Source organism: Nicotiana tabacum, chromosome 16 (genome assembly GCF_000715075.1).
Source record: "Nicotiana tabacum cultivar K326 chromosome 16, ASM71507v2, whole genome shotgun sequence".
In the NCBI taxonomy this organism is placed as follows: domain Eukaryota; kingdom Viridiplantae; phylum Streptophyta; class Magnoliopsida; order Solanales; family Solanaceae; genus Nicotiana; species Nicotiana tabacum.
In genome coordinates, this window is record NC_134095.1 from 114,781,938 (window position 1) to 114,854,026 (window position 72,089).

The 72,089-nt window shown below is 40.7% G+C and overlaps 1 protein-coding gene and 1 long non-coding RNA gene across 2 annotated transcripts; one reads left to right on the forward strand and one right to left on the reverse strand.

Moving 5' to 3' along the window:
* Positions 1 to 17,110: 17,110 nt before the first annotated feature.
* On the forward strand, positions 17,111 to 19,730 carry LOC107822808 (uncharacterized). The gene is made up of 2 exons (XR_012700231.1): positions 17,111 to 18,008; positions 18,616 to 19,730. It is a non-coding gene; the product is annotated as an uncharacterized LOC107822808 (long non-coding RNA).
* Positions 19,731 to 20,333: 603 nt separating this feature from the next.
* On the reverse strand, positions 20,334 to 23,748 carry LOC107822807 (pentatricopeptide repeat-containing protein At2g03380, mitochondrial-like). The gene is given in 2 exon segments (XM_075233225.1): positions 20,334 to 21,614; positions 21,617 to 23,748. Coding segments are annotated over 2 exon segments (2,106 nt in total). The 5' UTR covers positions 23,646 to 23,748; the 3' UTR covers positions 20,334 to 21,537.
* Between the last annotated feature and the right edge of the window lie 48,341 nt (positions 23,749 to 72,089).

Here is a 72,089-nt window from a genome sequence, read left to right on the forward strand (position 1 = left end):
TAATGTAAATAACACTTCAAGTAACTGATTCTACAATTAAATTCGAAGCTAATACGCGAAATTATGTAAAATGACCAAAACGCCCCTCAGGCCCATGTCTCGGAATCGGGTAAAATTTATATTTTCGGAAATATCGTAATCTCACGAGTCCAACCATACCAAAATTATCCAAATACGATGTCAAATACCCAATCTCTTGGTCTAAGAACTTTTCCCCCAATTTTCACCAAAAATTCAAAATTAAAGGATGGATTTAAGTGTAGATTCGTGGAAATTAGTCTAAATCGAGTAGGAATCACTTACCCAAATTGCCCAAGTGAAAATCTCTTCAAAAATCGCAATCTCCCGAGCTCCCAAGTCCAAAATATGAATTATGGTCTAAACCCTCGATTTTGGGTTTTAAATTCTGTCTAGATGTTTTGTTCATCGCTATTGCGAAAGGTGACCTGCGATCGCGAAGAGTAAAAATTGATGGCTCCTGAACTGGGCTACGCAAACGCGAGATGGGCCACGCGAACGCAAAGAAGGAAAAGGTAGGCTTACGCGTTCGCGGATAAAGCAATGCAAACGCGAAGAGGAAAAAAGCCACTGAACCATCGGCTCCTAGTTCTACTATGCGAATGCGAAGGCGGGAATGCGAACGCGAAGAAGGAAGGGACAGACTTCTGCGATCGTGAGCCAATTAATGCGATTGAGAAGAATAATTTAATCACCCCTCGGAATTACACTACGCGAACGCGGAGGAAAGGTCACGAATGCGATGAAGGAAACCAGATACCAGATTTTTCTGCAATTCTACGAGTTCCAAAATGACCCGTTGAGCATCTGATACACAACCGAGGCCCCCGAGACCTCAACCAAACCTTCCAACCAATCCTAAAATATCATTCAAACTTGTTCCAACCTTCAAAACGCTCAAAACAATATCAAAACACCTATTTTCCATCGGATTCAAGCTTAAGAATTCCAAAAGCTCTAAAATCACACTTTTGATCAAAAAGTCCATCAAACCTCGTCCAAATAACCTGAAATTTTGCACACACATCCCAAATGACACAACGGAACTACTGCAACTCTCGAAATTCCATTCTGACCGTCGGATCAAAATCTCACTATCGAACCGGAAACTTCAAAAATTTAACTTTCGGTATTTCAAGCCTAAATTAGCTACGGACCTCCAAAACACAATCCAAACACACTCCTAACCCCGAAATCACCTAAAGAAGATAACGGAACCATCGGATTTCTATTCCAAGGTCGTCTTCACACTGTTCTGACTAAGGTCAACTTTTCAACACTTAAGCTCTGATTTAGGGACTAAGTGTCCCAAAACTCTCCGAAACTCAAAACCGAACATCTCGGCAAATCAAAATAGCAGAAATAAACTCGGGGAAAGCAGTTAATAGGGGATCGGGGCATTAATTCTTAAGACGACCGGTCGGGTCGTCACACTTTCCGAATTCAAGGGTAATAAATAGGAAGAGTGCAACCACTCATCAAGCGTTGTTATAGGATTTGATACGCACGAGTGGAATATGATGTGGAGCATAATATATGCAACAATAAATAGAATGTAGTCAAGTATTTGCTCGTAGGGAAATATTAAATACAGTATTTAAATAATTGAAAGACAATAACGGAAAAGGAAAACAAAGAGACAAGTCAGTTTCAGGAATAAAAGAATCATAAATGCTTAAAAGAAAATAGAAAGTTAAATCCAAATAAGGGGAAAGGGTACGGGATGAGGCATGCTTGGACTAAAAGATAAGTTCATTATGGTAAGAGCCTAAGATATCCCCAGCAGAGTCGACATGCTGTCACACCTCGTTTTTTCCCTCTTTCGGGGGGGAGAGAGAGAGAGAGAAGTCCGGGTTTTGACATTCATGGGGGTAATAACTCATTTTCTTTTGGGATTTGGGTATTTTGAAGAGTCGCCACCTAACGGATTATGGTGCGTTAGGGCACCTGGAGTGATTAACTCTTAGACTAGTTTGCATTACCAGAGATTTTGGGTAAGGGCTCGAAATAACCTTGAGGGAAAGGTGTTAGACACCCCTCTTGGTCCACAACGGTGGGTCACAGCCGAACTTATACTTATGAATTAGTACTTTAATAAATAAATAGTTAAACACATACTTGCAAATAAGGGCATGTTTTGGACATTGTATGACTCAAAGAATTTGAACAAGTTGCATATAAAAGAGTAAGGTTTAAACATCAGGAATTGGGAAATAGGGGTCCTAGGTTGATTAGCCTATAGGATCACCCCACACAATGCCCGGTAAACACTCCTCAATGAGGGACTACACGTGACAGTAGCGCGTAGTCATCATATCCTTTCTACCTAAGTCCCTCCCCTTGGTCGTATCCTAAAACGTTCTAGCAACCTTAAAAATGTCCTATGCGTGCACTACCCGTCCCTTCCTTGTGACCCTGGAGGTATTTTAGGACCTTTAGTTTTGGACAGTTCTAGACCTTCCTAAGGTTTTAAAAGGACAAAAGTCTAGGCGTCAATCAAGATCAAATAGGACTGCATTTAAAGAGAACAAATTACAGACTCACAGTCGCCTCCACAGATATAACAAGTAAATGCACGTCTTCAAACAACAGTCAAATATTTAAGAGAGAGTCCTAGAACATGATATCTAGGTGAGCAGGGATTATACAGTATTGAATTAGGGCAAAATGTCAAAATCCTATTTAGCTTGCCTACTGATTTAGACCTATTAAATCTGAACAATTTTAAAATGACAAAGCACAGTTTCAGAGTTGCAGAATTTAAATCGCCATATAGGCTTGCCTAAATGCAAAACAGTGATGTCCTAAGAGCATGATATTTACATTGATGCAGTAAAACATTGAACAGTTTTTGACGAACACTTGAGATCCTATAGACATGTTTTCTAGCGGTAGTAAATAAAGGCAGTGTTTGAAAACTCATTTAAAGAAGCGGACAGTTGATTATACCAATTGAGAATGAACTAACATGAATTAAACTGATTTGTTTAACTAAACCGATTTTAAGTTCTATAGGCAGGATTTCTACTAGAACTGATTTTAATTCCTATATGCATGGTATCTAATTGTTAAGAGCTGATTTTGGAACTTATAGGCATGATTTCTAGTGAAACAAATGTAAATACATATTGTAACAGAAACTGAACTTAATCACTTTACACTCTATAGGCATGATATCTAATTATAAATCCATTTAGATCTTATAGGCATGATTTCTAATTATAAATCCATTTAGATCCTACAGACATGATTTCTAATATTGTGAAAGTAAATCAAACATAGCAAGTGCATTAACACAATCCTATAGGCATGGTATCTACCCGAGTTACCCAACAGATATGTAACTACCCACCCCTTTTCCACTAATCATCCCAATATACTTACAAATAATTATTACAGACTAGATGAATGAATTTCATAAATAAATAAAAAGAAGAAGCTAACTATAAGGAGCGTGAAGCAGGCCCAAATGACTTCCCAAGCCTCCAATAGCCTCAAATGCCAAAGTTTCATAGACAGTATCATGTCTAGGTGTGTCAAAGTTCCGTAAGGACCTCAAGGATCCTGGACAGTGCTTATACCTAGACCTTTTCTTAACAATAACTTATTTAAGTGCAGTGTGGAAGGGCCAGCTCTAACATGCCAGAGTTCAGAGAGATCTCAAGGATCATAAGGCAGTACACATACCAGAGGGGCAAAACTTAATATTTTAAGAGTAATATAAGAGTGCATAATGACTTTGAAAGAGTTTGGTAAACAAAGAAAGAAGGTCTTAGTAGTATAAAGAACTTTTATGAAAATCATAAAAGAGTTAGAGTAGGAATAGTTTAAGAAGACATGAAGAACATTTTAAAGCAGGTCAGAGGACATACAGTTTTAGAACAGACCTCACACAAGGGAAAGAGGTAGGGGAACACCTAGCATACACCTTAGTGGTGGCAATCAAATACACAGATGGTAGTTGCAAAGTTGAGAACACATAGGTTTAAGACACAAATAGATTTACATTAGTGAAATAGAACAAACTGGACTAGGCAAACATTTTATGGAGACATTCAAGATTTTAGAACAAGCAGGATTTGGTCATGCTGGGTGAGATCATAAGCACACAATGCAACTTGGGACATGCTAGTGAACCAATTATTTAAAGCAAGATTGGCATGCCAAACAGTATAAAGCTATAAGCTTAAACATTCTTTGTGATACAGTAATCTAGGCATGATGATCGCATACTAAATAGAATAGCTCATAGAACTGGAAATCAAAATTGATAAACTGCAGGAACAAAGTAAACACATAGTTTGGAATGTGAATTGAATCAGAACATACCAGTTAAGGAGAGTATACAGAATATAGAGTAGAGATAATGCCAGTAACCAGCCTTGGCTTACAGTCGGCTGAACTAATAAGAATTGCAAGGAACAGAAGAGAGTAGAGAGCTTTTGAGAGTATAATAGTGTAGATGAACTAGTGTTCGTTGTCCCCTGAACTTGAAGTAAGAGGGGGGTTTATATAGTAATCGGAAGCTTGACACATAAGGTAAGAGATCAATTAAGTAGCAAAATCAAGGAAGTCACATGTAAATCAGCAAGATCTTCCCTTAATCAAGGGACAATTAAATCAACGGTAAAATATGCTAAGTATTTAAGGAAAAGAATCAAGCAAAGTTTAGGTATAGAATAGGTAATTAGGGATAAATGAACAGCAGTTTAATTAAGGAAAAAAAACCAGTAATAATCACCGAAATACAAACAAGGTAGGAAAAACAATTAAGGCAAGCAAATTCAATCAAATTGAGTAAAGAGGTAAGAATCAAATGTTTAAAGGAAAGCGTTTGAATTAAACCAGGAAATAAGGAATTCAGAGTAATCAAGGGTTCAGAAAGTCATGAAAGAGTCAGCATATAAAATAAGGTAGAACATGGGTAGTCAGGATTTCACATAGCTTTAATAAAACACATAATTAAATGACATTGATTCAAGGAGAAATATACAAGTCTTAGCATGAATGGTCATAATGAAAACAAGCACATAAAATCAGTAAAAGATCGAACTAAGAAATTTAGTAGAAGCATATTAGGACAAGAAAATCACGGGAAATATGAAAAACCTAAAGCAAGAACATAATCAGATGTACTAATATTCAGAAACCAAACGAAGAACCCTAAAAATGAGGGCTTTTGGTACAAGCGAGATAGGGTTGTAACAGACTCATAGAAATTAGTCAAAATATATGAGAGGCAGAAGTTTAAACACAAAAAATTATCGAACAAATTTTAAAAGAAATTCTGAAAACCCTAGTTTTAGGAAAAGATGAAAATAGCTTGAAAATTACTCGATTCTAGTAAAGAATCTCAAGGCTGTTGTAAAATTCACATGAAACAACCCAAATCATCTTAGATCTGTAAAGATCTAAGAAGTTTAAAAAAGAAATTAGGGTTTCGAAGAGAACCATAGAAAGGTGAAGGAACATACTGAGAAACCTATAGATCGTAACTAATATAGGACAACCTTACTCGGAAGCACACCGAAATGGCCTGAAACATGAGAGGGATGAGCCATAGATGCAAGTCACTAACTCTGGTCCCCTTGAGGGCCCTGGAGATGGCAAGAATGATATGAGGGAGGCCATTGCAGGCCTGATATATGGTGAGAGGTCACCGAAGACAGTCATAGATGAGTGACGGCGTTTGGAGATTAGGGTAAGGTTGAAAGCATTTGAGAGCAGAGAGGATTTGAAGGTGGCGGGTGTATAGGAAATGATAGGGTTTGGGGGTCTTTTGGGTTTATTTTAGGAAGGGTTGATGGTGGTTGTTGATCTTTATGATTAACGACCGGGATTAAAGGGTGTGGGGGGCCTGATCGGGTATTTGGGGTGTGGGCCGGGTAATTTAATTGAGTATTGGGCTTTTAATTGGGTTAGGTTGGGGTTGGATTGGGGCTAAAATTGAAATAAAATTAGGTCATATTTTAAATAGACATTTTAATACTATATAATTTATAAGAAATAATAAATGATTTCTGAAAAATAATTTTGTGCACTAAAAATAGTTTAAAATAGTTATTTAACATTTTAAAAATATAAAAGATCATTTTGTGCATCAACAATGTGATTATGCATTAATAGGGCTAGTATTACAAATATATGCAAATTAACTTAAAAATATAAATGCAATTATAAAACAAAATGCACAAAAATATTTAAACAATATTTTGGCATAAATATAGAATGTAGATGACTAAATCACCACAAAAAATAATTTGAAGGATAATTATTGAAAATTTTATGAGTAAAAATGGAAGAAATAAATCAATTTGAAGTCTTTGAAATTATAGAAAAAATTATAAAAATGTTTATGCATGCTTATATATGTATATATGCTCTTTTGAAAGTGTATATATATTTATTAAAGAAATATACGGAAAAATTGGGTATCAACAGGGACTGATGACCCTGAAAACTCTAGATTGGAGGTGCACTGATAGGAGCTAGTGATGCACTGTAGGATTGCTGATCAGAATACTGCATATGAGAACCACGGCCACTTGGGGCACCGTGAGAAGCCTGTAGTGCTGAATGAAATGGCCTGGAAGGATGACCCCTACCAAAAAAATCCCTGCCTCTAGACGAGGCACCACTGAACCTACCAGAATGACGAGGCCTCTTGTCAGACCCCTGACCACCTCCCCGTGATAGAACCATCTCAACACTCCTGGCCACACTGCCCGCATCCTGAAAGGAAATCTCGCTCCCCGTCTCCTTAGCCATTTAAAGTCTAATAGGCTGAACGAGTCCCTCAATGAACCTCCTCACTCTCACTCTCTCTCTTAGTGGGAAGTATAAGAAGAGCATGACGGGACAAATCAATAAACCTGGTCTCGTACTGAGTAACAGTCATGGAACCCTGTTGGAGACGCTCAAACTACCTCTAGTAGATCTCCCTCTGAGTAATAGGAAGAAACTTCTCCGGAAATAGCTAAGAAAACTGATCCCAAGTCAAAGTTGGTGACCCAGCTGGTCTAGCCAAACAATAATCTCTCCACCAAGTTTTGGCGGATCCAGACAAACGAAAAGCAGCAAAGTCGACCCCATTGGTCTCCACTATCTCCATGTTCCTGAGAACCTCATGATAGTTGTCTAAATATTCCTAGGGATCCTCAGAAGATGCACCGCTGAAAGTGGTAGTGAAGAGCATGGTGAACCTGTCCAATCTCCACAAAGCATCAGCAGACATAGCTGGCCCCTCTCCGGTATGTGCCACAATACCAGGCTGAACTACCCCAATTGGATGAGCTGCTGGAGTCTAAAATTGGGGAGCCATCTGCTCCGGAGTGCGAGTAGTAGGATTATGGGCTCCTCCCCCAGCCTGAGAGATGGCTGGTGCCACAAGAAGCAAGCCTGCATGGGCGACACTCTCCATAAGGCCCACTAGATGAACCAGGTAATCCTGAAGTACCGGGGTGGCTATGAACCCCTCTAGGACCTGAGCTGGCCCCACTGGAACTGACTGGGCTGGAACCTCCTCGTCAAACTCAACCTGAGGCTCAGCCGCTAGTGCTGGTGCTTGAGCTATGGGCTGAGCTCTGCCTCTACCTTGAGCCCTAGCACGACCTCATCCTCTGCCCCTCACAGGAGCTGCTACTGGGGGCTCGGGCTACTGGTCAGCTGATAAAGCGGTATGTGTTCTCACCTTCTGCGAGAGAACAGAGTAGAAGTTCAATTAGCATTGAGAAATCAAATCGCATGACAGGAAAGAATAGATGTGAAGTTTTTCCTAACTCTGTAGCCTCTGGGGATAAATATAGACGTCTCAGTACCGATTCCTCAGACTCTACTAAGCTTGTCCATGAATTGTGAGACCAAAGTAACCTAGAGCTCTGATACCAACTTATCACGACTCGGATTTCCCACCCTCGAAAGTCATGATGGCACCTACTCGTGAAAGCTAGGCAAGCCGAGTATTGTAAATTCATACCCTTTTTATTAAGCCTTTTCAATAGTACAATATAATAAGTGATCAAATAGCGGAATAATTAAAATAACCAGAAATGCGGAAGATGAAATCTTAATAGCTTAACCAAACATTGCTGCATGAATCCGAAATACAATACTACCCAGAATTTGGTGTCACAAAATCACGGACCATCTAAGAATTCCAAAAGTGAAGTCAGAATAAAAATACATGAATCCGTCTCTGAATAAGTAAAAATAGAAGTAAATGATAGAAGGAGACGACAAGGCCTGCAGACGCCTACAGGACTACCTCGGGTCGCCTGTTGGACTGAAGGCAGCAACCACACTACGGTCCATCTATTGCAGCATCGGGATCTGCACACAGTACAGAGTGTAGTATCAGCATAACCGACCCTATGTGCTGGTAAGTGCCTAGCCTAACCTCGGCGAAGTAGTGATGAGGGTAGTACCAGACTACCAAATAAACCTGTGCAGTTAAATCATATACAGCAAAAACATAAAGTGGATAATTATAGTTAAAGATAGGAGGGGGAAAGCATGCTACGCGGAGTATTATATAACAACAAAACAAATACCAAGAGGAATATAAAGAAAACCCAAAATTTAATTGCCAACAAGAATAAAGAAAACAAATACAGTATTCACTTTCATTTCTTTCTTGTTTCAGGCGTGCAACCCGATCACATTTCATATATCTCGTTGCAGAGCTGCAACCCGCTCCCATTTCATATATCTTATTACAGGCGTGCAACCCGCTCTCATTTCATATAATATCATTGCAGGCGCGCAACCCGCTCCCATTTCATACAGTACCGTTCCAGGCGTGCAACCCGCTCCCATTTCATATAGTACCGTTGCAGGCGTGCAACCCGCTCCTATTTCATATAATACCGTTACAGACGTGCAACCTTCTCCCATTTCATATATCAACACCAATCATTGAAGAATCCCAACAGGGGAACAATAATATAACAATAACATCCCGACAAGGAAATAATAATATAACAACAACATCCGGCAAAGGAACAATAATATAACAACAACATCTCGGCAAGGGAACAATAATATATCAACAACATCCCGGCAAGGGTACAATAATATATCAACAACATCCCGGCAAGGGAACAATAATATATCAACAAAATTCCGGCAAGGGAACAATAATGATAATCATCATACTAAGCATGAATAAACCACAATGGAGTCACAACAACTATAATACAAGACTCATAGGCATGCTTGACACTGACGTATAGATACACGTCACCATGCCTATACGTCGTACTCCACAGTTGACACATAGCAAATAGACACAACTCTTAATCCTTCAAGCTAAGGTTAGACCAAACACTTACCTCGATGCCACGAACACAATTCAAGCCTCAACTACCGTTTTACCTCTTGATTCCACCACCAATTTGCTTGTATCTAGCCATAAGTTACTTAACTATGTCAATAAATGCTAAATGAATCAATTGTAATGCTTGAAAATAGATTTTCTAACGTTTTTCCCAAAAAGTCAAAAATTGACCTCGGGCCCACATAGTCAAAACCCGAGGTTCGAACCAAAACCCGATTACCCATTCACCCACGAACTCAAATATGTAATTTGTTTTGAAATTGTACCTCAAATCGAGGTCCAAATCCCCAAAATTTGAAATATCTAAGTTCTACCCAAAATACCCAATTTCCCCCATGAAAATCCTTGATTTTGAATTGAAATCATGTGAAAAGATGTTAAAGATTAATGAAAACGACTTAGAAATGATTTACAATCGATTTGGAAGAGTAGTTGTCTTTGAAAAATTGCCCAAAGGCGTTTAGATATTGAAAAGGTTTGAGAAATGCAGAAAAATGTGTCTATGTTATGATTTAGCAGTTGCAGATGTCGCAATTGCGAACCCTTAAGAAACCTACTGACTTCGCATTTGCGATCAGGTGTTCGCAATTGTGAACTCGCATTTGCGACAGCTGGGGATATCTGGGTTATTCGCATTTGCGAAGAATTACTCGCAATTGCGAGAAAGGCTGGACAGGCATACTTCGCAATTGCGAAGTGACCTCGCAATTCCCAAGCTTGATAGGCTCGCAATTGCGACACCTGACCTCACAATTGCGAGATCAGGGCCTGCAACACATACCAGCTGAAAACCTGCAACTTCCTAAGTTCAATTCCACTCCGTGGCTTATCCAAAACTCACCCGAGCCCTCGGGGCTCCAAACCAAACATGCACACCAAATCAAAAACATCATACGGACTGGTTCGTACAATCAAATCATCAAAATAACATCAAAAACTATGAATTGAACCCCAAATTCATGAAATCATCCAAGAATACCAAAATTCCAATTTCTCAACCTTAAGTCCGTTTTATACCAAACCAATTCCGATCTTTACCAAATTTTACATATTCAACCTAATTATTATTTCAAACTTGTACCGGGCTCCGGAACAAAAATACGGTCTGATACCATTAATTTCAAACATCTTTCATTTTCAAAAGCTCTTATATATTCCAAAAAATAATTTTCTTTAAAATTTCATTTCTCGGGATTGGAACCTCGGAATTCGATTCCGGGCATACGCTCAAGTCCCATATTCTCTTAGGGACCCTCGGGGACCGTCAAATCACGAGTCCGGGTCCAGGTCCGGTAACCTAAAATGTTGACCGAAGTCAACCTAAATTTATTTTAAAAGCAAAATTCATCATTTTTCACAGATTTTCACTTAAATGGCTTTCCGGATACATGCCCAGACTGCGCACGTAAATTGAGGTGAGACAAAATTCTAATACAAGTGATGACCTTTTGAGTCATCTCAATTTCCTTCTAATTTGCAAAAGAAAAGAAAAATTACAAAAATATATATTTTCCTTTAGTTTTAGTAATTTGGTGACATTTGTAATGTTACGCGGAGCCTTCCTGAGATTCCTTGGAAGGGCGACGTAAGGCTAAGCAACTGATGTCAGTGCAGTTGCTGTCCGCCAACTGAGGTCCCCTCCGTACGCTAGACTAGATTGTCAGTGTCGTACGGGAAAACCAATGTCAAGAGAAATTGAGAGAACAGGAATGAGAATTAAGAATGAAAGAAAGCTTGATTGCATTAATGAAAGCTATTACAGAAAGGCAACGCGGTGTCGAGGGGGAGAGACACCAGTACAGAGAATTGTTTGCTTGCTAGAAAGTTTGATTGTTTGGTCCCCCTTAATAATGCTTAAAAAAATAATCCAAAGCTACAAGACTAGACTTGATTAAGCTAGAGAAACATAATGGAAGTACATGGAATAAAACTACTCTATATTTACAATGAAAAGACTTAGTTTGCTATAAGGCAGAAAACAGGTCCGTTGTCGGCAACATAGTCTTTGGCATCAGGGTCTGCGCGCGCGGCGTTGTCTGCGTGCACGGCGCTGTTGGCATCTGCCTGCGGTTGGGCGCTGGCGAGGGATATCGGTGGGGAGACAGAGGCACATGCGCGCTTGTCACTTGGCGCGGCCAAGACCACGGGGCCGTCCGTGGCGCTAGGCATTGGAAGGCTTGCTAGGACGCCACGGGGCGCGCCCAAGGGGTCATGGGGAACGGCTGGAAAGCCGCCCATGACATTCTCCCTCACCTGAGTTGGCGACATCCTCGGCGCCTTACTTGCAAGATAATCTTCAATTAGGCTCTTGTAGGCTTTGAGGTTTGTTCCCCTCTCCCAAGTGTTCTCCTCTGCATCACAGCCCTGCCATTTCACCAAGAACTCTTGGTGATCTTTCCTTGAGGCATGAATCACTCTATCATCAAGGATAGCTTCAACACGCCTTTTCCCGGTTGAATTGGGCCCTCGAATACTGGGTATTGTGAGCTGGCTCCTTGAAGGATCCTCCGTATCTTCCCGAAAAGGTTTCAGGAGGCTGACATGGAAGACATGATGAATTTTCCACCAAGCTGGGGTATCCACCCGGTATGCAACTTTCCCAATACGCCTTTCAATGGACAAGGGTCCGATATATTTTTGCAATAAGCGAGGGTCATGGACCCCCGCAAATAAGTAACGCTTTGGAATTTTGACCATCACTTTGTCTCCTACTTGGTATTCAACAAAGCGACGATTCTGATCAGCATGCCTCTTCATCCGCTTTTGAGCCTTGACAAGATAGCTCCGCACTATCTCCAAATTTTGCTTCCACTCTTTAGAGAAGCTAGCAGCTCGAGGAGATTTAGACATATTTGGTGTGTTGACTGTGTGTGGGAGTAGCGGTTGCTATCCGATAACAATTTCAAAAGCGCTTTTGTTTGTACTAGAGCTCTTTTGTGAATTGAAACACAGTTGAGCAGCATCCAGAAGTTTCACCCAATTCTTCTGCGATCCGGTTACAAAATGACGGAGATATTCCTCCAACATACCATTGAACCGCTCCGTCTGGCCATCAGATTGCGGATGAAAACTTGAGCTGTGACTCAGCTTCGACCCAAGGCACTTAAAGAGTTGGGTCCAAAAGTTGCTAGTGAAGCGTGAGTCACGATCACTAACAATGTCTTTGGGTAGGCCCCAATATTTGACGACATAAGAGAAGAAGAGTCGAGCTGTATCTTCTGCTGATATATATTGTGGGGCAGCAATAAAGGTAGCATATTTGGAAAACCGATCTACCACAACCAAGATAGTTGTTAGATCTCCGACCTTGGGCAATCCGGTGATGAAATCCAGGGAAACACTTTCCCAAGGTCTCTTTGGGACAGCTAGTGGTTCCAAGAGTCCCGCCTGTGTTAAGCGGTCTGACTTGTCCTTCTGGCATACTAGACAAGTCTTCACATACTGAGCAACGTCATCGGCCATTTGAGGCCAATAATATGCACGGCGAAGTAACGCCATGGTGCGTTCTTCACCGGGATGGCCGGCCCACAGAGTATCATGACATTCCGCCAGAAGAGTCCTTCGTAGATCTCCTCCTTTAGGAACATAAAGTCGATTCCCTTTCACCTTCAGAAAACCATCTTCCATGTAGAACTGGCGAGTCTTGCCTTGTCCTACCAAATCAACCAAATACTGTGCAGCAGGGTCTTTGATGAGTAGATCTTGTATCTGGTCCTTGATGGAGGTGGCTACTTCGCTCCCCCTTAGGGTGGCGAGTAAGCACACCGATGCTAGATCAGCTCTCCGACTGAGCGCATCAGCAACATGATTGGTCTTCCCACTTCGGTACTCCAGGTTGAAGTGGAATTCAGCTAAAAGTTCCTGCCACCTGGCCTGTCGCCCATTCAACTTCGGCTGGGTCATGAAATGGCTAACAGCTGTGTTGTCTGTCTTGACTACGAACGGGGTTCCCAGCAGATAGTGCCTCCAGAGGCGCAAGCAGTGCACGACAGCCAATAATTCTTTCTCATGGGCGGCATAGCGCCGCTCTGCATCTTTTAGCTTCCGGCTCTCGTACGTTACAGGATGCCCTTCTTGTAGCAAGACGCCACCGAGGGCATAGTCAGATGCATCTGTTTGTACTTCGAATGGCTTGGCCAGATCAGGAAGGGCCAAGACGGGGCTACTAGACATAGCCGCTTTCAATGCGTTGAAGGCCTCCGCTCGCTTGGGTCCCCATTCCCAAGGCGTGACCTTCTTGAGGAGTTCTGTCAATGGTACTGCAATGAGGGAGTATTTTTTCACGAATCGCCGATAGAAATTGCATAGACCAAGGAATGCCCTCAAGGCGTGGATATCCTTAGGTGGCGGCCAATCTGTGATTGCCTGAATCTTCTGCTGGTCCATCTTGATTCGCCCTTCCTTGATGACATGTCCGAGAAAGTCAATTTGCTTTTGAGCAAAGGAGCACTTAGATAGCTTCGCATATAATTCATGCTCCCGCAATCGAGCTAGGACCTTCCGCAAGTGCATCAGGTGTTCCTCCAATGTTGGGCTATATACCACAATGTCATCCAAGTAGACCACCATGAATTCATCAATGTACTCTCGGAAGACTTGGTTCATCAAAGTGCAAAATGTAGCTGGGGCGTTAGTCAAGCCGAATGGCATAACCAGGAAATCGTACGACCCATATCTTGTCACACAGGTCGTCTTGTGCTCATCACCCTCTGCAATCCGAACTTGCCAATAACCTGTCTTTAGGTCTATTTTGGTGAACACCGTCGCACCACCCAGTCTATCGAACAAGTCTGCCATTAGCGGAATAGGGTACTTGTTCTTCACAGTAATTTTGTTTAGAGCCCGATAGTCCACACAGAGTCGTAGACTACCATCATGTTTCTTTTGGAATAGCACAGGGGACCCGTATGGGGATTTGGAGGGCACGATAATCCCTGTGTCTAGCATTTCCGTCAATTGTCTCCGAAGCTCGGTGAGTTCGGGTTGTGACATTCTGTAAGGCGCCCGGGCAGGTGGCTTCGCGCCCGGCACCAGCTCAATTTCATGGTCCACAGTGCGCCTAGGCGGTAGTCGCTTTGGCATGTCTTGTGGCATGACATCTTCAAACTCTAGTAGTAGCTCCTTCACGGGTTCAGGAATGGGACCCGAGGAGCATTCTACATCTTCGATGCAGAGGGTTGCCAGGAACGTGGGTTCATTTCTTTTGACCCCCTTCTTCAACTGCAAGGCCGAGATGTTTTCAATGGCCATCTTCATGGGCATGCACGGGATAATGCAGGGCTTGGTCCCGTTTGCTCCCATCATCAGTAACATGTCAGCATATGGTACAGGCATGGTGTTGGTTTGCCTTAGGAATTCCAATCCAACTATCAACTCGAAGTCATCTATGATCACCACGCGCAGGTTGAATTTTCCTTCGTAAGGGCCAAGCTTCATCGGTACTTCTTTGGCTATTCCACCCACTGGCTGGGGAGGTGAGTTGATAGCTTTGACACGGCCTCTACCTTTCCCTACAACTAGACCAAGGCGCTCCACCTGAGTCGAGGCTAAGTAGTTGTGGGTAGCACCCGTGTCTACCATTGCCCGAATGGGCTTGCCATTCACCTTCATCTCAACGAACATTAAGGTCCTCTCGTGCTTAAGAGGAGTCTCGTCATCCGCCTTCTTTTTCCCTTTCTTAGTGACTGGACATGGGTCCTTCTTTTTACGGATACCAGCACTAGTCTCTGCTAATGCCTCAGAAATTGAGCCAACAATTGCATTGAAAGCACCTACTGGTTCAGTCTGATCCGCATCGTCTGAATCGTCATCCGTCCTATCATCAAAAGTCTGATGGGCATTCATCTGTGCATGTGGGCACTCATTGTTCCAATGTGGTCCGCCGCAATGACGGCATCCTGAAGGAGGCTTCCTCCCCCGATCATTGTTGTTAGACGCAGCACTGTTGCTGCCTGTGAAGGGAGCCTTAGGTTTGGTTGAGCTCCGATCTCCCCCACTTCTGCTAGGGCCACCATTGCTAGACTGACCCCCTTTGAATCCCGCTCGGGCAGGCGGTTGAGGCCTATCCTTCCGAGCTTCCATTTGATAGTCCCCAAGGCATTCAGCTGCTTGGATCGCCTTGGGCAGGGTATCTACCCGTTGTCTTTGTAGCTCCATACGGGCATAAGGTTTTAGCCCTTCTAGGAAAGTGAAGAGCTTGTCTTTGTCCCCCATGTCGCGTATGCTTAGCATGAGCGCGGAGAATTCCCGCACGTAGTCCCGCACAGATTTGGTCTGGCGGAGCTCCCGTAGCTTTCTCCTTGAATTGTATTCAACATTTTCAGGGAAGAACTGTAGGCAGATGGCTGCCTTCAGTTCTGCCCATGTTTCGAGAGCATCTTCACCAGCCTTGATGGCTTCGTATTTCACCCGCCACCAAAGTTTAGCATCACCCTGAAGATACATGGCAGCAGTTGCTACCTTCTTAGCTTCTTCTAGGCCCCCAACAACATCGAAATATTGTTCGACATCAAAGATGAAGTTCTCCACTTCCTTGGCATTCCTGGCTCCACTGTATGGCTTTGGCTCAGGAATTTTCAGTTTTTGTGTCGCGGAAGTGGGGTTTGCAGCGCCCCCGATCTGGTTTCCACCGCCTCGCAGTAGGCCCTGTAAAGCAGCATTGACAACATTGAACTTGTCTGTCAAGTCGTCAATAGTTTGTTGCATGACAGTCACCCTGTCTGCCTCTTGTGCCCTGTAGCTAAATCCTCGGCACGCTCCTGTTGGAGTCCCTCGAATTTGCCAAAAATTTCGGCTGCCTCTGTGGCTGCCGTTTGCCGATCTCCCTCGGAGTCACGACTGATGTTTTCTATGTCAACTTCGGCCTGGAGCACCCTGCGGTCCAGGTCATCCAACCTTTGCCCTAGGCTGGTTCTTAGTTCAGGCACCGTATCCATGATGGGCAGTAATCCGTCAACCGTCTGTTCAAGGGCCGCAATGCGGTCCCCATGATTCACCATGGTCAGAAATGGTGGTAATGGCAATGCGTTCCCTCGTCCGATGTCGAGCCTAGGCTCTGATACCAACTGTTACGCGGCGCCTTCCTGAGATTCCTTGGAAGAGCGACGTAAGGCTAAGCAACTGATGTCAGTGCAGTTGCTGTCCGCCAACTGAGGTCCCCTCCGTACGCTAGACTAGATTGTCAGTGTCGTACGGGAAAACCAATGTCAAGAGAAATTGAGAGAACAGGAATGAGAATTAAGAATGAAAGAAAGCTTGATTGCATTAATGAAAGCTATTACAGAAAGGCAACGCGGTGTCGAGGGGGAGAGACACCAGTACAGAGAATTGTTTGCTTGCTAGAAAGTTTGATTGTTTGGTCCCCCTTAATAATGCTTAAAAAAATAATCCAAAGCTACAAGACTAGACTTGATTAAGCTAGAGAAACATAATGGAAGTACATGGAATAAAACTACTCTATATTTACAATGAAAAAGACTTAGTTTGCTATAAGGCAGAAAACAGGTCCGTTGTCGGCAGCATAGTCTTTGGCATCAGGGTCTGCGCGCGCGGCGTTGTCTGCGCCGTGCATCTGCCTGCGGTTGGGCGCTGGCGAGGGATATCGGTGGGGCGACAGAGGCACATGCGCGCTTGTCACTTGGCGTGGCCAAGACCACGGGGCCGTCCGTGGCGCTAGGCATTGGGAGGCAATGTTCCTTTAATAGTTTTATATTTTTTTACTAGACTAAACATAATTGATTAGAGTTTCAATACACAACTAGCACATAAGGTCACATTTCTTTTCCATTTTTAAAAAGGAATCACATTGTTCTTGTCTTGGAGAATGATTTCTTCATTTCACAAAGAAATTCACACGTCAGATGCATATCTCAAAAAGATCACACATCTCCCTTTTGGATTTTTCCACGGACTCAAAACAGTTTTTGGCAGAAAAAGATTCGTCCTTTTCCTTTATTCCCCAGGTCATGCGCACACACAACGGACACTCACCCGTCCCCTGCAAATGGAGTTTTGCTCCTCCTTGATCTCTATGATAAAAACACGCACCCGGGAACAAGAAGGCAGAGAAATACAGATCTAAAAAACCAGATCTGGGAAAAGGAGGGAGGAGCAGCCGCACAAACAAAAAGAACTTTTCTTCTCCTCCATTTTTTCTTTACTCTGTTGTGAGCTCACTATAGAAGCCATAAAAACTTCTGCACCAAACTCGTGAAAATGCAGCCATGAAAGGCCAATGTTCAGCTTCTTCCTTGTGCCTTATTCGCTACCAAAATAGCCACAAAACACCTCAAAAAAGCTTACAAACACCTAAAACAACCAGATCTTCATCATCAAGCATTTTCTCCATAAAAAGTGGTTCAGTTTTCTCCATTAAAACCAAGTAAACAGCCCCAAAAACCACCCTAAAACACCCGCAAAATAGCTCGAAAATAGCTGGAAACCAGTCATTAAAACCTGCAAAAACGTAGCAGCTCTGACCCTGTTGAGCTTCAAATTTTCCCGATAGGCTTCGAGGTCGCCGCCGTTGAGGATCGTTCGTGGTTCGGTTCGCGTTTCTGCCCAAAGTATGATCGTCGTGTCGAGTTCCGGTCGCAACTATCCCTTTGTTTCCGTCCGTGTGACTGCTGGAATTTTTATTAATTGAAAACAACTTCAGGTTCCATTCTTTCCTCTCTCATTCTATTATAATGTCGATTTTAATATGGTTTGATCCCAGACTATGGTTTTTGCTGGATTTGTGATGAGAAATTGGTTTGAATGAATTCTTATTTCTCTATTGTTTGTCAAGTTGACTTTTGCTAAGTTCCACTAGAAAAAAGTTGTTGTGTCAAGTCCAAAGCAAGCAGATTCAAAATGTTCAGTCTATCTTCTCATATATTGGTGCTTCTGTGAATACCTGAGACAAAACCAGTCTTTTATTAGTATTGCCAAAAGGATATGTATGGTAGAGTGTAGGCTTCCCATCTGCTATAAATGCAACATGATTAGTTATGAAAGACTAGAACCAACCTAATTAAATATGTTGAATATCATATATTTGAATGTATGCTCAAGATGATGTCCACGGTAACATAGGGGATAAGTGGTGTGCCATTATTTTTACTTACTTGAGCGGCTCAACTGCTCGAATTGGGTTGTGGGAACTGGGGAAAGGCCGAGCTCATTACTGATTAAATTTAGACCATCTGAAATTGATTCAATAAAGATCAGAAATCTAATTTTTCGATTACTGGTCCATTCCGGTTTTGATACTGTATCTCCAGATATATTACTCAAAAGAACGTAGCCGCATGACACGTCTGTCTCCATACCAGAGTGAATGAAAATTGAAGATGTAGATAGGGGAGACTCGAACTTTGTTGTAGTGTAGCTTTCTACTCAAACATCTGAAAATGTTACATTAAATACAACTGTACTGTGTCTGCTAACTGGTTGCTACCAGAGACGCACTAGTATTAGCAACTTTGTTCCAGAAAATTTGCTCAGTGTCAATGAATTTACTCCAATGAGCAATGTCTAAGTGAGGTAAAGAAATCTGCTACGTTAACATCATCCAAATCAAACATTCTTACAAGGGTACCATGATTGTTCTGTATCCCTCCTTTGTGTTATTCCACATGAGGGTTTGAGAAGCATCAACTACGAACAATTGCGTCTGGGGTATAATGTTGGTCACACAATGGAGATTGATGTACATTCGAATTGCCAGAAATTTCTGCCAAGCATAGTATTCAACACTTGTGTCCAAAATTTCGATAGCTAATTTCTCAATCAGCAAAATAGTGTAGAAGAATACACTGATAGCACCTTCAGGAGAGATTCATCCTCAAGTTTAAAGGCTTATAGGTTCACAAGCCAACTATTCTCAAACCGAATTCTGAAGGCCAACGTGCAATACTGGGATTATCTTCAGATTCATGTATATCCAATCTTCCCCAAAAATGTTCTCTCTCCACAAAGTCTTGAGAGCCAAAAGACCATCCTAAATTGCTCCTTAAGTTTCAAACTTGGTAACTTCAATACAATAAAAGCTACGCTTTGTGAGCACTTAATTTTTTTATCATATTTGGATTTTTCACCTCCTTTTGTTATTTAAATAGTTTTTAATTTTAATCTTGATATTTTAGCTTTTGTTTCACCTTTTATCGGTTTTATTTAAGAAAATTAAAAACCAACAAAAAGATTCACATTTTTAGAATATTAAATTTCCTTCTAATTTGTAAAAGAAAAGAAAAATCACAAAAAAAATATATTTTCCTTTAGTTTTAGTAATTTGGTGACTTTTGTAAATGTTCCTTTAATAGTTTTATATTTTTTTTTGCTAGACTAAAAATAGTTGATTAGAGTTTCAATACACAACTAGCACATAAGGTCCAAACCTATATACACCGACTCGTGCTGCATCAGGTACAGCTTCCATTACAAGTGATTCCAACGCAGGGACTTGCAAAGACCAGTACTTAGTTTCAGACCATTTGTTTGAAACTAAATAAAGTAAAGATTTCTAGACGTTTGTAATGATCTAAGAAAGAGACCGTCAAATTAGCAACAGCCTTATCTAGACGCTCATGAACCGTGTTAACTAGATCAGTGCATGAAGGACAGTGGACGGAAGATGTCTTCTTAACACCAGTTTTATGGCAGATACAGCACACTGTGTCTCATGGGTGCTAAACACATCCCAGCACTGAGCTAACCGGTTATGTAGAATGGGCATTGCAAGTTTCACCACCAATTGAACAGGATTGGCATCAGCGTCATCAAAGCTATTTGGATTTTCATCTGTAGGGAGTCCATACTTATGAAGCAAAGTATAGGTGGAATGACGCAAAATTATAGTTCAAAGTTAAATCTTAAAAGAGCATGTATATATGTATATTTTACATATTAGAATCTTTTTATAAGTCAAAAGTTCCTTACCAAGATGGTGTTAGAGATGTGAAAAATTTGTATAGATGTGAATATATGGCTCAACGACATCTTTTCGTATTTGAATATTTCATATATATCAATTATAATGCTACGAACTTCTAGGTCCCAAAAAGGAAGTCTCCCAGTCGGACAAGAAAAAGTTTCCTCTCACAACCCCTGAGTCTAGTATTTACAAAATTTGAGAGGAAATGCACTTACCATTTCATATTCATGAAATCTGCATTTTCATGTAGAGGATCCCACTTCAGAAGCTTCAGCCTCACATAGGGTGAGAAAATAGCAGGTATACAAACAGACATGTGCATCATGATAGCTTGAAGTATAATCTTTCTTCCATCTATAAAACTTTCTCACAACTACGGAAAATTTAGAGTATTCATGTTTATCACCAAAAATCTGTTTAGTAGAGTGAAGCAATTGATCACGCTGAGACCGATACGCATTGCTCTCGGTGTCACTTTCATCAATGTCTAATTCTCCTTCTATTGGCGGATAGGATCCTATAGCTGGCATTCTCATAACATCATTTCTTGCTCTCCTGTGTTCTCAGGCATTTGCCCTTTTACTCACATCCATCTGATTCTGCATATTCCCATCTTTACTGAATTCATCTAGCTCGACTGGAAAATTCCCTCGTTCCCTCACAACTGCTCTTAGAGCCAGAGCAGCAGCTGCCACAACTTTTATTCTTTCTGCATTACCACCTCCTCCTTTACTGAGAACTTGATTTGCAGTACTTATAGCAGCTACTAGTTCCTTCATGTCATCATCACTATCGGCATCTCTCCTTTCTAAGATGGTTGTTGCTCGTTATTTGTGAAGCTTCTGCATCTTATCCTCAAGTTCCTCAATGCAAGGAGCTTTATGCTGTAAGGAATAAAGTCACTGAACAATTAGCACATACAATCAAGGCATCTCGCTTTAGAAGATTTTGAATTGCAAATAATTTGGAAAACCCAAGAACAACAAGAAATTATGACATGCTTCATTCAAGGTTCAAATGAAACAGATTTAGTTGTTTATATATGTCCTTCATGTATATTTTTTGTTATCTACCTAAAGGAAAATATCCCCTGTCACTATGTTATTAGTTTCTTTCTTTTTAAACCAAGTAAAAGTCTTAACTATTTAATGAAGCCCAGCAATAAGAAAATGCTGGGTGGAGAGGCTACAACAAAAATACTGATTCATTACAAATTCTGAGGGTGGATAATCATTCCAGGTTGCTAATATCAAATGTTCCTCGGAAATAATTAAGCAATAGATGACACCCTCGGATCATTTTCGAAATCCATGTTCACCTGGCTACACCCAGGGGACTTGTTCAAACGTTGCTCTTCATCAACTCTCTCATGCGATAAGCTTGACTCCATCTCCCATCAGAGGCATATAAATTTGACATAAGCACATAGTAACAAGCATCATGAGGATGCAACTCCAGCATTTTCCTCACTGCTACCTCCCCCAGGTCAAATCTGGTGTGAATACCACATCCATGGAGAAAAGCAGCAAACACAGAAATATCAGGTTGAATTGGCATATTTTCAATGAAATCCAGGGCTTCCTTAAGCCGTCCAGCGCGAGCCAGTAAATCAACCATACATGTATAGTGCTTCATGGAAGGAACAAACCTATATTCCTCACACATTGTATAGAAAAATCTCCATCCCTCCTCTATCATCCCTCTATGGCTGCAAGCAGATAGTATAGAAGTGAAGATTATATCATTAGGTTCAAAACTTTCCCTGATCATATCACTGAGAAGCGCAAAGGAATTCCTGCAGTCCCCTTGCATTGCATAGCCACCTATCATCGAATTCCACGTCCCTGCATTCCTATCTGTCATCTCATCGAAAACAACACGAGCAGATTTTGCATCACCAGATCTAGCATACACATTAACAAGTGCAGTACCTACATATAAATTAGACGATAAAAGACCCTCTTTGATAGTAAAAGCATGAAAAGAAGAACCAACTCTAAGATTCGCAAGTGAAGCACAAATTGATAGGACAGACACCATTGTAAATTCATCCGGCTGAAGATGTTTAGATCTCATTCTATGAAACAATATCAGACCCTCCTTAGCAGATCCATTCAACGAATAAGCAGAAATAAGTGAATTCCAGGCAACTACATCATCGTGTGCGAAGTTCTCAAATAAGCAACGAGCATCTGCGATGGCACCACACTTCGCATACATGTCCACTAAAGCATTTGTCACAGTAGCCTCATACATTCCTAGCTTAATCCATAGAGTGTGAACTGATTTTCCCATCTTCAGATTGTTCAACTGTGCACATGCTGAAAGTACACTAGAAAGAGTGATTGAATTAGGCAATATTCCTTGCCATTTCTCGTCTGTAAAGAGTTTCAATGCCTCATCTGGATAGCCATTTTGACTATATCCAACAATCATCGCTGCCCACGTAACAAAATCATATGCACAAAACTCATCAAAAAGCACACGAGCCTCAGCAATAGCTCCACATTTCATATACATATCTACCAGAGCTGTAACCAGGTAGGAATTTAGTTCAATCCCACTTTTTATGATATGCCCATGAACCCATTTCCCTTGATGTAAAGCCCTCAATTTAGCACATGCCGTTACTATACTCCCCAAAGTATATTCATTACCTTCAACTAACCCATCCCCCATCCTATTGAATAAAACCACCCCTTCTTCAGCACAATCATTCTGTACATAACCAACAATCATTGAAGTCCAACAAACCACATTCCTATCTAAAATATCATCAAACACATCACGCGAAGATTCGACCTTTCCACACTTAGCATACATATCAACAAGCCCAGTCAACACAAAACTATCAGGATTTCCACCTTTCACAATATGACAATGCAATTTCCTACCTTCATCAATATCACACAACTCACTACAAGCCTTTAAAACGATCGAGAACACGACATTGTCAAACAAAGTGAGACCTTTTCTTATGAAATTATAAAACACAATAATCTCATCATATGTATCGTTCATAAAATACCATCTTATCATTGCTTTACAAGAAAAAAGATCTGGGTTTGGAATTTCATCGAACAGTTTGCGAGCATTCTTTAAGTGCCCAAACAGTCCATATAAACTAATTAACTTTGTTTTTAAGAGGACATCATGCGTTTCGCCGTGAACTATGAAAAGGGCATGGAATTTTTTGAGAGAAGAGAGGGTTTTGCAAAGATTCAGAAGTGCAAAACATGGGTTTGAAGATATTGATGCCAAGCTTGATTCGGTGCCTATGGTGTTCGGCAGGAAATTTTGGCTGATTCTTGTTGAAGTAAAAGCTCTATATTGAGTGAAGTGAGAGAGTTGTTTTTGTAGTTGAATGAAAATTTTCATACTTCATCCTTCACTGCCGCTGGGGTTGGCTGGGTTCTTGATTTTCAGTTAGCAGCTTCTCGCAATTAGGCAGGCGTATTCTGAATATTTCAAAACATAATTTCTTTTAATTTACTTCTTTTCTATAAATAGAATTAGGATGTCTATTTTTCCTTTTTTTTTATTTTTCTTAGATACTAATAAGAGATAGGACAAGCTCAAATGGATAAACTAACATAATTCAAGTTAATTGATGATTTAACTTTATATTACGCACATTTGAGTTTCACTAAGAAATTTAATCCTTATTTTATTTACTGAACTTTAGTGTCTAAAATACTGGTGAAATATTGAAAAAATTGTTTAAGAGTATCTCAAACGAAATAAATGCTTTGTCAGTTTTTCAAATCACAAATGCTTTCACTAATTTTTTTTAAGTTAAGTTCATGTCCAAACCTAACTTTAACTTGCAAATACTTTTTTTTTTCAATTTCAACTTCAGATTTTGTTTCTTCAACCTCAATCTGATATTGTTTGACCGCTTATTAAAGTTTCAACTTGAACCTTAAAGATATTATACAAAGCAGTGTTAGACCCTTTTATTTTCAAAAAAAAATAGAATATATATAATCAAAGTGATTAAAATATAAAATTAAGCTATGACAGTATTATTCTCTTTGTTTTTAAAAGGACGATAATGACATGATATGAAGGTCAAACTATCTAATTCTTATTTTATATTTTTAATATGATAATAATTCATTTAACTAATATTATAATTTAATTCTAATTCTTTAAATTTCACTATTTCATTATTTTTTTCTTCTTAATATTAATTTCCAATATTTCTTTGAGCATACGTTTTTAAAATGAATCAAATTGTTCCTCAAGCTAAGACATAAAGTTTAATATTTTATTGTTTTTTTAATCTTCATAACTACATCAGTACCCTCTAGATCCAATGAAATCCTTCTTTTCCTCTTAATTCTTTTGTAAAACTTTCTCTAAGTTTTTGCTCAATTTTTGTAAATTTATTAGCATAATATAAATGTCCTACTATTAGGGAATTTATTTTTAATATCATTGTGAAAAAGCTAATACCTCCATGATTCAACGATATTATATTAAATTTGCACCAGGTACCATTACATAGCCTGATAATACTTGATTTTAAACTATTGTGTTTGCTTATTGATCATTTCATATTCTTTTTTTTTTTTTGGTAAAATCAAGTTTTTTCCATATCACTATTTTGTGGCTAATTCACTTCACTTGTAATACAAAATTTTGATTAAAAAAATATTTGCTTCGTTTTAAATAAATATCTTGTATTACTTCTAGAGTATTAGGTTGGTATGTTATTTTATTTTGATTAATTTTCTATAATCTATTGAATAATTTTTTGTATCCCAATCAAAATTGACCTTAAATTGAAATTGATAATAAAATCTTTAGAATTGAAAAATTAATGAGATGATCCTTATTATGTGCATGAGCAATACTTTTGGACAGTTAAAAAATTAATTCAACATGTTTGTCCAATAAGAAATTACAAGAAAACTACATATAATAATAAAAATTTGCACACAGAATGAAAACGAAGTCTTTTTAAAAAGAAATAAAAATTAATGTGTCTGCAAAGCTAAATAAACTAGAATTGTATTTTATGATTTGCTAGAAAATACAAGAAAAGTGCTAGAGAGGGTGAGGGGACGTGGGGGCCATGGGTAGCAGGTGGCTGTAAAAAGAGAGTAAAAAAAGAGAAGTGTTTCAAATTCTGCAATAGATGTATGGCATGGCTAATTGAGATGGGCCTTAGAATTTCAGCAAACTTGCCAAGCGTGTACATATGATAAAAGGTAAAAATAGCACAGTATAGCCAGTTTTCGAACTGGTCATTAAAAAATAGTCAGCGTTTATCAAATTAATAAAAAAAATAACCACTATTTTGTTACAACAGAGACCGGTCTAGCATAATATACTGGAGTTCGGTGAACCTGTGTATAAACTCCAGCATATTATGCTGGACCGGTATACTTTGCTGGCTCCAGTATAATATACTGGAGACTGGAGCACCGGTGTTCCAAACTCCAGTATATTATGCTGGACCGGTATACTTGCTGGAACTCCAGTATATTATGTTGGAGTTCTAGTGTACTTATGCTGGAACTCCATCATATTATGCTGGAGTTCCAGCATACTTATCCTGGAACTCCAGTATACTACGTTGGAGTTCAAGTACACTTATGCTGGAACTCCAGCATAATATACTGGCATATTTTCCGGGTTTTGAACAGTGTTTTCGCTCAGATTTATCTTTACATGAAAAGTGGCTAAATTTCAATTACTTTTGAAACTGGGCTATTTTTGGACCAATTGTAAATTTAGCCATTTTTTAACTTCACCCCTGATAAAGCTATCATGTAAAATATCTTTAAAGCAGATAAACTGTGAAACTTTGAAAATGCCCCTCAATACTTATTAGGGATGTCAACGAAATGGTGCTTGCTTCACATGTATAAAACATGACTTTTTCTCGAGCCATTGATAAGAATAACAGTGGTGGTGGTAGAGATGCAAGACATTATAAGCTCAATGAGGTCAGGAGGGAAGTTAAGAGAGGTGAGAGAGAATTTAACAAAAGACCATTCAACTTTGTCAAAGGTTTTCTCCGGGTCAATTTTAATCATCATTTTGGATTTTTTACCCTTAGTTTTCCTGAGGTGGTCTAGTACCTCATTTATGTCTAGAGCATTGTTAGCAGCTCTTCTGCCCTTGATAAAGCTAGTTTGTGTAGGGTGGATGAGATTAGCTAGGAAGGGCTTAATGCGATTAGCAATTATCTTAGTAACGACCTTATAAGCCATGTTGCATAGGCTTATGGGTCTAAACTGCCTGATTGTTTCAGCATTTTGACATTTGGGAATGAGGCAGACTAAGGTGTTATTCATGTTTTTAAGCATTCTTTTGGATTGGAATGAGTCTTGGCAGAATTTTATGAGATGATTGCTTATTTCCTTCCAGTATTTCTAGTAAAAGAAAGGATGAAGCCCATCCGGTCCCGGAGCTTTGTAGGGTTTGAAAGAGTCCAACGCCCTTTTTATTTCTTCTATAGAGGGAATACTACTTAGGTATGGATGGTCTTGTTCTCTAATTTTTGTATTGTAGGACATGTAGATATTATTAAGCATGGATTGATTATGACCCGTAGTGTAGAGGTTTTGGTAGCAGTTAATAATTAGGTCTTTGATGGGGTTTTGATCTTGGAACCAGTTCCCTGCTTCATCTTTTAGACAGATAATTCTATTTTTCCTTCTTCTTTGCATTGTGGTAATGTGGAAGAATTTTATATTAGCGTCTCCATCCTAAATCCACTGTATCCTGGATTTGAGCTTCCAAAATTCCTCCTCCTGCATGAGTACTATGTTATACTCATGTAAGAGTTCATTTTCCAGATTTATGAGAAATTGGTTGTGGGGATAATTTAGAGAATTCTGAATACCTTTTAATGTAGCTAGTATTTTATTCTTCCGTTTGAAAATGTTACCAAAGGTATTTTTGTTCCATTCAATTGCCTTAGAACAGAAATTGGCTATGGATTTAGTTATATTTGGTTGGTCAAACCATGAGTTATCGTCCAAGGTTCTAAAGGTGGGTGAGATAGCCACATAGATTCTATTCTAAAAATATTGCTATTAGTAGGGAAACCTTTGTATAGATCTAGTTTTATTGGACAGTGGTATGAGTGGACTCTAGTTAGATGCTTGACGCTAGCTTCTTGAAATAGTTCTAACCAATCCGTGTTTGCAATGCATCTATCTAGTTGTTCCATAATTATGTTTTTGCAATTCTTTCTTTTGTTTGTCCAAGTAAACTTTGGACCCTTGAACCCTAAGTCCACAGTGGTTCATATAATCTAGGAAGTGTGAGACTCAATTATAATTTATGGGTAAACCTCCAAATTTTTCCGAAGCACGAGTGACTTTATTGAAGTCTCCTGCGACTAGCCACGGTCCTTTGTAGTTATTAGCTACTATCTTTAGATTTTGCCATAGAATTAATCTTTCTTCCGATAGGTTACTAGCATAAATAATAGAACATAACCAACTTTTTGTTGAGTTCTGCACTTTTACCATGGCGTGTATCTCTTGGTCCGTCCCTCCAATTTGATCCACTATTGTGTCTCCATTGTTCCAATGAGCACAATGCCCCCCGAATTCCCATTGATATGCATTTGAATAAGGCTTGAGTAGCCAAAATCATGCACCAAAACATGGTGATCTTTCATTTTTGTTTCTAATAAGGCCACAATGCTAAGTCTATGATAGTCCAGCATTGCTTTAAAATCTCGTCTAAACTCTGCGATACTTGTGCCTCTACAGTTCCAGATAATCATATTCATGCTTGTGTTTCTATTTGAAGCTCCTCCTTCATAGCTGCTGGTAGGGCTTAGGTTGTTCCTCATGCTTTCCCTTTGTGTCCAGTAGTGTGTGAACATTATCGGCACTAACACCACTGCATGCTGGTACAATCCTAGGGGGTTCATTTTCCTGATGGAGATGGAGGACTTCCTCAAATCCACCGGGTAGCTTAAGATGTACCTTTTTCTTTTCTTGCTTTGAATGCCATTGTTTTTGGGTATCGTAGCACTCCGTGCTCCACTATTCTTTCTGTTGGAACATCTTCGTCTTCTTCCTCTTCTTCCATCTGTGCTTGGCTCAAGTTTTGTAAGGGAGGAGGTGTTACTGTTTGGGATAATGGAGTCAAGAGACTGTTGCTGCCGGGGTTTGGGGTCTGGCTGGTTTGATAGGGGGTTTGCTGAGCTAGTATAGTTTGAAAGGTAGGGGTTAGGGTTGGAGGGTTTGCATGGTTTGGGTGGAGTGGTAAGTTTGGATTGGATAGGTTGTAGGGGGTGCTGAGACCACACTTGGGGGCTCCATGGGGATGGGTGTGGCCCTAAGTTCAGAGACATAGGGTGAAGCTGGTGAGGGTTCATCCATGGTCGAATCATCGCGTTGTTTAGACCTAGTTGGAGACCCTCTGCTACTATCTGGTCTAGGTAGTTGGATCCACTATTTGGACTTTTAGATCTCTCCCCTCTAGTTGTAGACTTATATTCAAAGCTTGGCCCATTAGTCCCCATTCCAACCAAGATTGGGGAGCATGATCTGGTTGAATGGGCCTTGTGGTGAAGATCAGAGGGGCTTGGGGCTGGTTCACTTGCTAGGGTCGTGTCCAAACATTCCTTCAAGGCTTGGGGAACCTCTTGTTGTGGTTGTTGGATGGTAGCCTTGACATTTTGTATTTTGTGTTTGCTGTGGTTTGTGTCTTGAAGTGTAAGGGAGTTGGGATTATTATTGGTATATATTGGTCTAGTAGCATCTGCTTCCCTATTGTTTGGGTCATTTAGCTTTGAGACTGTTTGCTCTATCCTAGGATTCAAGATGTCTTGTTCATTAATGGGATTTTGACTTGGGATTGACAAGGGGTGAGGTTGATTTGTACTATGTTTGTTTTCTAAAGGGCTACTAGCTTTCTAGGGTAGGGTGGTGTTCCTATTTTGTAGGCTAATAATATCTTGCATTAATGAGGAGTATTGGTTAGTTATAGGGATAGTAGGGTCTATGTCCATGGTTTGGTTCTTTTGACTTTCTTCCGTCGGCTCAATTAATGAAGGGATCTTTGGGTTTTTTGTTTGGAAGGAGTTAATGCCCAAGGGTTTATATGGGTAAAAGTTAGGAGTGATGAGGGATGGTTGATTTTTTGGGTTAATCACAGCATGGTCCACTGTGGAAAGGCTTGGGGTGTTTATATCTTTTTGATGTTGATACCTTAGGTCATTGGTTAGGGTATTGTCCTTTTGTTGGTCATACTTTACGATGGAGTGTGGGAATTGTCCAGTTCTACCTTCTGGGGTATGGGTATTGTCCAGTGAATATTTGTTGTTTGAGTCCCTAATCTCCTTATGGTTCGTTGGTTGATTTTGGGCAATGGCTGAGTTTGTTTTGTGCCATTGTAGAGAGCTTAGATTAGATGTTTTGTGGGAATCCTCTTAGGGTCCTCAAGGTCCTTGCTAAGGTTAGGGTTATAGGAAGTATTTTGATATTTTTTGTTTTTTCTTTAATGGGATATGATTGTCCATTGATCGATTTTTTGTGTAATTGTTTCCACTCTGTTTGGCTTGGGTAAGTTTATACTTTCTTGCTTAGCTAATTTAGGGTTTTGGTATGGGCAACTATTTAGGCTATGTCCAAGTCTACCACAGTTTGTGCATAGTAAGTTGAAACCCTCGTAGGTAATTTTTTGGATGTGTTTTCCAATCACAATGTAGGTTTTGAGTAAATGTTTTTTGGGTACTAATACGCAAAGGAGAGCATACTTACCTCTTAGCGCAGATTTGGTGCAGGCGTCTATACGTATTAGTTGTCCTAACTTTCCTCTAATTTTTTGTAGTATGTCGTAGTCATAAAATTCTGTAGGTAGTTCCGGGAGTCTTATCCATATAGCTGAGTACGTTAGCGCAGCTTTAGAGGCTACAAATATGGGTTCATGTTTCCTTACTGTATGGAATTGATTCCCAATGAACTAAGGGCCTTCATGGAGAGCTTTATTATAATTCTCTTCCTTAGTAAATTTTATTAGGTAATAGTCACACCCTAGGTCTACAAGAGAGGGTTTCAGTTGGTTTCCAAATTGCATGTAGTTTTTTTGGAGGAATTGGTAGGCCACTCTTCTGCCAAACATTTTAATAATGAGGGCGTTGGTCCAGTTTTTGTATATATGCTCCTTACCCGATGAGGTGATAGGGATGAAGAATTCTGGGTTAGAGTAGTTATCTATTTCGTCTTTCGGTTCATATGAATCCATGTTTTGTTATACTGTTATTTGGCTACCCTCTGGGTCAGTGTTAGTGTTAGAAATTAAGGTATCCAAGAAGGATATCTTCTTTGTAGGATTGTTGCTAGTGTCGTTTACTTCTTTTGATAGTTCCTTGGGGAGTTGATCTATGCTAATTTCCATGTATATTGGGGAGGCAGTGAGAGGTGAGCATGAGGTTGACATGGAGTTGGCAAGCTCCTTCATTGATGCTTAGAGGTTCGTCTCTTCCATTAAGGCAGGGAAGGTCATTTCCGTTTGAGTTGGGTTGTTTCTGTCTTGTGTGTACATTGGAGAGTGATGGAGATATTGGAAAAGTTTTGGGGAGTGGGATGGGAGAACTTTAGAGAGTGGGAAGAGCATATCTCTCTAACCCATTGTTTTCGGTATATGTGTTAGTAGTAGGTAAAAGATACCTTATGGAATTAGTTGTGGTAATCATGGTCATTTAAAATAAATATCACAATTGCACGTGATGCAATTCAAATTATATTTTATTTTATAAGTCATACAAGTAATTTATTACCACCTCAATCATGTAGAGCAAACGTAAAATCAGATGCAATTATGTGTATCATCCGTGTATATTACCTTTGATTTTATAAGCCATACAAGTAATTTATTATCACCTCAATCATGTAGAGCAAACGTAAAACTAGATGCAATTATATGTATCATCCGTGTATATCTATATAATATACATACGGTATTAATGTGATATAGCGTGATATATAATATAATTGTGACATTTTTCAGTCTGATTTTTGACTCCAAACATGTTCAAAGTACATCTGATCATCCTCAAAATTGGTATAAAATGTCGTCCAAGTGTTTTCAACAAATTTCAAACACATTTACTCAAAACTACTACTTGTAAATTAAGATTTCAAATTCAAATTTCAAATGAGTTTTTAGTAATGGTTCTACCAAACTTTTTTTAATTGTTTACCAAATCAGAAGGTATTAATATTTGAGGTTTAATAAAGAGGAATAAAGGAAAGAGGAAGAGAAGAGAGAATTTATGGTTAGTGATTGAGAAAGGAGATGAAGAAAGGTGTTGGTTTGGGGAATTAGCTACATAGCAATACTTTTGGGGGGGCTAGTGGTTGCTATTTCATTAATACGCTTCATGGGCAGAATTTGAAGATCAAAAGTTAAACGTGCTAGTCATAGGAAAAACGAGGACAACAATTATTAAACTTAAAGTTATATCCATAAGACAAGTTGGGACAACTATCGAATTTGAGAGATATTTGTGTACTTCACCACAAATTCCCGTAAAAATTACACGGGGCGTCCTATTTGGTCGCTCCCATTTAACCTATTCTCATACTTTTAAAATTATTTAACTTATACCCTAATTTTTACAACTTCAAACCAGTGTTGCCTCCTGTTCTTCTTCTTGCTACCTGTGCACTCCTTTTTTCCTCCTTTCTTTTCCTCTTCTTCTTTCTTCTTTTCTCTCTCAAACACATAAGACTCTGTGTAAGTATTACTGATTGAATATGAAATACACAGTGATTTAGCACTAGGGTATGAGTTTTGCCTTAAGTAAGTTGTATTATGTTGAATATAAGAACACGAGTCCAGGATCGGATACTAGTAACAGGGTTACATGGCCTGGTTATCGTGCTGGGATTAACTTTTTGGATGCATCTTATTTCATTGTCTCCAATTTCATAGTGGGAATTATTGGCTGCCTTGCACTGGAGTCCATGGTGGTTTTTATATTTATAAGCAAGAATTTTATCTTGGTCTTTTATTTAATTTGGTTGTGTTCTTCAGCTAATTTCAAGTTTGACGTTCTTCAACGGGTCTGAAGTTTGCACTACAAACTGAAGAACTTCAGACTAATTTGTCTAAAGTTTTCACTATGAACTGAAGTTTTCTCAATTGCCTTTGCAAGTCAAGCCAAACTTCAGGCGAAAATATCTGAAGTTTTGCTTTGATAAGATCACACTTCAGGCAAAAAATTCTGAAGTTCAAACTTCAAACATAATTTTTTGCTACTTCAGACCCGTATGTCTGAAGTTATCCGAAAAGTGGGTAGACTTGCAATTTTTTGTGCAAAGCAGGTATAAGTTCAATAGTGACCCCAAAACTGGATATAGATGCAAACGCCCCCAAATTCCGGGAGAAATTAAAAAATAGCCAGATTTACAAGTGGTCATTCAAAAATAGCCACAGTTTCAAAAGTCATCGAAATTTAGCCACTTTTCATGTAAAGATAAATCCGAATGAAAATACTGTTCAAAATCCGAAAAATACTCCAGCCTAATATACTGGAATTCTAGTATAATATATTGAAACCCCACTATATTATACTGTAGCCAGCAAAGTATACCGGTCCAGCATAATATGTTGGAAGTTCATACACAGGTGCACCGAACTCTAGTATATTATGCTGGACCGATCTCTGTAGCAGCAAAATAGCGGCTATTTTTTAATGACTTGGTAAACGCTGGCTATTTTTGAATGACCAGTCCGAAAACTGGCTAGCCCGTGCTATTATAACCCTTCCCTAATAAATAAGGAAAATTTTCGTTCCTACACCATATAAGAAACTATATAACCAAATATGTTCATAATTTGCATATTACCCTTCATGTTAAGAGTATTTCTACATAATATATACAATGCATTAAATAAGGAATCATTATAGCTATAGGATTCCTTATTTAGGCGCGTTAAAAAGGGGAATTAAATATTTTCCAGATCTTCCAACGCAGATCACGCACAATAATCACTATCACACCTCCTTTATACGCACTTACCCCGAAGGATAAATGTATAAGAGAGTTTTTTCATTTCAAGTGACATTATTCGAATCGGGATTATTTATTCATTTAGAGTCGCCACTTAGGAAAGGTTTGGCTTTTGGTGTCCCAAGTCACCGATTTATTTTAAATCCCGAATCGAGGAAATTTTGACTTTCCTTTTGAAGTCTGCGAACCAGAAATTCTAAGCAAGGAATTCTGTTGACCCGAGGGAAGGTGTTAGGCACCCTCGGATCCCGTGGTTCTAGCACGGTCACTTAAACTATTATAAATGGCTAAATATATGAGTTTAATACATGTTATCCTATAGTGCAATTTTAAAGATTATTTACCGCTTTCAGTAAAATTTTGAGAAAGTGAACGTCGTTTAAATATGTGTTTTCGGGTCACATCGCATGAAATGCACCCGGATCCTCGACACATTTCTATACAACGTTCTAGGATTTGGATTTAGGTTATATGAAATGCACACCCGAGTTTAGGAATGTAATTTTATTAAAATTGTGCCTAAAGAATCTAACGCGTTATTATTTTGGGGAAGGCCGTGAAGTTCGCTAGACGGCTCATCCCGGATTCTAAGTATTTTTAACATGAACAATTAAAGAGGGCCCTGCAAGTTATAGTTTTTATTTGGCAAGGCTCGTCTCATTTTTTATTTAAGGATATCATAAAGTGACTATGATTTCTTCTATTTATTTTTGTCTCTAAGAACGAAAGAAATAATCCTAGTTGATTAACGTATTTGAAACGACCAAATTCTCACAATTCAAACTCAACTTGACTAATTCCAATAACATGATAAGTGACAAACAAAGCATTGTTAGCCGTTCGTTCAAAACAATCAAGATTGCATCTCATAAACAAAAATAAATGGACAGTATGGGCCTGGGCCCAGGTCCAAACATACATATGCAGCAAAAGGGGACCTGGGCCGCTCCTTAAGGCATTGAAGCCTTCACTTCGTGCAAATGGGCTGTTGAGCCCAAACCGTCATACTAAACCAGGCCTCAATTGTTTCCCTTCCAGTCATTCACTAAAATTCCCTTCCAGTCATTCAAAGTGTGGTTGGAAATTTGTAATAAAGAAGAAACGACACTGACCTACTTCAAAACCAATGAAGCACTAGTCATTTGAGTTCTAATTCCAACTTAGATTATCCTATTTATTTGCCTATTAATGAGTTCCTAAATATTACCACAACTTCAAATCAGAATGAAGACTTGGTTTGGCCTTGACAACAGTAGTATCAACTTAATTAACAACTCAAATCAACACCACTAAACCAGCTCTCAACACTCAAGTGATTTCGATATCTTGGACTGGGATTATTGAAATTGGCTACTGGCACTTATAACCATTTCGGACCCACCTTTATAACTACCACAACTAACTAAGAGTAGCTACTGAAGCTCACGACCATTTTGACACTACTTCTTCAATCGCAAGATTAAATCAGGAGTTCAAACAATAGTATAAGCCTGTAAGAATAATAATTATACAGTACACTTACTACAAATGGTGAAAAGGTTGTAACTGGATGAATCTTGAAACATTTAACACTTTTAACTACTATGGGTTAGACTAGGCTATATTACCATGCATTAGACCTTCTACAATTGTTAAATGGGGCTTGCACATTTAATACTTGAAGGAGTCAGGGAGGGGGCGAAATAAAACTAACACATAAAGTGATTCTAACACTAACTACAAATCAACTACAAACATAGAGTAATTGAAAACTATAGAAGAATAAACAGAACCATTCTAATGAACTTAAATGCATTTCATGCTTCAATTTCCTCATGGTTAATTCATTTTCTCCAATCCATTCCACAGCCAACAGAGTTATAGGAAAATGTACCAGGAATTGAAACAACAGGAAGGGATGGAATGAGCTATCAACGAAGTCAGTCAGTAACAAATTAACAATCAGCAACAGCAGGAATCCAAACCAACAAATGATACCAAAGATCAGGAAAAGGACTTCAAGCAATGCAATAGCAACTTAAACCAAAACTCAACAACCAAAACCCATCAACCTCAAACCATGGGATGCAGTGCTTTGAAACAAAATCTAGTTCCGGATTCACACTTAACCAAACAGATACAGAATAGAATCTCAAACTACTCAAGATATTTCAGATTTGAAAGTGAACTGAAGGTTTGCTCAAAGGGTTGATGAAACAGTAACCTAACACTCTAGATTCAAGTTCAAAACGCTCTCAAAATTGAATCCTTACAAGCTTTCTGAACTGTTTCTTTTAACTGACTAAAAAACTCCCCTCAAGATGCTCTCAAACAGTGCTCTTATAGGCTGATTAAAGACTCACCAAAATTGATTTTTCAGGACTCTCTTTTCCAACTGCCTAAAAACTGTTCTTAAGTTTTCAACAACTGCCCAATATTCTTTTTTTTTCCCCCCCCCCCCCCCTTTGTGCTCTCCTAGCTTGATTTTTATAGGCTTATTAGAAAGAGAGAAGCCCTTCCCCCTTCCTGTCCAAAGACAGGCTGCCCAGGTTTTAAAAAATCCATCCTCATGGCTGTCATTTCTACTTTTTCATTGTCTAGGCATGGGGTTTTCCTATTTTAAAATCTCCTGAAGTTCAAAAGAGTAGTGCATATCCTACTGTACAGCAGGTTCCACTACCCATTCCCATGTGCATTCTCAACTTTTATTATTAACCCCATCTTGCCTCTGATTTCCAACCAATAAAACCATTAGTCAATTCAGTTTCTTTTCCTTTTCAATTTTTAAAACCAAGACCCATGTTATTCTTTGATTCCCCCTAGTAAATGTGTTGCACAAAAATGTTCTGCCCATCACTGATTCTTCCCATTTACTAAATAAATTCAATAGTTTAATGGTGTATTAGCACTCACTGACAGACCATTCAAAACTAGACATTTCCAAGCTTCAAATCATACATTACCCTCTAAAATCTATACTAAGACTGCAGCTATAACCAAGCAACTTCCTAAATTCTGGACTAAACTTCAACCACAATGTAATCTCAACTCACTACTGTCTAATTATCAATAAACTCAGCCATAATTAAATTAAGATTAGACAGGCTCAAACAAAAATCAATTAACAGTATCGAGACACAAGGTTAATCTGGAATCAAATTATATGAGCAAAGTAAACAGAAGTAATTTTACGAACAATTTCAAGAGTTCCTTCAATGAACTGATGTGAATGTAATTGAAATTAATCAAATCCATTATCAGTTAAATGTAAAGGCTCATAATGCACTCGACGAATCTTGACAGATGAAGAGGAGAAGGAGAACAGATGAAACACGGGGATTCAAACGACTAAACTAAAACGTAAAGGAACTAAACAAAAAAGAACGGAAAGAAGAAATACCCGGAGAACGGGCCATTTTGAACAAATCCGAGAAGCCTCCAATATTTGGCCGGTGTTTTCAATGCGATAACATAGGACTAAGGTCTAATTCGGTCAAGATCTTCACCATTCAACCGATTTGGGAGTTTAGAAATTTTAAGGTTCGTTCTTGGATTTAAAATCCAAGGATCTTGGCCAACATTCGAGGGAAACCAAGCAAGTATTTGGGGTGAGGGAGTCTAGGAGGTCATGGGGTGTGAGTTTGGGGTTAATTAGATGAACTAGGGTTCCGGTCAATTCTTTGATCTAATATTCGAGGAACTCGGGGATGATTTGAAGGGAGATGGGTACGGTATTGGCATGAGGAGGTCGTGGGGGTTCAGTGATGTGAAGATGGGGGGATTGGACCACCGGAACTGCCGTGAGGCGATTTTTGGTGGGTGATCGACGGTGGTGTGAGGGAGTGGTCTCTTGGAGGTTGGTAATGGAATGAAAGGGTTAGGGTCTCTGATTTAGTGTTTGGTATATTGAAATGGGGTGATTAATGTGGTCCGTTGGATCAGTGAATATCGACGGTCCAGATTAGGTTAGGGGGTCAAACGGGGTCGTTTTGGTTAAGTATTGAGGCGGGTTTGGTTCAGGGTAAACGGGTCGAGTTCGGTTCTTGGATACGGGTATTGATCTGTGACCGTTGGATGTGGTTTGGTTGAATGGCTGAGATTTTTGCCATTGAAACGACGTCGTTTGGTATGGTCTCTTGGACCGGCCGGTTGGGCCTGGATATGGGGTGTGATATTGGGCCTGAACTTTTCCTTTTTAAAACCAGCCCAGTCCGATTTTTAACTCTTCTTCTCTTGTTTCTTCTTTTTCTTTCATTCTCTTTTTGATTCCTAATTACCAAAATTAACTTTAAAAAATACTAATTAACCCTTAATAATAATTATCACACAAAATTAAATACAAAGATAATCACACAATTTGACATTAAACCCTAAAAATGCGAAGTACGTTATTTTTTATTTTGTTTTATTTTCGTAAAACAAATTACTGTTTAATTAATCCTAAGTTGTAAATGCAAATGCAACACATATACTTTTGTATTTTTCTTAATTAAAGTAAAAAATGAACGTGCACAGACAAGTACAAATAAATCACAAGCAACGCAAAACTATTTTATTTTGAATTTTTGGGAGTAGTTCTTGTAGGGCAAAAATCACGTGCTCACAGCTGCCCCTCTTTGTCCGGAAACACGGAGAGTTTTCGTGCAAAGATAAAGTTAGCGGATACGAGCGATTTTTGCCCATTCGGCTACTCCGTGCGAAGCATTTTTTGAAAGATTTGACCAAACCTCTGCTTCGAAGGTTTCCTACATATCCCTGGCTAAAAGGGAATCAGGTCAATGTAGTTCGGGAAGTTTTGGTAGCTGGGACTACCATGGAGCTGTAGATTTACTGGTATTGTTGTTGTTGCTGCTGCTACTGCCGCTACTTACTGACTTCCTTATTACACCATGCTAAAAGAGAACAAGAAGTCAAACTAAACTATAGTCTATGAATTACAAAGGTTTATTCTCAAACTTGGTCATGTGACTGTTGTTGCCTTGTTACCTCACTGTCTTGTTGCCTTGTGTTTCCTCCGATGTTTCTTTACTTCTGACTTGACTTTTATTCTATCTTGATTGCCGAACTTGAACTACTTATTTCCTTTTTGCGAGCTTCGCATTATTTTTCCTTCGAAGCTTAAACTGCCTTCTTCTGACTAGTTTTGCCTTCCTTCCGACTTCTGGACTTTAATTTATGCTGGGGATTTCCGTTGTAACCCTCCGTTCTCCGGGCGGTCTCCTGACTTTTACTACGACTTAAAAAGATAATACCTCCATTCTCCAGACGGGCTCCTGACTTCGTCTACAACTTGAAATGATAACAACCTCCATTCTCCAGGCGGGCTCCTAACTTCCAACACAACTTAAAAATATAACACCTCCATTCTCCAGGCGGGCTCCTGACTTCAACGACGACTTAAAAATATAACACCTCCATTCTCCAGGCGGGCTCCTGACTTCAACAACTTCTTACAATGTAACACCTCTGTTCTCCAGGCGGGCTCCTGACTTCTACTGCGACTTAAAAATATAACACCTCCATTCTCCAGGCGGGCTCCTGACTTCAACTACTTCTTAAAAATATAATACCTCCATTCTCCAGGCGGGCTCCTGACTTCGTCTACAACTTGAAATGATAACAACCTCCATTCTCCAGGTGGGCTCCTGATTTCCAACACAACTTAAAAATATAACACCTCCATTCTCCAGGCGGGCTCCTGACTTCAACTACTTTTTTTTTAAAAAAAAAAATATAACACCTCCATTCTCCAGGCGGTCTCCTGACTTCAACTACTTCTTAAAATGCGTTCTATTGTCGTTGTTCCTTCCTGCCTCCTGAACCATTTTCCTTCTAACTTGAATCATCTTCTTTTAGAATTGCGTCCCTCAAAACTAGTGTTTCATTCCTCTGAAAAGTGCTGGGGATAACGCCGGTGTTTCATTCAAAAATATGTTATTCTCCTCCTTCAAAGACTACTTCGCTTAAAGCTGGTGTTTTCCTTTCTCTGAAACTACTTCCCTTAAGACTTGTGTTATCTTCCCCCCTGACATTGCTTTTTTTAAAACTTGTTTTGCCTTCTCCCGAAAACTGCTGGGGATACCGCTTTTCACCAAACTTGTGTTAGACTTCCAGAAAATTTTTGAAATGAAAGAAAATTTTCTGCCCCAGTTTGACAATCTTTCTTGTGGCACATCTTTCCGTCATCAATAACATTTCCTGTCCCTGCTTCAAATCAAAGAAAATTTGTTAGTTTAAAACGTGGGGGATGTTCCTGTTGGGGATGGTTTTCCCTTTTTTCTTTTTCCCATGTTCTGCATTGTTCGACCATCTTGAAACCTGGCTGATAACTTTCGACTTTCTTGATGATTCTGTATTCACCCACTTCTCAACCGTTGTTTTCCACTTTTCTCCATATTTTCCACGACATCTTAGAGCAATCCATCATTTGGTCTTATAATGACGTCTTTCTTGTCCCGTCACATTATCTTCGGCCTGTCTTATCCCCATTTACCTTGCACCATGTTGGCGACTGGTAGTTGTCTTTGAAAATCCTTCTTAAAAACAAACTACTATATATATAAAAAAATCTTTAACCAAAAGAAATGAAAGATGATGACTTCAAAAGATAAAAAGAAAAATCTTCCTAAAGAACTGTTTGAAGAGAAGAAAAGGAAAAGGACTTATCTGAATGGTATAACCGATCCCAATGGTCATGTCGTGCATTTTTGGATTAATCAACCCAGTCTGTTTACATCAATCAATCTTTATGATGTCCCTACTTTGCATTTCAAAGGTCCCGCAACCCATCTTTTTTTGCCAAAACAACATCTTTATTCTGCTTGATGTCTCGACGGATCCTTTCTATCAACCTTATCTCGTTTTCCCCCTTTTAATTCCTTGTCGCCTATAGTGCCCTTCGAGGGGTTTTCATTAATAAGACTCTCTCATTTCTCTCAACTCCTGTCGCCCTATGGTGCCTGTAAAGGTTTTCACCGATAAGACTCTCTTATTTTATTTATCCCAACTTCCGTCCCCTTATGGTGCCTGTGAAGGTTTTCACCAATAAGACTCTCTCATTTTATTTCTTTTCAGCTGAGGATTGGGGTGTTACTGATAAAATTCTCTCATTTCATTTCTTTTCTGCTGGGGATTCTCTCATTTCATTTCTTTTTGGCTGGGGACCAGAGTGTTACTCCAAACTTTCATTTGCCCGACTTGGCACTTCTCGGATACTGATCGGGAGGTCTTTTGGACATCAATATGGGTTTCGAGTGTATGGTTAAAGAAAAAATTTAAAATAATTTTGATGGGTAAAACATTACAGCTCTTGGAATCAACTTTCTTTTCCAAAATTATAAACACAACTTCTGCCCCAGTTTTTTCTTGCTTGGGGATTTTTGATTCTTATTACACTATGACCGAGCCGTGAGGCGCCTACGTATCAGGTCAAACGTAGTTCCCAATTCCTTTGTTTTTCTTATGACTTTTCTTTTGTCTTTATTATCATTATTTTTCTTTTCTCCCTTTTTCATTTTCATTATTGATTCCAAAAAAGGGATATGAAAGAATAAATAAGGCTCAAAAGGGGAAGCAAAGGTTGAAGTGTTTGGATGGAAGAACAAATTGCCTCCGTCATTTCATTCTCCGATATCACGCCAAATGCAAACAAACAACAATTACAATTAAAAGAAATCATACATAATATCTCTTAACTGCGTCATAATTGATAGCCATGTCGATGCATTTTCCTTCGATATCTGTTAAACATAAAGCACCATTGGACAACACTTTGGTTACAATGAATGGCCCTTGCCAATTCGGGGCAAACTTGCCTTTTGCCTCAGCCTGATGTGGAAGGATGTGTTTCAGCACTTGCTGGCCCACTTCAAACTTCCGGGACGCACATTTTTGTTGTATGCTCTTGCCATTCTCTTTTGATATAACTGGCCATGACACACAGTTGCCAATCTTTTTTCATCAATCAAGTTCAACTGCTCCAAACGAGTTTTGACCCACTCATCATCATCAATCTCAGCTTCAGCGACAATCCGAAGGGACGGGATTTCAACTTCTGCAGGTATTACGGCTTCAGTTCCATATACCAACAAATAAGGAGTTGCACCTACTGAAGTACGGACAATGGTGCGATAACCCAACAATGCAAATGGTAATTTTTCATGCCATTGCCTCGAACCTTCTACCATTTTCCGAAGTATCTTCTTTATGTTTTTGTTGGCTGCCTCAACTGCTCCATTCGCCTTGGGACGATATGGGGTGGAATTGCGGTGTGTAATCTTAAACTGTTGACATACCTCTTTCATCACATTGTTGTTAAGATTAGCACCATTATCTGTGAGGATCACCTTTGGGATTCCAAATCGACAGATGATATTTGAGTGAACAAAATCGACCACTGCTTTCTTGGTCACAGACTTGAAAGTTTTGGCCTCAACCCATTTGGTGAAATAATCAATGGCTACCAGAATGAACCTATCCCCGTTGGATGCTGCTTGCTCAATTGGTCCAATGATATCCATGCCCAAGCGACGAAGGGCCATGGCGCTGACATTGTGTGCAATTCCGATGGTGGAGAATGAATCAAATCTCCGTGTATCTGGCACTGATGACATTTGCCCACAAAACTAATACAATCTCGCTCCATGGTGAGCCAATAATAACCTGCTCGGAAAATTTTCTTCGCCAGCACATATCCGCTCATATGTGGTTCGCAGACTCCTGAATGTACTTCGAACATGACAGCCATAGCCTGTATAGCATCTATGCATCTTAACAATCCTAGGTCTGATGTTCTTTTATACAGAACTCCTCCGCTTAAGAAAAATCCACTTGCCAACCGTCGAATTGTTCTCTTTTGATCCCCCGTGGCTTGCACTGGGTACATCCCCATTCTGATGTATTCCTTGATATCATGGAACCATGGTTCGCCATACAATTCTTCTTCAATCATGTTACAATAAGCATGCTGATCTCGGACTTGAATATGCAAAGTATCGACATAAGCTTTGTCCGATGGTGCAGCATTGATGCTAGGGTAGCCAAAGCATCGGCGACCTCATTATGGACCCTTGGAATATGCCTGAACTCCTCTGATCTAAACCGTTGGCAAAGATTATGTAAGCATTGTCAGTATGGTATGAGCTTCAGATCTCGCGTTTCCCATTCTCCTTAAATTTGATGTACCAGAAGGTCCAAGTCTCCCAAGACCAAGACTTCCTGGACATCCATGTCCGCAGCTAACCTTAAACCCAAAATGCATGCTTCGTACTCGGCCATATTGTTGGTGCAATAAAACCGAAGTTGAGCCGTAACAGGATAGTGATGCCCTATTTCAGAAATAAGCACAGCTCCTATTCCGACTCCTTTCATATTAGCAGCCCCATCAAAGAAAAGTTTCCAACCTGGTTTTCCGGCCTGTTCTAGTTCATCTATGTGCATCACCTCTTCATCAGGAAAATAAGTCCTCAGTGGCTCATACTCTTCATCGACCGGGTTCTCGACCAAATGATCGGCCAATGCTTGGGCTTTCTTCGCAGTCCGAGTCACATAGGTTATGTCAAACTCTGTGAGCAAAATCTGCCATTTTGCAAGTCTTCCTGTCGGCATAGGCTTTTGAAAGATATACTTCAAAGGATCCAAACTCGAAATGAGGTAGGTGGTGTAGGATGACAAATAATGTTTCAACTTCTATGCTACCCAAGTTAGGGCACAACATGTCCTTTCCAGGTGAGTGTACTTAACCTCATAAGCCGTGAACTTCTTGCTAAGATAATAGATGGCTTGTTCCTTCCTGCCGGTGACGTCATGCTGCCCCAATACACAACCAAATGAATTTTCCAAGACTGTCAAGTAAAGAATCAAGGGTCTCACTGGTTCTGGCGGAACCAGCACAGGTGGGTTTTTCATCAGTCCACTTGATCGCAGCGTCCTTCCTCAACAACTTGAAAATAGGCTCACAAGTTGTCATGAGCTGAGCAATAAACCTGCTGATGTAGTTCAGCCTTCCTAACAGACTCATCACTTCAGTCTTGTTCCTCGGAGGGGGCAAATCTTGTATGGCTTTGATCTTTGATGGGTCCAACTCGATGCCTCGCCGACTGACTATGAATCCTAACAGCTTTCCGGATGGAACACCAAATGCACACTTGGCGGGGTTAAGCTTGAGGTTGTACCTGCGAAGCCTCTGGAAGAATTTCCTCAAATCCTCGACGTGGTCGGCCTGATGCTTTGATTTTATGATCACATCATCTACGTATACCTCAATCTCCTTGTGTATCATATCATGAAACACAGTAGTCATTGCCCTCATATAAGTTGCCACAGCATTCTTCAAACCAAATGGCATTACTCGGTAGCAATAAGTTCCCCACGGCGTGATGAAGGCCGTCTTTTCTACATCTTCTTCATCCATTAGAATCTGATGATACCCGGCATAGCAATCCACAAAAGATGTTATCCTTCAGACTTGCTTTGTTGAGATTGCGGTAATCGACGCATACTCTGATCTTGTCGTCCTTCTTCGGTACAGGCACGACATTAGCCAACCAGACAGGATATCGAGTGACCCGAATAACCTTTGCATCCAACTGCTTGGTAACTTCTTCTTTAATCTTCACACTCATATCAGTTTTGAATTTCCTCAACTTTTGCTTGACGGGTGGGAACGTTGGATCAGTGGGCAATTTGTGGACCACTAAATCAGTGCCTAAACCTGGCATGTCGTCATATGACCACGCAAAAACATCTTTGTACTCAATGAGTGCTTTGATTAACTCCTCCCGGATTTTTGGCTCGAGGTGGACACTTATTTTAGTTTCTCGGATGTTGTCTGTGTCTCCTAAATTGACGGCTTTTGTGTCATTCAAATTGGGTTTGGGTTTTTCTTCGAAGTGAATTAACTCCTTACTAATTTCTTCGAAGGTTTCATCTTCATCATCATATTCTGATTCGTAATCGCAATCTACTTCTTGAACTATCATTTTGGAAACAGATTGAATTTTAAGACTGGGCTGAGGATTCCTTATGCACGCCATGTCATTAAGACCAGAGAGAACTGTACAGAAAAAGAAAAGAAGAAAACAAAATTAAAATAAAATAAGGAATGAAGAAGAAACTTTTTTATTTTATTGAATTACGGGATAACAAGGTTTCACACTTTGATGAACACAACAAAAATAAAAGAAATCTGGACTACAACCCTGAAATAATCCAGAAAACAGGAAGGAAAATCAGAGTCAACTACCAAGACTCCCTCCTAATGGGAAAAGGAGTAGCCATCCAATTGTTAATTTTTTCCTTTGGCCCCACAAACTGCACATCCGCCTTGCTGGACCCCTTCCCAACTTCTACCATGTTGATTTCGGTGAATAATATTTCAAAGCCTTCATTTAAGTCTCCATCTGCACCAATCAATGGCCCTGTAACCTTGGACAGCAATTGCTTTTTGATGCTCGGCCTGACAAAAGATCTGGACAGGCGCAGGATTGGCTTGGGAAGGACCCAGACTCTTTTCTTCAACTTGCGGGCCCGTCTCACATCCGCCACTGTAGGCTTGAACCCCAACCCAAAGGTATCCAGATTTTTGGGCAAAGAAACCGGTTGAACACTACCCTGAAGATCAGCCCCTAAACCTTTGCTTGGCACAAACCCGTTTTTCAATATCTCTGAGGCTACCATGACAGTTGCAGCTGCTATTTTGGGAAGTGGGATGCTTTCACCCTCGGGAAATTTGTCCACTGAAACCGTATCGAAGACCTGGTAAACCCAGGTCCCCTTATCATCGTCAGCCTCTATGAAGGGTACGATGGCATCACTTACGGCGCTTGCATTGTCTTCCCCATGTACTATGATCTCTTGCCTATCCCACTCGAATTTGACCATCTGATGTAATGTAGAAGGCACTGCTTTGGCGGCGTGGATCCAGGGTTGCCCCAACAGAAGATTATATGACACTGCCACGTCTAACACTTGAAACTCCATGGTGAACTCGACTGGACCAATTGTTAATTCAAGTATGATGTCACCTACCGTGTCTGTACCACCACCATCAAACCCTCGAACATAGATGCTATTCTTTTGAATTCTGTCACCATCGACCTTCAGTTTGTTGTTCGTGGTCAAAGGACAGATACTGGCACTGGACCCATTATCAATCAGTACTCGAGTGACTACCAAGTCTTCACACTTCACGGTCAAATAGAGGGCTCTATTATGTTCTGTACCCTCCACGGGCAACTCATCGTCTAAAAAAGTGACCCTGTTGACCTCGAATATCTTGTTTGCTATTTTCTTCAGATGGTTCACAGAGATCTTATCCGGAACATGGGCTTCATTCAGAATTTTCATCAATACCCGGCGATGCTCATCCAAATGGATCAACAAGGATAACAATGAGATCTGTGCCGGGGTCTTCCTCAACTGCTCCATAATGGAGTAATCTTGCGCCTTCATTTTCTTTAAAAATTCTTCCGCCTCTTCCTCGGTAACTGGATTCTTTGTCGCTACTGGATTGGCCCTTCTTAACTCTGCGGGAGCAAAACACCTTCCCGAACGAGTTAGACCTTGGGCTTCACACACTTCTCCTTTGACTTATTTCCCTTTGTAAATCACCGTCACCCGTTCATAATTCCAAGGAACAGCCTTGTTGTTGATCACTAGAAGCTGAGTTACTGATTTTATAATAACAGGCTCTGTGCGAGCAACCTTCACGACCACAACAGGTTTACTTGCAACCCCTGGCACTACCACTTTAGCTTTCTCGGGTTTCACTACAACAAGGCTCGACAACCCTCTCTTGGCTACCACAGCTGGCTTATCATCTACCCCTCTCAACTGGACCACTAATTTCCAACTAGTTACTTTTTCTTTTGAGCTGGTTTCGCTGGAACGGATCATCATTACCGTCTGTGAGGGCTTCCTGGGCTCCCCCTCTTTGTGTATCAACTCAATCATGTGTGTCTCATAGTGAGCTGGCAGTGGATTCTGATTAATATTTGGTGCTTCTAGGGCTTGAACCTCGATCCGATGAGCATCGATAAGCTCTTGGACAACTGTTTTCAGCTTCCAACATTTCTCTGTATCATGCCTTGGGGCCCCTGAACAGTACTCACAACTCACCGAATGGTCAAGATTTCTAGGGGGAGGATTTGGCATTTTAGGCTCAATTGGATTCAACATGCCCAACTGCCTCAATCTATGGAAAAGACTGGTATATGATTCCCCCAGTGGAGTAAAAGTCTTTTGCTTCTGTGACCTCTCATTCTTGAGGGCTGGGTTTGGTCGGAAACCTATCCCGGAGGGATTTCTGTAGGCCCTTGGGGGTGGATATGTGTTTTGTGGAGCTGGGTATGGATTTTGTGGAGCCGGCGCGCGCCATTGTGCGTGTGTCGGGGTTTGGGTATAGGCTTGTGCATGATGGACGGAAAAATGGGGATCTGGCTGTGGGTAGTAATGTTGTGGAGGGCTATATGGAGTATGGGGTAATTTTGGTGGTAGGGTCGTGATTGACTATAGTAGGGTGACGGGCCTCTAGATCCGAACCAGGCTCCGGACTCAACAGTCGTGACAGCTTCCTTGTTCTTTTTCCCGAGCATACCCCCAGTGCCGCTTTGAATGGCCTGGGTGGTTGCCTTGATCGCTGAATAACTCATGATTTTGTTTGACTTAAGCCCCTCCTCGACCATGCCTCCCATTTTTACAACCTCATTAAAAGATTTGCCAATTGCGGACACCAAATGACCAAAGTAGGTCGGCTCCAAAGCCTGCAAAAAGTAATCAACCATCTCGCTCTCTTTCATTGGGGGATCTACCCTTGCTGCTTGCTCCCTCCACCGGAAACCATATTCTCTAAAGCTTTCACTGTGCTTCTTCTCTAGTTTAGTCAAAGATAGTCGGTCTGGAATGATCTCAAGATTATACTGAAAGTGACAAGCGAATGCTTGTGCCAGATCATCCCATGTGTACCATCTTCCGTGATCTTGGCGGGTGTACCACTCCAATGCTGCTCCGCTCAAACTCTGAATGAAGTAAGCTATTACCAATTCATCCTTTCCTCCGGCTCCCCTTATCTTACTGCAAAAACCTCTCAAATGAGCCACCGGATCACCGTGTTCGTTGTACAAGTCGAATTTGGGCATTTTGAACCCTGCCGGTAGTTGTACATTTGGGAACAAACACAGGTCTTTGTAAGCGACACTCACCTGACCTCCTACCCTCTCATATCCCTGAAGAATTGTTCTATGCTTTTCATTTTTCTGAACATCTCTTCCTTTTTAGGATTTCTGGCTGGTTTTTCTGCTTTCCCTGGTAGGTTAGAATGTGGATCATGTGGATAGGCTTTAGGTGCTTTGAAGGTAAGCTCTACGGGATAATACTAGTTGTCCTGCGCTTGGAACATAGGTTCACTCGGGGATTTATGGAGTGCAGCTGGTGGATGTGCCACAAAGACAAGGGTGATTGGCGGAGGAGGGTATGGAATTGATTTTGGGGGTGGAGCTTGTGGCGTGTGAGAAGTAGTTCCATGGTAGTGCTGATAAATGGGAAATCATGGATCGGTGGCGGGATGATCCTGAGACTGAGCTAATGGTGGGGTAAAAGTCGGGTTAGCAGGGTAAACTGGCGGTGATTGCCCTTTGGACCAAGCCTAGTACATTTCGGCCATCTGTTGCTTAAGTTTGAGCATCTCCTCTTTCATTTTATAGACATCCAACTCCTCTACCTCAACACTAGTGTCGACATCTGGGATAGACATGATTTCCGGTATTGGTCCCTTTGATCTGGTTTGGTAATGATAATGTGTCAATATCCTCTAAATACTAACTGCTTGAATTCTCTGGAAATCAATAAACTTGTTAGTTTTTTAGAGTTTAACACATATGCAATTACACGTTAGGATGCAATGCACCTAGTCAATTAACCATTTTCTATCATGCATTTGCTTCGGTTGCGTGCATCATTCTGGCCTCTCATAATTATGCCCCTTCTTTTAAGCTTCCTTTATTCTGTCCTTCTTTATTTATTTTTCATTTTCCCTTTTTCTTTTTTAGTGGTGGTCGAATCCTATAGAGATTGCCTACGTATCATGTCCCCGCATGAATCAGACCGTGCGTAGTTCTGGCCTATAGGTTTCGAAAAGCAAAGAGACAATTTTGGAATTTTTCGATTTTTCATTAATAAACATTCTATTACAAACCAGACGCTTTTGGAAAGGAAAATAATAGACTCGAAACCAAACCAAGTACGAACTCAATAACTTCTGACAGACTCTGATGTGAAAGAAAAATAGACTCTAACAGACAATAGACTCTAAGGAACAAGAAAATGCAGATTCGAACTATGAACACATTAGAGTTTTAAATTTGGGTGCCCGCGGGGCGTCATTCGGCCTCGCCGCGGGCTTAGGTGTAAGGCCCCTTTCCAGCTATTCCAATTCATACATGATTTGCTTCACAAATATCATCACCGCCGAGAAGAAAGTAGTGCGGGTCATGTTTTCACAGACCCGACATTTCCTGTTAATAGCATGAGCAATAGTCAAAATCTTGTCCCTAGTTCGGTCTTTCTCTGGGAGTAGGCATTCTATCTGATCCCCTCTAGCCTTCAAAACCCGAGAATCATGCAGATGTTGTTTCCGTAACTGTTGTATTTCATCTTCCATCAAGGCCATTAGATTATAGCAGTGTTTACTTTCGGTTTCAAAAGCCTTGGCTTGTTTAGCCGCCTTGCTCTCTAGGGTGGTCACCTTCCTTTTTAGACTGACAATGGTCTTTTCATAATCTTTCCTTACCTGTTGTAACTACTGTGTGCGCTCTTTTGTTCTTTTTGCCCATTGTGCCTAGAGTGATGCTATGGTACCCTCAGATTGCTTCAAATCATTCCGGCACTCACTGATTTCCTTTTTCAACCCTTTTATTAACCGTTCATTCGATCGACTCCTTTGTTGGTTGTAAGCATCTATCCTCATTTGTCGGATTTGGGCTTTCAGCGCCTCATTTTCTTGGACCAATTTGTTCCTTTCTCCTTGATCGGCGTCAACTTGCAGACTATTTTCAAATTCCAGGTCTCTAATCTGTTGCTTCAGCTTGCCTATTTCTGCCTTGTAACTCTCTTCTTTAGCCAACCAATCCCATTGTTCTTGCGATGCCTCGACGAACTCCTGGAGATGGGGTCTTTTGGCTGGCCTCCCAAACTCGATTTCTCTCTTATACCAAGCAAGGTATCCCGACGAAACTTCACCTTTGGACCGATCACGTACACACGTATTTTCCGTTAAGTATTAACACTCGGTCCAAATTTGGCGGACTGCAGCTTCAGGAAATTATCCGTTGGCCCTGATCTCGACTACTTGGCCACTAAGATCTTCATCTTTCAGAACTATTTGGCATCTCCCCAACTGCCTCAAAACTCGATAAGGGGTATAGGGCTGGATACTTCTGAGCCCCATCAGAAGAATATGGGGTCCAGTGGCTGGCATATATATGATTTCATCCACAGGCAACTATCCAAATGTCCATTCTATTTGGCCCGCAGTGACAGAACGGAGGCGCGCTGTCCACTCTGTGACCCCTTCTGGTAAGCTGATTCCGTCAACCTTCGTAGGAAATTCCTCTATGCACGTTTTCTCTGTCGACCCATAACTCATAAATTGAGGACGACGACATAGATGTTCGATCATCCACATCTGCAGCAACGCGTTGCACCCCTCAAAAAAGCTTCCCCCGGCTTTGCAGGCTATGAGAGCGCGGAAGATTTCAGCTACTATAATGGGTGCGAGGGTGTTGTTGGCCTGAGTAAGTAAAGTGCTGACAACCCCAAATACTCGTATGTCAATGTTCCCGTCTTTTCTAGGAAACACCAGGAGTCCCAAAAAGGCTACCATAAATGCAAAACACCTATGTTCTTCCCACTTAAGGCGTTTTCCTTTGCTACAGATTTTGTTTTCCAGCTTATTGAACCCCCATATATGGCCATATCTGTTGTATATAAATCGCAAAGTACAAAAACCAGCTGCCAAGTCTGGATTGTGGACCCCCCTGCTTATTTTCAAAGAGTCTAGGAACTTGTGTACGGCTACGGCCCTTGGAGCAATTAGGTACTGGTGTCTCAGAGGAACCTTGGGACCCCCGATGTATCCGGCTACTTCTTCCAATGTTGGGGTAAGTTCAAAATCCGAGAAGTGAAATACGTTGTGAGCCGGGTCCCAGAATGCGACCAAGGCCTTTATGATATCCCCCATAGGATTAATTTTCAGCAACCCAGTGAGGCCTCCCAGGTATAGATTGACTGTGTCGCGCCCTGATTCGCCCAAGTCATCCCACCACATGCGCAACTCCAAAGGGATCTTGTTCACAATTGTTACGTGCAAATTCTGACTTGTGCTCATTCTGCACATTTATTAGGGTGGTTAAGCAAAAATCACGATTCAATTGACTTAAAAATCACGATTCGATTGACTTGTGCTCATTTTTTTCCCTTTTGTTTTTTAAATAAATCCCGGTTTTGCCAATACGGCCTTTCAGCCCCTCGGGGTCGAAGATTTTAAGGCTGTGTCGGCTAACCGGTGGAACCCTAAAAAATTACCACAGGCGGATGTTCTTGCAAAAATAGTCCTCCGGCACCCTTTTAGGTATGTTCGGCTATTTCTAGCAAGAATGGCATCACCCTAATTATTTTCAAATAAATTTTTTGTTCTTTAGGCTATTTTCGCAAAAAAGTGAAGTTTGACCCGATGGGGGTTGCCTACGTATCTCACACCCTGTGAGAATCAAACTAGCATAGTTCGGGCCGATAAAACAAACTTCTTTTGAAAACCAAACTCTTTTCATTGGCAAATAAAACTATATTTTTGTTTCTTTTTTCCTTTTTCTTTTTTTTTTTCATTTTCTCAAAAATTCGGCAGAGTTTCGACACTATTTGGACATGGGTTTTTTTTTCAGAACAGGCGATTAACTCTCTTTAACCCTCATACTGCTATTTCTCTTTCCTCAAAATATTCAAAAGTCGGTCAGCATGCAAGTCCGAAGCAAATAAATGCACAAGAAGCAAGTAAGATGCATCAGCATGGTCTTTTTTTTTGTACACTTGTCCTAGATAGACCCAACCCCTGTGTTGAACCTCCAAAGTCAAATGCACGTGATGCAAACAAACGTTCCTACTACGGATCTGGCATGAAGCTGAGTTATTCTAGGTTCATAACCTGGGTATTTGTTCTAGACTGTGTACCCGAGCGGAAAACTCGAGTCGAGGAGGGGGCTACGTACCGGGAACCAAAAGGCCATCCGGCTTAGTAACTTGTCCAAGCCTCTTTCTTATTTCAAGGTATGACACTAACAGAATAGGGAGTCTCGACCAGCGAGCACATCCCCGAAGGTGAGAAGAGAAGGGTTTCGTAACAGTTTATATACAGTTCAGATAATATCAAAGCGGTAAAAGCAGCATTTATCTCATTAGGCCCAAACATGTAAAAATCGGATAATAAACAAAGCCAATTATAACAATTATTTAAAGCTCAAATTCTGAACCCTGAACCATAGATTCTGGGTTCGGATCCCCAGCAGAGTCGCCAGAGCTGTCACACCTCCTTTTTACGCACTTACCCCGAAGGATAAATGTATAGACGAGTTTTTCCATTTTAAGTGACATTATTCGAATCGAGATTATTTATTCATTTAGAGTCGCCACTTGGGAAAGGTTTGGCTTTTGGTGTCCCAAGTCACCGATTTATTTTAAATCCCGAATCGAGGAAATTTTGACTTTCCTTTTGAAGTCTGCGAAACAGAAATTCTAAGCAATGAATTCTATTGACCCGAGGGAAGGTGTTAGGCACCCCCGGATCCCGTGGTTCTAGCACGGTCGCTTAAACTATTATAAATGGCTAAATATATGAGTTTAATACATGTTATCCTATAGTGTAATTTTAAAGATTATTTACCGCTTTAATTAAAATTTTGAGAAAGTGAACGTCATTTAAAAATGTGTTTTCGGGTCGCATCGCATGAAATGCACCCGGATCCTCGACACATTTCTATACAACGTTCTAGGATTTGGATTTAGGTTACATGAAATGCACACCCGAGTTTAGGAATGTAATTTTATTAAAATCGTGCCTAAAGAATCTAACGCGTTATTATTTTGGGGAAAGGCGTGAAGTTCGCTAGACGGCTCATCCCGGATTCTAAGTATTTTTAACATGAACAATTAAAGAGGGCCCCGCAAGTTATGCTTTATATTTGGCAAGGCTCGTCTCATTTTTTATTTAAGGATATCATAAAGTGACTATGATTTCTTCTATTTATTTTTGTCTCTAAGAACGAAAGAAATAATCCAAGTTGATTAACGTATTTGAAACGACCAAATTCTCACAATTCAAACTCAACTCGACTAATTCCAATAACATGATAAGTGACAAACAAAGCATTGTTAGCCGTTCGTTCAAAACAATCAAGATTGCATCTCATAAACAAAAATAAATGGACAGTATGGGCCTAGGCCCAGGTCCAAACATACATATGCAGCAAAAGGGGACCTGGGCCGCTCCTTAAGGCATTGAAGCCTTCACTTCGTGCAAATGGGTTGTTGAGCCCAAACCGTCATACTAAACCAGGCCTGAATTGTTTACACAATTATTCACTAAAATTCCTTTCCAGTCATTCAAAGTGTGGTTGGCAATTTGTAATGAAGAAGAAACGGCACTACCTACTTCAAAACCAATGAAGCACTAGTCATTTGAGTTCTAATTCCAACTTAGATTATCCTATTTATTTGCCTATTAATGAGTTCCTAAATATTACCACAACTTCAAATCAGAATGAAGACTTGGTTTGGCCTTGACAACAGTAGTATCAACTTAATTAACAACTCAAATAAACACCACTAAACCAGCTCTCAACACTCAAGTGATTTCGATATCTTGGACTGGGATTATTGAAATTGGCTACTGGAACTTATAAACATTTTGGACCCCCCTTTATAACTACCAAAACTAACTGAGAGTAGCTACTAAAGCTCACGACCATTTTGACACTACTTCTTCAATCGCAAGATTAAATCAGGAGTTCAAACAATAGTATAAGCCTGTAAGAATAATAATTATACAGTCCACTTAATACAAATGGTGAAAAGGTTGTAACTGGATGAATCTTGAAACACTTAACATTTTTAACTACTATGGGTTAGACTAGGCTATATTACCATGCATTAGACCTTCTACAATTGTTTAATGGGGCTTGCACATTTAATACTTGAAGGAGTCAGGGAGGGGGGGCGAAATAAAACTAACACATAAAGTGATTCTAACACTAACTACAAATCAACTACAAACATAGAGTAATTGAAAACTATAGAAGAATAAACAGAACCATTCTAATGAACTTAAATGCATTTCATGCTTCAATTTCCTCATGGTTAATTCATTTTCTCCAATCCATTCCACAGCCAACAGAGTTACAGGAAAATGTATCTGGAATTGAAACAACAAGAAGGGATGGAATGAGTTGTGAATGAAGTCAGTCAGTAACAAATTAACAATCAGCAACAGCAGCAATCCAAACCAGCAAATGATACCAAAGATCAGGAAAAGGACTTCAAGCAATGCAACAGCAACTTAAACCAAAACTCAACAACCAAAACCCATCAACCTTAAACCATGGGATGCAGTGCTTTGAAACAAAATCTAGTTCTAGATTCACACTTAACCAAACAGATACAGAATAGAATCTCAAACTACTCAAGATATTTCAGATTTGAAAGTGAACTGAAGGTTTGCTCAAAGGGTTGATGAAACAGTAACCTGACACTCTAGACTCAAGTTCAAAACGCTCTCAAAATTGAATCCTTACAAGCTTTCTGAACTGTTTCTTTTAACTGACTAAAAAACTCCCCTCAAGATGCTCTCAAACAGTGCTCTTATAGACTGATTAAAGACTCACCAAAACTGATTTTTCAGGACTATCTTTTCCAACTGGCTAAAAACTGTTCTTAAGTTTTCAACCACTGCCCAATATTCTTTTTTTTTCCTCCCCCCCTTTGTGCTCTCCCAGCTTGATTTTTATAGGCTTATTAGAAAAAGAGAAGCCCTTCCCCCTTCCTGTCCAAAGACAGGCAGCCCAAGTTTTAAAATATTCGTCCTCATGTCTGTCATTTCTACTTTTTCATTGTTTAGGCATGGGGTTTTCCTATTTTAAAATTTCCTGAAGTTTAAAAGAGTAGTGAATATCCTACTGTACAGCAGGTTCCACTACCCATTCCCATGTGCATTCTCAACTTTTATTATTAACCCCATCTTGCCTCTGATTTCCAACCAATAAAACCATTAGTCAATTCAGTTGCTTTTCCTTTTCAATTCTTAAAACCAAGACCCATGTTATTCTTTGATTCCCCCTAGTAAATGTGTTGCACAAAAATGTTCTGCCCATCACTGATTCTTCCTATTTACTAAACAAATTCAATAGTTTAATGGTGTATTAGCACTCACTGACAGACCATTCAAAACTAGACATTTCCAAGCTTCAAATCATACATTACCCTCTAAAATCTATACTAAGACTGCAGCTATAACCAAGCAACTTCCTAAATTCTGGACTGAACTTCAACCACAATGTAATCTCAACTCACTACTGTCTAATTATCAATAAACTCAGCCATAATTAAATTAAGATTAGACAGGCTCAAACAAAAATCAATTAACAGTATCGAGACACAAGGTTAATCTGGAATCGAATTATATGAGCAAAGTAAACAGAAGTAATTTTACGAACAATTTCAAGAGTTCCTTCAATGAACTGATGTGAATGTAATTGGAATTAATCAAATCCATTATCAGTTAAATGTAAAGGCTCATAATGCACTCGACGAATCTTGGCAGATGAAGAGGAGAAGGAGAACAGATGAAACACGGGGATTCAAACGACTAAACTAAAACATAAAGGAACTAAACAAAAAAGAACAAAAAGAAGAAATACCCGGAGAACAGGCCATATTGAACAAATCCGAGAAGCCTCCAATTTTTGGCCGGTGTTTTCAATGCGATAACATAGGACTAAGGTCTAATTCGGTCAAGATCTTCACCATTCAACCGATTTGGGAGTTTAGGAATTTTAGGGTTCGTTCTTGGATTTAAAATCCGAGGATCTAGGCCAACATTCGAGTGAAACCAAGCAAGGATTTGGGGTGAGGGACTCTAGGAGGTCATGGGGTGTGAGTTTGGGGTTAATTAGACGAACTAGGGTTCCGGTCAATTCTTTGATCTAATATTCGAGGAACTCGGGGATGATTTGAAGGGAGATGGGTATGGGATTGGCATGAGGAGGTCGTGGGGGTTCAGTGGTGTGAAGATGGGGGAGATTGGACCATCGGAACCGCCGTGAGGCTATTTTCGGTGGGTGATCGACGGTGGTGTGAGGGAGTGGTCTCTTGGAGGTTGGAAATGGAATGAAAGGGTTAGGGTCTCTGATTTGGTGTTTGGTATATTGAAATGGGGTGATTAATGTGGTCCGTTGGATCAGTGAAGATTGACGTTCCAGATTAGGTTAGGGGGTCAAACGGGGTCGTTTTGGTTAAGTACTGAGGCGGGTTTGGTTCGGGGTAAACGGGTCGAGTTCGGTTCTTGGATACGGGTATTGATCTGTGACCGTTGGATGTGGCTTGGTTGAATGGCTGAGATTTTTTCCATTGAAACGATGTCGTTTGGTATGGTCTCTTGGACCGGTCGGTTGGGCCTGGATATGGGGTGTGATATTGGGCCTGAACTTTTCCTTTTTAAAACCAGCCCAGTCCGATTTTTAACTCTTCTTCTCTTGTTTCTTCTTTTTCTTTCATTCTCTTTTTGATTCCTAATTACCAAAATTAACTTAAAAAAATACTAATTAACCCTTAATAATAATTATCACCCAAAATTAAATACAAATATAATCACACAATTTGACATTAAACCCTAAAAATGCGAAGTACATTATTTTTGATTTTTTTTTTTATTTTCGTAAAACAAATTACTGTTTAATTAATCCTAAGTTGTAAATGCAAATGAAACACATATACTTTTGTATTTTTCTTAATTAAAATAAAAAATGAACATGCACAGACAAGTACAAATAAATCACAAGCAGCGCAAAACTATTTTATGTTGAATTTTTGGGAATAGTTCTTGTAGGGCAAAAATCACGTGCTCACAGCTGCCCCTCTTTGTCCGGAAACACGGAGAGTTTTCGTGCAAAGATAAAGTGAGCGGATACGAGCGATTTTTGCCCGTTCGGCTACTCCGTGCGAAGCATTTTTTGAAAGATTTGACCGAACCTCTGCTTCGAAGGTTTCCTACATATCCCTGGCTAAAAGGGAATCAGGTCAATGTAGTTCGGGAAGTTTTGGTAGCTGGGACTACCATGGAGCTGTAGATTTACTGGTACTGTTGTTGCTTCTGCTACCGCTACTTAGTGACTTCCTTATTACACCATGCTAAAAGAGAACAAGAAGTCAAACTAAACTATAGTCTATGAATTACAAAGGTTTATTCTCAAACTTGGTCATGTGACTGTTGTTGCCTTGTTGCCTCACTGTCTTGTTGCCTTGTGTTTCCTCCGATGTTTGTTTACTTCTGACATTGACTTGTATTCTCTCTTGATTGCCGAACTTGAACTGCTTATTTCCTTTTTGCGAGCTTAGCATTATTTTTCCTTCGAAGCTTAAACTGCCTTCTTCTGACTAGTGTTGCCTTCCTTCCGACTTCTGGACTTTAATTTATGCTGGGGATTTCCGTTGTAACCCTCCATTCTCCGGGCGGGCTCCTGACTTTTACTACGACTTAAAAATATAATACCTCCATTCTCCAGGCGGGCTCCTGACTTCGTCTACAACTTGAAATGATAACAACCTCCATTCTCCAGGCGGGCTCCTGACTTCCAACACAACTTAAAAATATAACACCTCCATTCTCCAGGCGGGCTCCTGACTTCAACGACGACTTAAAAATATAACACCTCCATTCTCCAGGCGGGCTCCTGTCTTCAACAACTTCTTACAATGTAACACCTCCGTTCTCCAGGCGGGCTCCTGACTTCTACTACGACATAAAAATATAACACCTCCATTCTCCAGGCGGGCTCCTGACTTCAACTACTTCTTAAAAATATAATACCTCCATTTTCCAGGCGGGCTCCTGACTTCGTCTACAACTTGAAATGATAACAACCTCCATTCTCCAGGCGGGCTCTTGACTTCCAACACAACTTAAAAATATAACACCTCCATTCTCCAGGCAGGCTCCTGACTTCAACAACTTCTTACAATGTAACTCCTCTGTTCTCCAGGCGGGCTCCTGACTTCTACTACGACTTAAAAATATAACACCTCCATTCTCCAGGCGGGCTCCTGACTTCAACTACTTCTTAAAAATATAATACCTCCATTCTCCAGGCGGGCTCCTGACTTCGTCTACAACTTGAAATGATAACAACCTCCATTCTCCAAGCGGGCTCCTGACTTCCAACACAACTTAAAAATATAACACCTCCATTCTCCAGGCGGGCTCCTGACTTCAACAACTTCTTACAATGTAACACCTCCGTTCTCCAGGCGGGCTCCAGACTTCTACTACGACTTAAAAATATAACACCTACATTCTCCAGGTGGGCTCCTAACTTCAACTACTTCTTAAAAATATAATACCTTCATTCTCCAGGCGGGCTCCTCACTTCGTCTACAACTTGAAATGATAACAACCTCCATTCTCCAGGCGGGCTCCTGATTTCCAACACAACTTAAAAATATAACACCTCCATTCTCCAGGCGGGCTCCTGACTTCAACTACTTTTTTAAAAAAAAAAATATAACACCTCCGTTCTCCAAGCGGGCTCCTGACTTCAACTACTTCTTAAAATGCGTTCTATTGCCGTTGTTCCTTCCTGCCTCCTGAACCATTTTCCTTCTAACTTGAATCATCTTCTTTCAGAACTGCATCCCTCAAAACTGGTGTTTCATTCCTCTGAAAACTGTTGGGGATAACGCCAGTGTTTCATTCAAAAATATGTTATTCTCCTCCTTCAAAGACTACTTCGCTTAAAGCTGGTGTTTTCCTTCCTCTGAAACTATTTCCCTTAATACTTATGTTATCATCCCCCCTGACATTGCTTTCTTTAAAACTTGTTTTACCTTCTCCCGAAAACTGCTGGGGATACCGCTTTTCACCAAACTTGTGTTAGACTTCCAGAAAATTTTTGAAATGAAAGAAAATTTGCTGCCCCAGTTTAACAATCTTTCTTGTGGCACATCTTTCCGTTATCAATAACATTTCCTGTCCCTGCTTCAAATCAAAGAAAATTTATTAGTTTAAAATGTGGGGGACGTTCCTGCTGGGGATGGTTTTCCCTTTTTTATTTTTCCCATGTTCTGCATTGTTCGTCCATCTTGAAACCTAGCTGATAACTTTCGACTTTCTTGATGCTTCTGTATTCACCCACTTCTCAACCGTTGTTTTCCACTTTTACTCCATACTTTCCACGACATCTTAGAGCAATCCATCATTTGGTCTTATAATGATGTCTTTCTTATCCCGTCACATTATCTTCGGCCTGTCTTATCCCCATTTACCTTGCACCATGTTGGCGACTGGTAGTTGTCTTTGAAAATCCTTCTTAAAAACAAACTACTATATATAAAAAAATATTTAACCAAAAGAAATGAAAGATGATGACTTCAAAAGATAAAAAGAAAAATCTTCCTAAAGAACTGTTTGAAGAGAAGAAAAGGAAAAGGACTTATCTGAATGGTATAACCGATCCCAATGGTCATGTCGTGCATTTTTGGATTAATCAACCCAGTCTGTTTACATCAATCAATCTTTATGATGTCCCTACTTTGCATTTCAAAGGTCCCGCAACCCATCTTCTTTTGCCAAAACAACATCTTTATTCTGCTTGATGTCTCGACGGATCCTTTCTATCAAGCTTATCTCGTTTGCCCCCTTTTAATTCCTTGTCGCCTTATAGTGCCCTTCGAGGGGTTTTCATTAATAAGACTCTCTCATTTCTCTCAACTCTTGTTGCCCTATAGTGCCTGTGAAGGTTTTCACCGATAAGAGTCTCTCATTTTATTTCTCCCAACTTCCATCGCCTTATGGTGCCTGTAAAGGTTTTCACCAATAAGACACTCTCATTTTATTTCTTTTCAGCTGGGGATTGGGGTGTTACTGATAAAATTCTCTCATTTCATTTCTTTTCCGCTGGGGATTCTCTCATTTCATTTCTTTTCTGCTGGGGATTCTCTCATTTCATTTCTTTTCAGCTGGGGACCAGAGTGTTACTCCAGACTTTCATTTGCCCGACTTGGCACTTCTCGGATACTGATCGGGAGGTCTTTTGGACATCAATATGGGTTTCTGGTGTATGGTTAAAGAAAAAATTTAAAATAATTTTGATGGGTAAAACATTACAGCTCTTGGAATCAACTTTCTTTCCCAAAATTATAAACACAACTTCTGCCCCAGTTTTTTCTTGCTTGGGGATTTTTTATTCTTATTACACTATGACCGAGCCATGAGGCGCCTACGTATCAGGTCAAACGTAGTTCCCAATTCCTTTGTTTTTCTTGTGACTTTTTTTTTGTCTTTATTATAATTATTTTTCTTTTCTCCCTTTTTTCATTTTCATTATTGATTACAAAAGAGGGGTATAAAAGAATAAATAAGGCTCAAAAGGGGAAGCAAAGGTTGAAGTGTTTGGATGGAAGAACAAATTGCCTCCATCATTTCATTCTCCGATATCACGCCAAATGCAAACAAACAACAATTACAATTAAAAGAAATCATACATAATATCTCTTAACTGCGTCAGAATTGATAGTCATGTCGATGCATTTTCCTTCGATATCTGTTAAACATAAAGCACCATTGGACAACACTTTGGTTACAATGAATGGCCCTTGCCAATTCAGGGCAAACTTGCCTTTTGCCTCAGCCTGATGTGGAAGGATGCGTTTCAGCACTTGCTGGCCCACTTCAAACTTCCGGGACGCACATTTTTATTGTATGCTCTTGCCATTCTCTTTTGATATAACTGGCCATGACACACGGCTTCCAATCTTTTTTCATCAATCAAGTTCAACTGCTCCAAACGAGTTTTGACCCACTCATCATCATCAATCTCAGCTTCAGCGACAATCCAAAGGGACGGGATTTCAACTTCTGCAGGTATTACGGCTTCAGTTCCATATACCAACAAATAAGGAGTTGCACCTACTGAAGTACGGACAATGGTGCGATAACCCAACAATGCAAATGGTAATTTTTCATGCCATTGCCTCGAACCTTCTACCATTTTCCAAAGTATCTTCTTTATGTTTTTGTTGGCTGCCTCAACTGCTCCATTCGCCTTGGGACGATATGGGGTGGAATTGCGGTGTGTAATCTTAAACTGCTGACATACCTCTTTCATCAAATTGCTGTTAAGATTAGCACCATTATCTGTGATGATCACCTTTGGGATTCCAAATCTACAGATGATATTTGAATGAACAAAATCGACCACTGCTTTCTTGGTCACAGACTTGAAAGTTTTGGCCTCAACCCATTTGGTGAAATAATCAATGGCTACCAGAATGAACCTATGCCCGTTGGATTCTACTTGCTTAATTGGTCCAATGATATCCATGCCCCAAGCGACGAAAGGCCATGGCGCTGACATTGTGTGCAATTCCGATGGTGGAGAATGAATCAAATCTCTGTGTATATAGCACTGATGACATTTGCCCACAAAACTAATACAATCTCGCTCCATGGTGAGCCAATAATAACCTGCTCGAAGAATTTTCTTCGCCAGCACATATCCGCTCATATGTGGTCCGCAGACTCCTGAATGTACTTCGGACATGACAGCCATAGCCTGTCCAGCATCTATGCATCTTAACAATCCCAGGTCTGGTGTTCTTTTATACAAAACTCCTCTGCTCAAGAAAAATCCACTTGCCAATCGTCGAATTGTTCTCTTTTGATCCCCCGTGGCTTGCACTAGGTACATCCCCATTCTGATGTATTCCTTGATATCGTGGAACCATGGTTCGCCATCCAGTTCTTCTTCAATCATGATACAATAAGCATGCTGATCTCGGACTTGAATATGCAAAGGATCGACATAAGCTTTGTCCGGATGGTGCAGTATTTATGCTAGGGTAGCCAAAGCATCGGCGACCTCATTATGGACCCTTGGAATATTCCTGAACTCCACTGATCTAAACCGTTGGCAAAGATCATGTAAGCATTGTCAGTATGGTATGAGCTTCAGATCTCGCGTTTCCCATTCTCCTTGAATTTGATGTACCAGAAGGTCCGAGTCTCCCAAGACCAAGACTTCCTGGACATCCATGTCCGCAGCTAACCTTAAACCCAAAATGCATGCTTCGTACTCAGCCATATTGTTGGTGCAATAAAACCGAAGTTGAGCCATAACAGGATAGTGATGCCCTATTTCAGAAATAAGCACAGCTCCTATTCCGACTCTTTTCATATTAGCAGCCCCATCAAAGAAAAGTTTTCAACCTGGTTTTCCGGCCTGTTCTAGTTCATCAATGTGCATCACCTCTTCATCAGGAAAATAAGTCCTCAGTGGCTCATACTCTTCATCGACCGGGTTCTCGACCAAATGATTGGTCAATGCTTGGGCTTTCATCGCAGTCCGAGTCACATAGGTTATGTCAAACTCTGTGAGCAAAATCTGCCATTTTGCAAGTCTTCCTGTCGGTATAGGCTTTTGAAAGATATACTTCAACGGATCCAAACGCGAAATGAGGTAGGTGGTGTAGGATGACAAATAATGTTTCAACTTCTGTGCTACCCAAGTTAGGGCACAACATGTCCTTTCTAGGTGAGTGTACTTAACCTCATAATCCGTGAACTTCTTGCTAAGATAATAGATGGCTTGTTCCTTCCTGCCAGTGACGTCATGTTGCCCCAATACACAACCAAATGAATTTCCAAGACTGTCAAGTAAAGAATCAAGGGTCTCCCTGGTTCTGGCGGAAGCAGCATAGGTGGGTTTGTCAAGTAACCTTTTATCTTGTCAAACGCTTCTTGACACTCATCAGTCCACTTGATCGCAGCGTCCTTCCTCAACAACTTGAAAATAAGCTCGCAAGTTGTCATGAGCTGAGCAATAAACCTGCTGATGTAGTTGAGCCTTCCTAACAGACTCATCACTTCAGTATTGTTCCTCGAAGGGGGCAAATCTTGTATGGCTTTGATATTTGATGGGTCTAACTCGATGCCTCATCGACTGACTATGAATTCTAACAGCTTTTCGGATGGAACGCCAAATGCACATTTGGCGGGGTTAAGCTTGAGGTTGTACCTGCGAAGCCTCTAGAAGAATTTCCTCAAATCCTCGACGTGGTCGGCCTGATGCTTTGATTTTATGATCACATCATCTACATATACCTCAATCTCCTTGTGTATCATATCATGAAACACAGTAGTCATTGCCCTCATATAAGTTGCTCCAGCATTCTTCAAACCAAATGGCATTACTCGGTAGCAATAAGTTCCCTACGGCGTGATGAAGGCCGTCTTTTCTGCATCTTCTTCATCCATTAGAATCTGATGATACCCGGCATAGCAATCCACAAAAGATCCGATCTCACGCTTGGCATAATTATCGATCAAAATGTGGATATTGGGTAGAGGGAAGTTATCCTTCGGACTTGCTTTGTTGAGATTGCGGTAATCGACGCATACTCTGATCTTGCCATCCTTCTTCGGTACAGGCACGACATTAGCCAACCAGACAGGATATCGAGTGACCCGAATAACTTTTGCATCCAACTGCTTGGTAACTTCTTCTTTAATCTTCACACTCATATCAGTTTTGAATTTCCTCAACTTTTGCTTGACGGGTGGGAACGTTGGATCAGTGGGCAATTTGTGGACCACTAAATTAGTGCCTAAACCTGGCATGTCATCATATGACCACGCAAAAATATCTTTGTACTCAATGAGTGCTTTGATTAACTCCTCCCGGATTTTTGGCTCGAGGTGGACACTTATTTTAGTTTCTCGGACGTTGTCTGTGTCCCCTAAATTGATGGCTTCTGTGTCATTCAAATTGGGTTTGGGTTTTTCTTCGAAGTGAATTAACTCCTTACTAATTTCTTCAAAGGCTTCATCTTCATCATCATATTCTGATTCGTAATCGCAATCTACTTCTTGAACTATCATTTCGGAAATAGATTGATTTTTAAGACTGGGTTGAGGATTCCTTATGCACGCCATGTCATTAAGACCAGAGAGAACTGTACAGAAAAAGAAAAGAAGAAAACAAAATTAAAATAAAATAAGGAATGAAGAAGAAACTTTTTTATTTTATTGAATTACGGGATAACAAGGTTTCACACTTTGATGAACACAACAAAAATAAAAGAAATCTGGACTACAACCCTGGAATAATCTAGAAAACAGGAAGTAAAATCAGAGCCAACTACCAAGACTTCCTCCGAATGGGAAAAGGAGTAGCCATCCAATTGTTGATTTTTGCCTTTGGCCCCACAAACTGCACATCCGCCTTGCTGGACCCCTCCCCAACTTCTACCATGTTGATTTCGGTGAATACTCTTTCAAAGCCTTCATTTAAGTCTCCATCTGCACCAATCAATGGCCCTGTAACCTTGGACAGCAATTGCTTTTTGATGCTCGGCCTGACAAAAGATCTGGACAGGCACAGGATTGGCTTGGGAAGGACCCAGACTCTTTTCTTCAACTTGGGGGCCCGTATCACATCTGCCACTATAGGCTTGAACCCCAGCCCAAAGGTATCCAGATTTTTGGGTAAAGAAATCGGTTGAACAATACCCTGAAGATCAGCCCCTAAACCTTTGCCTGGCACAAACCCGTTTTTCAATATCTCTGAGGCTACCATGACAGTTGTAGCTGCTATTTTGGGAAGTGGGATGCTTTCACTCTCGGGAACTTTGTCCACAGAAACCGTATCGAAGACCTGGTAAACCCAGGGCCCCTTGTCATCGTCAGCCTCTATGAAGGGTACGATGGCATCACTTACGGTGCTTGCATTGTCTTCCCTATGTACTACGATCTCTTACCTATCCCACTCGAATTTGACCATCTGATGTAATGTAGAAGGCACTGCTTTGGCGGCGTTGATCCAGGGTCGCCCCAACAGAAGATTATATGGCACTGCCACGTCTAACACTTGAAACTCCATGGTGAACTTGACTGAACCAATTGTTAATTCAAGTACGATGTCACCCACTGTGTTTGTACCACCTCCATCAAACCCTCGAACATAGATGTTATTCTTGTAAATTCTGTCACCATCGACCTTCAGTTTGTTCAACGTGGTCAAAGGACATATATTGGCACTGGACCCATTATCAATTAGTACTCGAGTGACTACCGAGTCTTCACACTTCACGGTCAAATAGAAGGCTCTATTATGTTCTGTACCCTCCACGGGCAACTCATCGTCTGAAAAAGTGACCCTGTTGACCTCGAAAATCTTGTTTGCTATTTTCTCCAGATGGTTCACAGAGATCTTATCCGGAATATGGGCTTCGTTTAGAATTTTCATCAATACCCGGCGGTGCTCATCTGAATGGATCGATAAGGATAACAATGAGATCTGTGCCGGGGTCTTCCTCAACTGCTCTATAATGGAGTAATCTTACGCCTTCATTTTCTTTAAAAATTCTTCCGCCTCTTCCTCGGTAACTGGATTCTTTGTCACTACTGGATTGGCACTTCTTAACTCTGCGGGAGCAAAACACCTTCCCGAACGAGTTAGACCTTGGGCTTCACACACTTCTCCTTTGACTTATTTCCCTTTGTAAATCACCGTCACCCGTTCATAATTCCAAGGAACAGCCTTGTTGTTGATCACTGGAAGCTGAGTTACCGATTTTATAATAACAGGCTCTGTGCGAGCACCCTTCACAGCCACAATAGGTTTACTTGCAACCCCTGGCACTACCACTTTAGCTTTCTCGGGTTTCACTGCAACAAGTCTCGACGACCCTCTCTCAGCTACCATAGCTGGCTTATCATCTACCCCTCTCAACTGGACCACTAATTTCCCACTGGTTACTTTTTCCTTTGAGCTGGTTTCGTTGGAACGGATCATCATTACCGTCTGTGAGGGCTTCCTCGGCTCCCCCTCTTTGTGTATCAACTCAATCATGTGTGTCTTATAGTGAGCTGGCAGTGGATTCTGATTAATATTTGGTGCTTCTGGGGCTTGAACCTCGATCCGATGAGTATTGATAAGCTCTTGCACAGCTATTTTTAGCTTCCAAAATTTCTCTGTATCATGCCCTGGGGCCCCTGAACAGTACTCACAACTCACCGAATGGTCAAGATTTCTAGGGGGAGGATTTGGCATTTTAGGCTCAATTGGATTCAACATGCCCAACTGCCTCAATCTATGGAAAAGACTGGTATATGATTCCCCCAGTGGAGTTAAAGTTTTTTGCTTCTGTGACCTCTCATTCTTGAGGGCTGGGTTTGGTCGGAAACCTATCCCGGGGGGATTTCTGTAGGCCTTTGGGGGTAGATATGTGTTTTGTGGAGCTGGGTATGGATTTTGTGGAGCCGGCGCGCGCCATTGTGCGTGTGTCGGGGTTTGGGTATAGGCTTGTGCATGATGGACGGAAAAATGGGGATCTGGCTGTGGGTAGTAATGTTGTGGAGGGCTATATGGAGTATGGGGGTAATTTTGGTGGTAGGGTCGTGATTGGCTATAGTAGGGTGACGGGCCTCTAGATCCGAACCAGGCTCCGGACTTAACAGTCGTGACATCTTCCTTGTTCTTTTTCCCGAGCACACCCCTAGTGTCGCTTTGAATGGCCTGGGTGGTTGCCTTGACCGCTGAATAACTCATGATTTTGTTGGACTTAAGCCCCTCCTCGACCATGCCTCCCATTTTTACAACCTCATTAAAAGATTTGCCAATTGCGGACACCAGATGACCAAAGTAGGTCGGCTCCAAAGCCTGCAAAAAGTAATCAACCACCTCGCTCTCTTTCATTGGGGGATCTACCCTTGCTGCTTGCTCCCTCCACCGGAAACCATATTCTCTAAAGCTTTCACTGTGCTTCTTCTCTAGTTTAGTCAAAGACAGTCGGTTCGTAATGATATCAAGATTATACTGAAAGTGACAAGCGAATGCTTGTGCCAGATCATCCCATGTGTACCATCTTCCATGATCTTGGCGGGTGTACCACTCCAATGTTGCTCCGCTCAAACTCTGACTGAAGTAAGCCATTAGCAATTCATCCTTTCCTCCGGCTCCCCTCATCTTACTGCAAAAACCTCTCAAATGAGCCACCGGATCACCGTGTCCGTTGTACAAGTCGAATTTGGGCATTTTGAACCCTGCCGGTAGTTGTACATTTGGGAACAAACACAGGTATTTGTAAGCGACACTCACCTGACCTCATAACCCTTTCATATCCCTAAAGAATTGTTCTATGCTTTTCATTTTTCTGAACATCTCTTCCTTTTCAGGATTTCTGGCCGGTTTTTCTGCTTTCCCTGGTAGGTCAGAATGTGGATCATATGGATAGGCTTCAGGTGCTTTGAAGGTAAGCTCCGCGGGATAATATTGGTTGTCCTGCGCTTGGAACACAGGTTCACTCGGGGATTTATGGAGTACAGTCGGTGGAGGTGCCACAAAGATAGGGGTGATTGGCGGAGGAGGGTATGGAATTGATTTTGGGGGTGGAGCTTGTGGCGTATGAGAAGTAGTGCCATGGTAGTGCTGATAAATGGGAAAACCTGGATCGGTGGCGGGATGATCTTGAGACTAAGCTAATGGTGGGGTAAAAGTCGGCTTAGCAGAGTAAACTGGCGGTGATTGCCCTTTGGACCAAGCCTGGTACATTTCGGCCATCTGTTGCTTAAGTTTGAGCATCTCCTCTTTCATTTTATAGACGTCCAACTCCTCTACCTCAACACTAGTGTCGACATCTGGGATAGACATGATTTCCGGTATTGGTCCCTTTGATCTGGTTTGGTAATGATAATGTGTCAGTATCATCTAAATACTAACTGCTTGAATTCTCTGGAAATCAATAAACTTGTTAGTTTTTTAGAGTTTAACACATATGCAATTACACGTTGGGATGCAATGCACCTAGTCAATTAACTATTTTCTATCATGCATTTGCTTCGGTTGCGTGCGTCATTCCGGCCTCTCATAATTGTGCCCCTTCTTTTAAGCTTCCTTTATTCTGTCCTTCTTTATTTATTTTTCATTTTCCCTTTTTCTTTTTTAGTGGTGGTTGAATCCTATAGAGATTGCCTACATATCATGTCCCCGCATGAATCAGACCGTGCGTAGTTCTGGCCTATAGGTGCGAAAAGCAAAGAGACAATTTTGGAATTTTTCGATTTTTCATTAATAAACATTCTATTACAAACCAGACGCTTTTGGAAAGGAAAATAATAGACTCGAAACCAAACCAAGTACGAACTCAATAACTTCTGACAGACTCTGATGCGAAAGAAAAACAGACTCTAACAAACAACAGACTCTAAGGAACAAGAAAATGCAGATTCAAACTATGAACACATTAGAGTTTTAAATTTGGGTGCCCGCGGGGCGTCATTCGGCCTCGCCGTGGGCTTAGGTGTAAGGCCCCTTTCCAGCTATTCCAATTCATACATGATTTGCTTCACAAATATCATCACCGCCGAGAAGAAAGTAGTGCGGGTCATGTTTTCACACACCCGACATTTCCTGTTAATAGCATGAGCAATAGTCAAAATCTTGTCCCTAGTTCTGTCTTTCTCTGGGAGTAGGCGTTCTATCTGATCCCCTCTAGCCTTCAAAACCCGAGAATCATGCAGATGTTGTTTCCGTAACTGTTGTATTTCATCTTCCATCGAGGCCATTAGATTATAGCAGTGTTTACTTTCGGTTTCAAAAGCCTTGGCTTGTTTAGCCGCCTTGCTCTCTAGGGTGGTCACCTTCCTTTTTAGACTGACAATGGTCTTTTTATAATCTTTCCTTGCCTGCTGTAAGTACTGTGTGCGCTCTTTTGTTCTTTTTGCCCATTGTGCCTGGAGTGATACTATGGTACCCTCAGATTGCTTCAAATCATTCCGGCACTCACTTATTTCTTTTTTAACCCTTTTATTAACCGTTCATCCGATCGACTCCTTTGTTGGTTGTAAGCATCTATCCTCATTTGTCGGATTTGGGCTTTCAGCGCCTCATTTTCTTGGACCAATTTGTTCCTTTCTCCCTGATCGCCGTCAACTTGCAGACTATTTTCAAATTCCAGGTCTCTAATCTGTTGCTTCAGCTTGCCTATTTCTGCCCTGTAACTCTCTTCTTTAGCCAACCAATCTCATTGTTCTTGCGATGCCTCGACGAACTCCTGGAGATGGGGTCTTTTGGTTGGCCTCCCAAACTCGATTTCTCTCTTATACCAAGCAAGGTATCCCGGCGAAACTTCACCTTTGGACCGATCACGTACACACGTATTTGCCGTTAAGTATTGACACTCGGTCCAAATTTGGCGGACTGCTGCTTCAGCAAATTGTCCGTTGGCCCCGATCTCGACTATTTGGCCACTAAGATCTTCATCTTTCGGAACTATTTGGCATCTCCCCAACTGCCTCAAAACTCGATAAGGGGTATAGGGCTGGATACTTCTAAGCCCCATCAGAAGAAAATGGGGTCCAGTGGCTGGCATATATATGATTTCATCCACAGGCAACCATCTAAATGTCCGTTCTATTTGGCCCGCAGTGACAGAACGGAGGCGCACTGTCCACTCTGTGACCCCTTCTGGTAAGTTGATTGCGTCAAGCTTCGTAGGAAATTCCTCTATGCACGTTTTCTCTCTCGACCCATAACTCATAAATTGAGGACGACGACATAGGTGTTCGATCATCCACATCTGCAACAACGCGTTGCACCCCTCAAAAAAGCTTCCCCCGGCTTTGCAGGCTATGAGAGCGCGGAAGATTTCAGCTACTATCATGGGAGCGAGGGTGCTGTTGGCCTGAGTAAGTAAAGTGCTGACAACCCCAAATACTCGTATGTCAATGTTCCCGTCTTTTCTAGGAAACACCAGGAGTCCCAAAAAGGCTACCATGAATGCAAAACACCTATGTTCTTCCCACTTAGGGCGATTTCCTTTGCTACAGATTTTGTTTTCTGGCTTATTGAACCCCCTTATGTGGCCATATCTGTTGTATATAAACCGCAAAGTACAAAAACCAGCTGCCAAGTCTGGATTGTGGACCCTCCTGCTTATTTTCAAAGAGTCTAGGAACCTGTGTACGGCTACGGCCCTTGGAGCAATTAGGTACTGGTGTCTTAGAGGAACCTTGGGACCCCCGATGTATCCGGCTATTTCTTCCAATGTTGGGGTAAGTTCAAAATTCGAGAAGTGAAATACGTTGTGAGTCGGGTCCCAGAATGCGACCAGTCCCAGAATGCGACCAAGGCCTTTATGATATCCCCCATATGATTAATTTTCAGCAACCCAGTGAGGCCTCCCAGGTATAGATTGACTGTGTCACGCCCTGATTCGCCCAAGTCATCCCACCACATGCGCAACTCCAAAGGGATCTTGTTCACAATTGTTATGTGCAAATTCTGACTTGTGCTTATTCTACACATTTATTAGGGTGGTTAAGCAAAAATCACGATTCAATTGACTTAAAAATCACGATTCGATTGACTTGTGCTCATTTTTTTCCCCTTTTTTTTTTAAATAAATCTCGGTTTTGCCAATACGGCCTTTCAGCACCTCGGGGTCGAAGATTTTAAGGCTGTGTCGGCTAACCGATGGAAGCCTAAAAAATGAGCACAGGCGGCTGTTCTTGTAAAAATAGCCCTCCGGCACCCTTTTAGGGACATTCGGCTATTTCTAGCAAGAATGGCATCACCCTAATTATTTTCAAATAAAATTTTTGTTCTTTTGGCTATTTTCGCAAAAAGTGAAGTTGGACCCGATGGGGGTTGCCTACGTATCTCACATCCTGTGAAAATCAAACTGGCATAGTTCGGGCCGATAAAACAAACTTCTTTTGAAAACCAGACTCTTTTCATTGGCAAATAAAACTATATTTTTGTTTTTTTTCCCTTTTTCTTTTCTTTTTTTTTCATTTTCTCAAAAATTCGGCAGAGTTTCGACACTATTTGGACATGGGTTTTTTTTTCAGAACAGGCGATTAACTCTCTTTAACCCTCATACTGCTATTTCTCTTTCCTCAAAATATTCAAAAGTCGGTCAGCATGCAAGTCCGAAGCAAATAAATGCACAAGTAGCAAGTAAGATGCATCAGGATGGTCTTTTTTTCATTTTTGGTACACCTGTCCTAGACAGACCCAACCCCTGTGTTGAGCCTCCAAAGTCAAATGCACGTGATGCAAACAAACGTTCTTACTAGGGATCGGCATGAAGCTAAGTTATTCTAGGTTCATAACCTGGGTATTTGTTCTAGACTGTGTACCCGAGCGGACAACTCGAGTCGAGGAGGGGGCTACGTACCGGGAACCAAAAGGCCATCCGGCTTAATAACTTGTCCGAGCCTCTTTCTTATTTCAAGGTATGACACTAACAGAATAGGGAGTCTCGACCAGCGAGCACATCCCCGAAGGTGAGAAGAGAAGGGTTTCGTAACAGTTTATATACATTTCAGATAATATCAAAGCGGTAAAAGCAACATTTAGCCCATTAGGCACAAACATGTAAAAATCGGATAATAAACAAAGCCAATTATAACAATTATTTAAAGCTCGAATTCTGAACCCTGAACCAGAGATTCTGGGTTCGGATCCCCAGCAGAGTCGCCAGAGCTGTCACACCTCATTTTTACGCACTTACCCCGAAGGATAAATGTATAAGCGAGTTTTTCCATTTTAAGTGACATTATACGAATCGGGAATATTTATTCATTTAGAGTCGCCACTTGGGAAAGGTTTGGCTTTTGGTGTCCCAAGTCACCGATTTATTTTAAATCCCGAATCGAGGAAATTTTGACTTTCCTTTTGAAGTCTGTGAACCAAAAATTCTAAGCAAGGAATTCTATTGACCCGAGGGAAGGTGTTAGGCACCCCCGGATCCCGTGGTTCTAGCACGGTCGCTTAAACTATTATAAATGGCTAAATATATTAGTTTAATACATGCTATCCTATAGTGAAATTTTAAAGATTATTTACCGCTATAATTAAAATTTTGAGAAAGTGAACGTCGTTTAAAAATGTGTTTTCGGGTTACGTCGCATGAAATGCACCCGGATCCTCGACACATTTCTATACAACGTTCTAGGATTTGGATTTAGGTTACATGAAATGCACACCCGAGTTTAGGAATGTAATTTTATTAAAATCGTGCCTAAAGAATCTAATGCGTTATTATTTTGGGGAAGGCCGTGAAGTTCGCTAGACGACTCATCCCGGATTCTAAGTATTTTTAACATGATCAATTAAAGAGGGCCCCGCAAGTTATGCTTTTTATTTGGAAAGGCTCGTCTCATTTTTTATTTAAGGATATCATAAAGTGACTATGATTTCTTCTATTTATTTTTGTCTCTAAGAACGAAAGAAATAATCCTAGTTGATTAACGTATTTGAAACGACCAAATTCTCACAATTCAAACTCAACTCGACTAATTCTAATAACATGATAAGTGACAAACAAAGCATTGTTAGCCGTTCGTTCAAAACAATCAAGATTGCATCTCATAAACAAAAATAAATGGACAGTATGGGCCTAGGCCCAGGTCCAAACAAACATATGCAGCAAAAGGGGACCTGGGCCGCTCCTTAAGGCATTGAAGCCTTCACTTCGTGCAAATGGGCTGTTGAGCCCAAACCGTCATACTAAACCAGACCTCAATTGTTTA